General features: G+C 39.8%; 1 protein-coding gene across 1 annotated transcript; it reads right to left on the bottom strand.

Moving 5' to 3' along the window:
* Nucleotides 1-61,185: 61,185 nt before the first annotated feature.
* LOC113032062 (uncharacterized) lies at nt 61,186-67,300 on the bottom strand. Its single transcript, XM_026184718.1, has one exon. It carries the CDS (start codon nt 66,760-66,762, stop codon nt 61,186-61,188), a length of 5,577 nt encoding a protein of 1,858 aa, XP_026040503.1. The 5' UTR covers nt 66,763-67,300.
* Between the last annotated feature and the right edge of the window lie 4,789 nt (nt 67,301-72,089).

Genomic DNA, 72,089 nt, shown 5'->3' with positions numbered 1-72,089 from the left:
GAAATACAGTTTTGTTGCTAAATGCCCCATAATCATTTACCACTGATATTATTGGTATTTTTCTCTAAATCTGGAGAAATTTAATATTTTGATTATTTAACAGACAAAAATAAAATGACATGACTCAGTGGGCAAGATTGGAAACAAAAATTGAAATGCTAAATTTTGTGAAATCAAAATGACTTCTCTTTTATTTCATATTAAACTATCCACTCAGATTCTGACTCCCGCTCTTTTTTTCCTCCCTCCCTTTTCGCTCTTCCCTGCGCTCTCTCACCTAGCCCATTATTCCATAGCTTGTGTGAAAAGGGTAATCGCTCAAATCATTCAAAGGCAACTATCTGTGTTTGACACTGGGGAGCATAACCATCATCACATGCAGCCGCTAATGGCTCTCTCTGGATCCAGCAAAAACGCTCCGAAGCTCGGCCTAGCGTACCACAGCGCAGCAGGGCCAAATGCTATGGGCACTACAGCGCTGCAGCCAGGGCCAAATTTTACCCTAATGAATTTGGACCTTGCCAGGTTATTGCAAAAGGCAGCCATGGCCATCCAATACCCTCCTAGATGATCTGAAGCGACTCCCATGGCCACTGTTCGTGCCAGGGAGCCCGGTGCCATGTGGACATGGAAGGAAAGGGAGGGGTGGGGGGTACTATGGCTGTTTTTGTCTTTGGCACTCGTCTGCTCAGCTCAGCCGTTCATTCCTGCACACATACAGATACACACACACACACGCACAGCGGCCTACAAACAGATTCAGACATAGCAACATTCACCTACACACATGCATGTTATGCGCACAACTTTATGTGCCCTGGCTCTTGGTTACGTGATCATTTAAACACTTCCAAACACTTGCTGTAATAAAGCCTGTAGAAAATATCCTATTATTTCCAGTGTTTAAATTTGGAGAGTGTGTGTGTTTTTTCCCTCCCAATGCACAATGAACATATTGATTTTTTTCCCTCTAAATTGCCCAGAAGCTTTTGCATATTGTACATTCAGCTCTAGTCCAGTCTGCATTCAAGTGCACTCTTTTTATGGGTTTTGGAAATGATTTGAAAGGCTATGAAGCACACTAGAAATCTGTTTTTTTTCCACTATTTTTTTGTGCACATTTTCCTTGTTAGAAGCCGATTTTAAGCAGATGCATTTCTACAGTAGCAACAAATATGTTCAACGATCCAAATGCTGAAAACTAAACAGCCAGAGGACTTGCATGAAAGAAGAATGCTGGCTAGTCACGCTTAATTAATTTATATATTTGAATTTTATTAACTCTGCACAAATGCTTGTATTATACACACTCAGATGTGCCACTTATAAGAACAATTCTTTCTTTTTTTTTCTTTTTTTGCTCCCAGTAATTTCTGTCTTCATCTCATCATCATCTCCTGTAACAAACACCCCGTTCTTTTCTCCCTGTCTGTTTTCATCTGTCCAATATGCTCAAGGCCCCCCAGCTGTGTTACAGGTAGCGAAAGTCTCCTTCAATTAGACATAATCATCACTCACGGTCAATGATTGTGCTAAAGGCTAACTTCCAGTCTATGAGGGGGCCTTCGCATCTAATGCACTGATTCAGCTTGTCTCGGCCAACTTCTCTGTCTGTTGAAACCAAAGCAATTTATTCGTTGCCCAAGGCTCTTTTGGCAACAGCCAGTTGAGCAAGCTAACAGAGAGACAGATAGAGAGACATGGGGTGGGGGGGTGGAATGAGAGAAAGGGGGTAGCATAAAGGAGGGGGGGAGCTGCAAGGAGGACTCTCTTTTTCTCTCTCTGAGATACAATTTAATCAGAGACATCTGTGCACAGGCAGGCAGCTTTTCCTTGGAGGAGACTTAAGCGGAGTCTTAGTTAGGGGGCTGTGTTTGAAGTGCAGGGGAATTATCACTTTCTTCCAATAACAGTGCCAGGGATGGAGCGAGAAAGGGAGAGCATAGAAAAACACAAAATCTAGTTAATCTGCTTCATCCTGGTGTGTTGGGGTGTGCTCTGGACACATGAGAACCAAATCCAATCATCAGACAGGAAAGGCACGCAGCTGACCAATCAAGTTACCACCAAGCTCGCCAAACACGCAAGGCCAAAGGAAATTAAGCACTGCAGGTTTTAAAGCAGGGGGGAGGAGCAGGGAATGCGATTGTTTTAATCATAAGCAATAATTCACTGCCATCTTTAAGCATTGCAGCTTAACAGTAAGCTACATTGCAGGCGTCGGTAATAAATTCAAAAGTGCGCAGTGTAGTACAGAACTATCAGATTACTAATAGCAGGAGAGTGTGGCCTTTTTAATGTCCCATTTCATTTTCTTAACAACTCATTACTCAAGCCCGTGGTCTTAATTGCCATTAGTCATAACTCAGAAATATAACATGACGTGTGCTGTTGGCTCATTTCGTTCCTTTTCTTTAGCTGACATTCTGCTTAGAGTGGCCAAGCTGTTAAGAGACATAATCTGGGTAAGGTCTGAGAGGGAAGCGATAACCGTAGAAGAGTAGGGCGAGAAGGTTAAAAGGAAAGACAGTTCTTGTCATCGTATGCTTTGCTAAAGGTCAAGAGATATTTGGAATCTCTGTGTATGTGTGGGCATGTGCTTTTCAGGTGGAAGACCAATGGATGTGAATGCTTATAATTGTTCCGTGTGTATCCATGTGTGTGTGTGTGTGTGTGTCCTTAGTATCTTAAAATAGTCAAGTGATGGAAGCGCAGCAGAGATAGAGACCTTGAGCAGTTTGGAGTCACAGTTCAACAGGGCTGAGTGTTGCCAGACAGTGCCGTCATCACTGTGGCATCAAAAGGCTGGATTGTTTTTTTTAAGCAGTTGATCATTATGGACCTTTTAGGAGAACCTTTTTTTTTTAATACCTACCGTATTAAAAACTCAATTGTAAGATGTATCACTAGCTGAAATCTAAAAACCAGGAGTCATATTTTGAATATATGAATATATGACTATGACTAAGAATGGAATCTGCAGATCTTTGCTAGATTTTAACAGAAATTCTGACAGTTAAAATAAATAAATAAAGCAAAAGGACAGCTTTTATACTGCCTTTGGCCATGTTGATTAAAGTTTTATTAAAGTCCAAAGCAATAACTTAATTGCTTTCCCACTCTTTTTAATAACATGTGAATGGAGCTGATGGCTTGTACAACATGCAGAGTATAATCCAGTGAAACTAAAGGTGGTGTGTGGGCACCGATGAATTATAAAGTAAGCGGTAAATAAATCAGGCCGATTGTTATATTTACTTGAATCATAACAGACACATGCCACACAATGATGAGGTTCTTTGACTATCTCTCAGAAACACACACACACACACACACACACACACACACACACACACACACACACAGCCTATGATTACAGCTTGGGAAAGTAGTAATTTACTCCATGATTACAATCTATCAGGCTGCCTGGGGCCAGACTCTGAGAAGTGTCTGTCTAAATGACACTTTAATAAGACGCCGTCAAACACACAAAAGGTACAGGCAAACACACAGGCACACACAAATTCAGTCTCACTGGTAGCTATGTTACGTACATGCATTCATGCACAAACAAACAAACAAACAAACAAACAAAGAGATTTGTGTGTATGCACAGAGTTGCATGCACATAAATCTTTACATGTACACACAGAAATTAAGCAAACTTGCTGCAAAAGCATGCAGATTTATACACTGTATGGTGCCCTGCCTATGTCTTGCATACATGATTGCACACACACACACACACACACACACACACACACACACACACACACACACACACACACACACACACACTCATTCCAAAGATGGCATCTAGAGTGATTACTTTTATCACTCACAGTGTGTCAGCCATGCATCATTTCAGATGAGTGCTCCTCTCTCTCTATTTCACTGCCTGACACTGGATAAATGCAAATGAAGTTGTCGTGGAGCAGATCTCATGCAGCAAAATGAATAATGTCTCTTTGTTTTGTTGTATTTTTTTCAGACACTAGTTTACACTAGAGAGCTTCAAATACGTAAAGCAAAGCAATTTAGTTTCTCGTGTTCGCCACCTTTAAAGGTTAAATAAGTAGTGGTTACTTAAGCAACTTTATCTCTTTTTCACATCAAAGATCGGAGCATTTCCAACAAGTTATATCTGTCAGACTGTTAGTATTAAAACAGAAGGAATACATAACTATCAGCTAAAAGTTTAAAGGCTGGGAAGTTTCTCTTTATAAAAGGTGACATTGTACAGTTTTAATAATGTATTAACTTATTATTAACTTATTATTAAAAATACCTCAGTCCATATTTTGTACCTTGTTGATCTGTCTATCTGAGTAGAAACATATTAATATGTATAAATACCTTTTGGTGCCACCTCTGCCTGTGCCTACATTTATGCTAAAAATACATGTATAAATTCAGAGTTAACAGATTACATCCAGTAAAAGGAACGTCTGTAAACAAAAGAAGAAAAAGAAACTTTGAGTAAAAAAAACAACAACCAAAAAAACTCCCAAGCAATTACTGTGAAAGACAATTTATCAAACAGCTATCTCAGATTTCAAAGGTGTTCTTTCGCCTACACCAGCACATGTTTTACATATTTTACCTCGCTTAACAACCAGTTGTTAGATTTGTAATGTTAATGTAAGTCATTTTAATTCAATCACTTTTACACATAGCATAGTTGACAGTGCCAAAGAGGCATGTGGTTCAGAATTAGTACTGTATTTCTTGTGTGTTGAAATGAATAGCACATATTTTATTATTACCTAGTACAAAACAGGAGCATAACATTTGAGTATATAAAAATAGATGAATGCATTTTGAAAGTTAGTAAAAAAAACACAAAACACACAAACCTTAACATGATATCCGTGCGTCCACTTTCAGTGCTTCGATAAGACTTTGGCAGGCAAAATCAATTGAACCACAAGAAGTTTAAATATTTGCCCCTGAGGGATAGACAAGCTGGAACAGATCAAATGAAGACACGGTAATGACTAAACGAACACACATTTTAAAAAGTGTAAAGTGGTGTAATGTGGTCGTGGTAAGCTGTAAGTTCATTTATACATTTTTTGCTCTGTTTTGTTTTATTTCGCAGCAACTTTTTGGTGTCAGCTATTCGCCAAACCAAAACTTAGGTTTCATGCAAAGGATACCAACCCTACTTGTCTTTTATTTACATTAGTTGGCTGGTGTAGCGATAAGACCGAGGCTTTCCTCCAACAGGAAGCTCTCACTCTTATCATCCAGGTGATAGTTATTTGAGCAATTATTGAATACTATTATCCGTCTGACGCAAAAAAAGGAGAAGTTATCTTTTAAATTTATCATGATCTATCAAATCTGTCACAATAAAATGAATATAATCCAATGTTTTAAATATATGAAACAAGGTGCTTTACATGAAAACAAACAAGTTACCCAAATATTACAAGCAATGGACTAGGTGATTAAACTAGGTGGAATGTTTATAATAAACTTTGAGAACCATACATTCATGAGTCACTTCATTTGGTACACCTATTCAAAAGTTCATTAATGACAATATCTAACCAGCCAATCACGTGGTGGCAACTTAATACATTTAGCCACTGCAGTCAAGTTCTGCTCAAGTTCAAATTGAGCATCAGATTGCAGACAAAAGGAATTTAATTGACTCTGAATGTTGGTTGGTTGTTGGTGACAAACGCTGGTCTGAGGATTGCAGAAACTGCTCATCTGCTGGTGGTGTTGTTCTGGTTAAGGATATTTTCATGGCACGCTTTGGGCCCTTTAGTTCCAATTGCAGATTGTTCAAACACTGCGACTTACCTATTGTTACTGACCATATTCATCACTTCATGACCACAGTATATCCATCTTCTAATAATGATCACCTGAAACTGGTTTCTTGAACATGAGGTCATGTAAAAAAAAAAGCACTATACATGTGCAACCAACATGTAATTCAATATGACTCAAAATCTCTGAGGAATGTTTCCAGCACTTTTTTTTTCGAGTCTATGCCACAATGAATTAAAGCACCTGTGAAATTAAATGTGAGTCCAACCCAGCAAGGTGTGCCTAATGAAGTGACCAGTGAGTGTGCAATAGTAATTAATTCAGGATTACTCACACTGAATTGAGACTTGGCTTTATTAAGAACACTGTTTCATACACAGACTCACACTTATGGACATGTTAACCAAATATTTTCCATAGCTGACCAAGAAAAATCGAAAAGTTATTCATCATTTTTAACGGATCAGCATTGTCTTCACGGGCCCTCTGTGTGCGCCTGTTATTTGAGGCCCATATGAAATCTCGGTCATCGTCCTCACTCCGGCTCCAGGTACGATTAAAAAGTTGAGGAACTCCATTTATTAAAAAAAAAATTCCAAAACTCTACATGATTTCGATTTTGACTGTGTCCTCTTCAAGTCCCTCTGCACTTCCACTGCACTTGCTATTTTCAGCTCGCCCCATGGAACTTACATGTCAGATTTGCTATTTTACCATAGACCTCAAACTTGTATAGAGAGCAAAGTTTTACCACTGGGACAAAATGACCCAACCTTCATGTCAGGAACCATTACCAGTAATGAGAGCTGGATCTCGAGCTGCTACTCAGAGGCAAAACAGAATTTCAGTGGATGAGTGAGCAATGTTCTAGTCTGAAAGTGGCACATGAAGTCATGAACCTTCATACATTCTTGAGGTTATGGCACCGAGATTTTGTCTACCACAGTCAGACAAGCAATACAGAGTTCTACCGTAATGGCTGTCTGACAGTATTCATGCCACTGGCTTAAGTTGTGACACAATCCATCATTCATTGAAAATATTTTTTTTTTTTTCTGGCCACATTGACAGAACTGCCCATGTTACTTACCAGATTTTCATCCCACAGTTTGGTCCTTTTCTCCCAAAATGAAGCTCAACCTGCAGGATTGATAAATATATATCAGTCTCTGTCAATCACTCTCTCTTTCTCATAATAATCAAAATACAAGATCATGACAGACTGAAATCAAAATGATGGACAATTAGAAAAGCTAATGCAAACTCACACTGACTCTCAAAATTCAAATAAACTACATTTTTACTCAGTCACAGCGACTCAGCAGTGTTTTCAGATACACACCACTCAAATTATCTTTCTTCCATCGTCTCTGTCTACTGCTGTCAGCAAGCTAAAGGGAGGCCTTAACTCTCTCTATCTCTCTCTTTCCCTCACTCTCTTGCTTTCTATCTCTCTCTCGCTCTTACTCGCCTCTTCTTCTCTCTACCACTCAGATATTCATGGCCACATCTGGGATAGTTTAATGAGTTAATGCCAGTTAATTACTCACTCCGGTGCGGCTGACCAGCCAAACTCTGTAGCAGTTGCTTTCTGTCTCTCTCTGTCTCTCTCTTTTTTTTTTTTTTAACACTTTCTCTGCCTCCCCCACCCCCCGCCCCCCCTCCTGGGCTCCTTCACTGCTGATTAATGACAGAGAGAGAGTAAGAGGAAAGCAAAGAGGCGAAATCAGCATCTACTGCCATCATCAACATTACTGGTGTCTGGCTGCATTAAAGCTGAGAGAGAGAAAAGACTCCGAATGTGTGTGTGTGTGTGTGTGTGTGTGTGTGTGTGTGTGTGTGTGTGTGTGTGTGTGTGTGTGTGTGTGTGTGTGTGTGTGTGAATGTGCATGGGTGAGTGTGCATGTGTGTTCTGGGCTCCCGAGATAGGATTAGACCACTAACTGAATAGAGATGATTCCATTATCAGGCAGTTTGTTTGAGTGAGGAAGCCAGTTAGTTATCTGCTGGGGTAAAGAGAGACAGCAGGAGTTTTTTGTTTTTTTTTCATTCTCGCACTGCTTAGTAAAGAAAGAAAAGAAAGAAAGAAGGAAAGAAAACAGATGGGCAGAGGTGTACTTGCTGCTGTGTGTAAATGAAAGGTTTTTATGCACAGTTTTCATTATGGAATCATTCACTGACCACAGCTAAGCTTTGTCATGGCTCATAGAGATCACACACACCTGCGCCATGACTTTTACTGGGGAAAGTACACTTCCCTGAATGCCACAAATTGATTCCTGATTATCATCTTAATTGCATCTGAACAATAACAACATCCGGCATAAAAGCACCCCATGCATACAGTTAATTCTAATCTATTGTATTCAAATCAGTGAGGAAACAAAACAAGCTATTATATTATGGATATAATTTACTGCTCCACTTAACATACGCTTTGTTATCTTGCAGCAACTCCAGTGCCATGCAAAAAGGAAACTATATTAAGATCTTTGATAAGAAAACAAAAGGATAGAGTGCAGAAGGTCCACAATAATTTATCAGCCTTGGTTTTTGGAGCCATTGACTTCACCCCTTCTGACCTCTTGGACCCAGCAGTAGCCTTTGCGTCAGTGACAGGGTGTGTAATAGAGTGCAATTATATTTTTAGATTCGTGTATGAATGTTGTGTGTTCACTTGTGTGCAAATATGTGCGTGTTGTGGAGGTTGCAGTGGGAAGTATTCAGGGCACAGGCTGTTTTCCTCTTAGCAGTGAAAGGTCAGGAACAGTGTAAGAAGGATTGCTCGAGGTCAGAACAATACACCAAGAGACTCTCACTATATATGTGTGTGTGTGTTTGTGGGTGTGAGAACAAGAGCCATCCTGAATAGTTCGTGAAGTGATATATCTGCTTAATTTTCCATGCAAACTAGGCAGAAGTTCCTCGATATGTAAATCTGATATGTTTATGGGAACATTATTTCTCTGTGACACTGGCAAACTATAAAAAGAAGCAAGAGTTAAGCCAAGATTTTTTTGTATAACTGTCAATTTGATGCAAGATAATTATGGATTCCATTCTCCTCTGTTAAGAAGAAGACTGCAGAAAAAAACAAAACAAGTTCAACTAAAAATAAGGGTTTGGGGCTTTAATTGCATGATAATCCTGTTCTGTGTTTATGTGTATGTGTAAATTGGGATTTGCGTGTTTGCTACCCACTGAGAGGTTTGGGCAGACTTGTGTTTATTTGTTGTTGCTGCAGTGGTTGCTAGTTTCAATTTACTTGGCACTTGTGCTTGTGGTTAAGGCTTAATGTTCACACTCCCATTTTACTACTGAGGGAAAAACAGGTTAGCGAAAGAAAGGAGAACTCGAGCAACAAAAGAATGTGTGAAAGTGCAAAACGAAGAAAGAAAGAAGAAAGAAGGCTCACACAAATGCACACTAAAATGATGAATGGCAATTGCTGTACCGGCATGATCAAATAAATGTGGTTTTAATCTTTCACTTTATATATAGTTTATAGTATTTGTGCATGACTCAAGGACTGTTCAACAAAAGGTTGAAGCTGTGGAAGGTCTTTTTTAAAAGTGTCGGTCTGCCTTATAGAGAGTGAAGGGACAGAGTGAGAAAAAAAGCTGAGATGGTAAAACAAAAAGATTTATTTATTAGAAACAGCAGTGCTCTAACTTACAAGCAAAGCCTGAACTTCCCAGAATTCAACACTAAATGTATTTTATTTCTGATGATTTAAAATGAGAAAATACATGACAAATACAAGAGTGAAAGTAAACATTTTGTTTTCCAATTTAAAGTCAGTTATTCATTATCTGAATGCTGTCTTATGTTACGGTGGAGCACAGGTGTTGCTGTCATGGGAAGTTTCACATAACCCTTTAGAAAATTCTATTGGCAAGCTGTGAGCTGCAGCAAAATGGCCCAGCTATGACCTCTCTCTGATATTTATTAAAGATAAGCAGGGAGTGTCAGGATAAGTCAGTAGTGACAGCTGGGATGTGATACACTTGTTATTATGTTTAACGTTAGTGCTGTAACTCAATGATAAACACAAGCTGAATAATAGCTGCTTAAATAGCGACACTGAGAAGTGGCACCCTTGCCACTCTTTGATGATGAAGCTCGGGCTTTGATATGTGTGTTTTATGCAGGCAGGGCTGGAACTAGAGTGACCCGAGCAATTTATTGGTCGTTAAAAGTTTTGAAAATAGTCGTAAAGTAGAATTGAAAGTGACACCATCATACTGTGGCTAGATAGATAGATAGATAGATAGATAGATAGATAGATAGATAGATAGATAGATAGATAGATAGATAGATAGATAGATAGATAGATAGATAGATAGATAGATAGATAGATAGATAGATAGATAGATAGATAGATAGATAGATAGATTGATTAGTGGGGTATAAAGGTAAAGACAACATTTAAGCAGTTTGCTTTGTAACACTGCTTCTACTATGTTACTTTTCTTACCTAGCATAAAGGGATAAAGGGTCATGTTAGACATAGACAAAATCTGTTAAACCCTAACCTATGTGCTAATGTCAGGTCTTTTGTAAGATTAATCAGGAAAGCATCCAGTTCAGATGTAAGCTGGTAGAAGACATGCAGGATCCCCCCCTGCATCTAGGTTAAACAATGCACTGTCAAATACTGAGATGAGATAATTATAGCCATGAGACAGTGTTAACTCAGGGCACACACAGAGAGAACCTTTTATTAAGAGCTCTGTAATTAGGTGTCAAATTGCTGTGATGTGTAAATGCTGTCTTATCTGTCACCTTTTCTGCTTTAAAAAAAAAAGAAAAAAAGAAAGCATACATTTTTGTAGGGCAAAATCAGCTCATTTTACTCCAGTGCAGGCCCAAACCAAATGAATTTGTTAAGAGTGGTTTATGTTAAGTGCTACGCCACGGTTTTTTGTTGTTGTTGTTGCTATGTATTATCATTCTGCATAAAGTATTCCTGACATTGACATTGTCAAAAATAATCCACTAATCAGTCACTTAACAGATTATCTTGGTGAATAATTGATCACATTTCACTACACACTTCTTCTCATGTTTTTTGAAACATGGTGTTGGGGGAAAAACCATGGGGCACAAATATATACATTGCTTTAATCAAGCTTTTGATCTTCAGTACAATTCAGCAATAAGTCAATTAAAACTAGGCCTGCCAAAAATGAATTATGCAATAATTTTATTAAAACATTTATCAGATAGGCTTATTATAAATGGATGGTTTCCTGTGGAAGATAGGCAGATGAGATGAACAAGTCATCAGACTGGCTTCTTCTCCATCTCTCTTATTCAACTTGGTTGTTTACCATTTTGCATGCAGATTGTTTTTCATTATGATGCACCAAAATGTCTGCTTTTTTTTTGCAAGTCTTTGTTCTTGATAGTCTCCATCCAGTTTAGTAAGTGTGCTGTTTTTGGTTTCTGACAACTTGAAATGGCAGCCAAAGATTTGAAAAGTCATCCTGTCCTTCATCGTCTGCTTTTATCTCACTTTTTCCCCCCTGTTTACTTATCAGGAAAACGACAAATCCAGATTTGGCCCTAACAGACTGTGTGGCTTCATACTAACCTTGGGGCATGTAGGGTGTCAGAGAGCACGCAAATGCAGCGCTGCCTTGAGGAATTGTCAGTGGAAATGCTACCAGCAAATCAATCTCTCATGGGCCTCATGAGACATGGTGTGAGAATACACACAAAAAAGTTGTACATATATATAACTATATATAACATGACAGCTTTAACTGGGCTTTTAATGCAATTGTGGTGATTTAAGTCAGCAAAACAAAGCAAATGCTGTTGTCACATAACACTATGAGAAAACCCGATGTCATATCCTGTCCAAACACCAATGTGGATTTTAAATGAACATTGCACTACATCATTTATGCCACTATGTCTGCATTTATGTTTCGCATTGCATCGCTTATTGTTGTGCCTCCTTTTGTGTCTTTGTTTGTAATTTTGACCTTTGGATCATATGAGGTGAGACTTGAAATCTCACAGCAAAGGGTTTAGAAAGTTGCTCCGGGCCAACTGGCAAACAACATATAAGAACTCAACGCTCAAGGTGCAACACCAATCTTAGGATTTTGGGGCTGCTGTTACTTAATTAGAAGGTTCAAGTGAAGACAAAAAAACAGGGGAAAAGTACAAAAAACTACATAGATAAGGACAATTATTTTTGTAAGTGTTTTTGTGTCTGTTTATATGATTCTTCTGGGCATTTTGGAACCTGTTGACACAGATTATTCAGGTAGAGGCCCGAGGGGCTGGCTGAGGGCGCTAAGCCGGGCCACTGTGCACATCTCAGCGCTTCTCTGGAATGGCTGCCAGCTCCGTCTGCTCGGCTGTGATAATGGAGCCTCCATTCCCCTCTCTGTGTTGTGTGGAAATGTTTCCATTAGCCTTTGACAAGAAAAGTCCTCTCTGCAATTTAGTCCATCTTTTATGTCCATCTTGTTTCTTCCATGCATGCAGATTTTATGCCTGCCTCCCTCTCTTCCTCTCTGTGTCTTGTGTGCTAGTTTACTGCCTGCTACACCCCTCAAGCACTACTGGAATGCTGGGGTGAGATAAAGAAAAGGCCCCGCTCTGAGCAGGTTCGAGTGTTTTGCCTTTTTAAATCAATGACCTTTTTGGGGGGATTGTAAACACAAGGGATAAACTATGGTTTGACAGAGGCTCTTCCAATTCAAATCTGGTCTCTCTCAGTGGCCATTTCAAAACATGCATTTTGATGGATGTGTTTAGTATGACAGAATCATAACACATTGCTGTTTGAATGGTATCCTTGTTTCCCAAACGTGCTCACGTCCACTGACACAAGCACATCTGGAAATTCTGATGTGACCTTTATTTGCATTACTAAGCTCATCAAATTTGAACAATAATTCACACATCCAGCTGAAACTAATGTGAAATATTTTGGCAAGCGCCTGAAATGAGTGTAATGCAAATCTCATGTCTTTTTGTAGCACAAATAGGAGCAGCAGCCAAAAGACTAACAGCTAGGCAATAATTCAGTCAGATGTGGAATATACTTAGAGCGCAGTGGGGGGAGACAGCAAGAGATGGAGAGGGAGAGAGAGAGAGAGATGTGAAGAGGCCATACAAATGCTTAGTCTTATGGCCTGGCATGGGATTCTAGACAGGTTAGCCAATATGAAACAAATTGCAGTGCAAAATGACTCTGTGAAATGCGTTGCTTACAATGGATGGCTTTTTGAACCTCTGGCTGTCTTGAGGAACCACTGGAAATACTGTATGTAACTGCTGAACTAATATATGACATTGAGATTATGCCTCCTTATGGCCTTGTGGTATGGATGCCTGGAAATATGGAGAGCATACTGGAAAAGTGGTTCTCTGTTTTGAAAGAGAACATTTGAACCTTTGAACTGAGACACAATTCGAATCATCTGAGCTTTAAAAAACAATTAAAAGTCATTGTGTTAGTGTAATAACAGCACATCATTCTGTGACCACTCTGAAATCTAATCAACATCTGTCCATCTGTTTTTACTAAACATAATATATGTTTCCATGCTTTATAAAAAATAGAAATCAAGTAGAGGACACATCTAGTTGTTGGCACTTTAGTGTGTAGAAACAGGCTTAGCACTGCACTGAGCAATGCATAGTGTGGGTCAGTATGTCTATTTAGTCCCAAGTACACTGGCTATGGAGAGTATGGCATGTATGTGGACCACTCATGCAGCGCATGCTACAACACTGCTTTCACTGTAATCGGTAGCAATGGATACAGACAATTAGAGCAACGCGTAGGTGGTGCATATCAGCGCAGCTCCATATGCATAACAGGCCAGTCGTCTATCTATAGTTTTTATACAAGGTGTCCACGGTCCTTTACACAAAAATGGAAAAGTGTTTATACTTTATATTTTAAATCAAATTACCCACAAAAGACAAAGAACTCAAGTACTGTCGAGTATTTCACCAGAACCATCTGGCTGTTGTTTGGTAACTTTATCCCTTACATACACTACTGTATCCTGCAGATGTTAACTAACCCATAGCACACAAACACAATGACAAAATGCATGTTCATTGTCTTGTTCTTGTCATCTGTGTGCTGCAAGTTTTGCCTGTGGAAATATACATTTTGTGGCATGTCTATTCCAAAAACGATACAAATAAGTTGCGTTCAAACTCGGCAACTTTCAATGTTTGACTGCACAGTTGCATTTGATGTGTCTTCTGTGCCTTTGTTTTAGATCATGATAGAAGCTACTGAATTTGTCATCAAGACAAACACATGTCACCTCAGAAAATTTAACTATTCATAGAAAATATACCACTTTTTACTATTTATTTACTTAATAATGGAGCAGAAAGCACAGTGTATACTATTCATGCTTCATCGCTTCCAGATTTTTGTTCGTGCCCAGTGCCCCCCCCCCCCCCCCCCCCCCCCCCGCCCCAAATTTAAAACAGCATGTTCCTAGAAGAGTGCGTATGATTTGAAACTCAATACAGTTTGCAGCTGTCTGTCAAAAATATTACCAGTGAACTGTTTGGATTTGAAGAGAGCGAGAGAGAGAGAAAGTGAGAGGCAGAAGGAGAGTGTTATTTAATCAGTGTAAATTATGGTAAATTAAAGTGAATAAGCTGCATTTGTTACCAATTAAATGTTTAAATTATGAAACTGGATGACTACTGCTACTACCAAAAAGCCTTGAATGTAACAAGTGTATACCTGTAATACAATCTGTTCTGAATTTGAGGCCTATTTCACCACTTGGGGCTCTTTCACCAAAGTTATCATGGAAATTTCTGAAAGCTCTGATTGTATGGAACGGTGGATGGAAGCAGTATATTCAAATGTGGTTGTGTGTTTGTGTGTGTATGTGTCCATACGTATCTAGATCTAACAGCAGGAAGTGCTGGGTGATTGACAGACTTCTCTCATTTCCTCAGGGGCAAGGTTGCATGTACTGTTGCACCAGGTGACTACAGCAGTGAGACTGAAGAGCATAGGAAATCCATTAACTCCTGGTGTTATTATTTACCAACCCTCTGAAACCCCAAATGAAGGTTGCATATCTACAAATGCAGCCAGCATGTTACATGCCCACTATCTCCTTTTATCACTAATGTTTGTGCAGCATCTCTCATCAAAGTGAGTATGTTATTAATGTGTGTCTGATGTGTGATAAAATATGCAGGAATGTCAACGACAAACACACAAAGCTGCCCTGGCTTGTAGTGGGACATTAGAACTGCTTGAAACATGAAAAGTGAGCTCAGTATATCAGTTTATATAACTTTCAGGCAAAAAATAGCATCTGGGTAAAAAGCTAAATTATTATGACGTAGATTTAAATAAGATGCTGATTTATTGCTATGCTACAAATGCGATTTGGTTGGTGACATTTTGGTTATTTGTCACTGAAAACCAGAGTGTGTGAGCATTGTTCAAAGTTATCACGCGATACAACAGATGTGTTGCCTTTTCCGGTCTTTTGGAGCTTGCCCAGTCACACTTAATATAGATCCACTGTCACATACACTTCACAAGTGTTTGCAGGATAAGTGCTGGATTTCACCAAGTGTTAAAAGCTTAATCCACCCAAATGTGTGAAACTGAGAAGTATTTTGTTCACACTAGAAGGAGCAAATTGAATGAGGTTTGGTGTCAAGCACTTTGCTTTGCCATAAGGGGTTAGGGTCAATAACATGACCCTTCATAATGATTTAACTTTCAGACAACTGTTTAAGTCAGGCAAAGCAAAGTGTTGAACTTTTTTCAAGTTCTTCACAGTGCTTTAAAAACTGAACAAATTTATGATACTAGTCTTCACTGACATAGAACTTTAAATCAAAAGCTTTGACTTTCAGGAGGCAAAAATTCTTCTAAACATACTGTAGAAATATTGCTGTAAGCGCCACTGATGCAGTGGCTTCTGTAGCTTGAATGAGCATCATAATTGGTTGCACAGTAAAACATGAGCAAAGCAGAGAGGATTTCAGTAGTAGGAGCATGTTTGCTGAAGAGTTTGTGGATTTGTCAGAGGGAAAGACCAGATCTCTATGTTCCAGATTCTATAATGCATCGGTTTGATTCCAAATAAGGCTCCCGCATAGGGGCCTGTTCCTTATCGCAAACATGTCCACGTCAGTCTCCAAGATTTAGCCACAGCTAAATTCCTGCATATTTAGGCTGGCTGAATGATATGGACATCTACGCAGTTCCAATAGCTGCAGGCAGTGTCTCTTGAATAGCATTTTGTACATAAGCTTTAGCTTACTAGCCTAGGATACCAGGCCAATGCCTTATCCCTGTTAACAGAGACCCTTCTAAGACAGGATTAGTGGGGGAGATAGTCAGTGACAACGGGGGGACGGTCCATCTCCTGGGAAGCACCAGTGCTACCCCAATGGTAATTGCATATGTTTAGATATGGAGATCACAGCAAATCAAGTACTGTTAGTACAATATTGCAATATAATTTGAAATTTATGGGACCCCACTATATTATAAACAGGATTCTTATTTTATTATTGTACCCTTTATCTCTTTTATAATTTGACAGTCTTATTTTTTATAAGCTATCCTGAATTTGACATGTGATAATTTCCTGTAAATTATAGGGAATATTGCAGCTACGTTTTTCAGAATATATTTAGCTGTAAAGTCAGGCCTATACCATCCATCCAGCCACCCATCGATTTTCTTAACCACTTATCCAACAGGCTGCAGCCTTTGCCAGCTGTCATGGGGCAAGAGGTAGAGTATACTCTGGACAGATCACCTATTCATTCACTCGCACATTTACACCTATTGCCAATAAAAAAAAAAAACAAATAAATCCAACAAGCGTGTCTAAGGAGGAACCTGGAGTACCAGGAGAGAACACATGCATGCACAGGAAGAACGCGCAATCCCAACACACAAGGCCCCCAGCCAGCCGCTAGATTTGAATCCTTTGCTGCAAGGTGACAGTGCTAAACAGTGCACCAGCATGCTACCCAGGACCATGCGGTGGGTATTATTTATTGTGAAATATCATGATTTCATGTTGTTGAGCTGGTTTTCCCATTACAAAACACTATGAACAGAGACAGTGAGTAAGGTACTGTAGAGGAAAAACAAAAAATAGAAAAACTAACAGCAACCTGACTTTCAGATGTGACCTTCCACTCTTCTCCTAGTCTCCCATTCCTTTATGGGTTAACCATCCTTAATGCTTTATGTATGCCTTGTGTGACACTCTTTGCATAAATGATACCAAATAATTGGGATTTATAAATTATTCATTGTGTATTAACGCAGGTGAAATGGCTTTTTGGCTAGGACTGCTGTCTGTCATTTAGAAAATAAAACAGGAGGAGGTGGGGTATCATAGATACTTTGCCAGGGAAAAAAAAGAAAATACCCCCACAGAAATATATGCAATCAAAATGCATGAGCAACGCATGGTCACCGCAGCATTTATAGCAGCATTTTCAACCATTCTTTCCCTCTTTATAAACAATAACAAAGACACTGAAATTGAACTGCTGATTTAAGCATGAGCTTCACATATCTAGATTTATATTTAAAAATCTTTAGATTTATAGTCTTTTTTTTATTATAACTGTTGGATTTTAAAAAGGTTAGACATTCAAAGAAGCACCATAATCGCCATTGTAAAAAAAAAAAAAAAAAAAAAAAAAAAATATATATATATATATATATATATATATATATATATATATACACATGTATATGTATATATATATAAAAAAAAAAAACACCCAGCACACCCCTGCGGGCGGTTTATCCTTCAAGCTCGGGTCCTCTACCAGAGGCCTGGGAGCTTGAGGGTCCTGCGCAGTATCTTAGCTGTTCCCAGGACTGCGCTCTTCTGGACAGAGATCTCCGATGTTATTCCCGGGATCTGCTGGAGCCACTCGCCTAGCTTGGGAGTCACCGCACCTAGTGCTCCGATTACCACGGGGACCACCGTTACCTTCACCCTCCACATCCTCTCGAGCTCTTCTCTGAGCCCTTGGTATTTCTCCATCTTCTCGTGTTCCTTCTTCCTGATATTGCTGTCACTCTGAACCGCTACATCGATCACTACGGCCGTCTTCTTCTGTTTGTCTACCACCACTATGTCCGGTTGGTTAGCCACCACCATTTTGTCCGTCTGTATCTGGAAGTCCCACAGGATCTTAGCTCGGTCATTCTCCACCACCCTTGGGGGCATCTCCCATTTTGACCTCGGGACTTCCAGGTTATACTCGGCATATATATATATATATATATATATATATATATATATATGTACATAAAACAGGTATTTTAGTGATCATTTAAGCCACGGATTGATTGTAACCTCAGTTTTAGTGACTGACTGGATGCTTTGTAAAGCAATACTGTGTTCACTGACTGATACTTTTTTTTCCTAATAAGCGATTTTGTTAAAAGGGGTTTTAAAGTATGCCAAGATTGGAAATTATGTATACTTGCTCCTGGCTTCTTTCTACTTATTTCATTAAACTACAGCAACAAAGCAGTAACATGAGATAAGCAGAAAAAGGTATAAGTCTTACTGGTGATAAATAATAATTTTAGAAACAGAAAAAAAAAAAAACTATAAAGTGAGGGTCAAAGGTCTAAACACTAGCTCTCTGTCTATTTTATGGATCAATGTTTCCTAAACTGAAAAAGTCATTGTCATCCCTGCCTCAGCGTTTGTTACTTTGCATAACATCCCAGTTTCAGGGCTATCATGGCCTTACTTGTCTACCAACCCATACATTTTAAGGCTTTCAAGGCTAGAAGTATTTCAACTGACTAGAGAGAGACCCTTCTCCGTCCCTGTGCGCGTTTTAGTGCGACATAATATTTCTTTTGGCAGAGGTCATGGGTGACTCGACGTACATCATCACTAACTTATTAGATCTTGAGGCAATTAGCTGAAAACAAACAGGCCAGACAGACCAGCTATTGAGTTGCCTGAACAGGGAGAAAATAGCCTATGGCACTCAGTCATTTCAGAGCTGCATCAAAGAGGAGTCCGAGGCATCAACAGAAAGAAAGAAACACATTGTTGTGGTGTAACGCCTATACAGTACCAGGGGCTTAGCGCATTATTTTTCCAGTGATTCAGGTTACAGACCCAACTTGCCCCAGAATGATAGGGTGGTAGAAAGAACTTTTCACCTGAACACTATATGCAATGTGCAGCATGGTTAGTTTAGGATTAAAAATCCATTTAGGGTCCTCCCCTGACATGGGAAATTAAGCCTGTAGATTATAATGTGGCTAACCTTCTGTCTGTCACCGAGGTCAAGAGGACATCTCAGTGTGCAGTGCTATAATCACTGCAACAAGAGTGGGCACAGAAAACTTAAACTGGCCTCCTTCACTCAAAGTGGAAGATATTGTTCCTTATAATTGTCTGCAGTAATTACAAATCTTCTTTTGAGTCACTCTAGATCTTTACACAGAAAGGTCTGCAAGTTTCCTTTTACTTGTTAGCTTGTTTTAAATAGCTAATATTTGAACTTTCTTTCCTCGCATACATATATTACAGGTCTGCTCTGTTGAAGTCATGTGCATCTGCTTGCTTATTTTGCGTCTTGTGCAATGATGTTTGATCTTTGTTCAGCGCATATTTAGGCATTAGACATCTTTACCACACATCAGTTATTCCACTGTTTAACATTATTCCACAATTTGCTCAAGAAACAAAGGGCACTTTCATCACACACTGTGAGGTGGAGACATGGGAAAGAAAAATGGGAGTCTTTTGGCTTTTCAGACTTATCGGTTTCATGTGAATGGTCACTGGAATGCCAAGATTTTACTCTGCCCTTTTCCCACAAGATTTCTGTCGTGCTCTGTCTTTTTTTCTTAATTTGTTCGTCATTCCCTCCTAAGGATCTGGTTCCTGGACATGATATGCCAAATTACCTGCGGTATCAGTTGTGCAACTGACAATGCATTGTAAGCTTGTAAATTCCACACAAACCCCTCAGAAGGATTTGCCTCACTGCTGTCACTAACTTCATTGTCTTTGGAAAGTGGCGGTACAAAAGAAGTTGAGAGCTTAGGCATGGTATTATTATAACATGTACTGGCAAGATGAGGAGCTGTTACGAATTGAGGGTCTTAGATGAGATTTGATCAGGGTAATTATTCATGGCTAAGACCCAAACTTGTCACTTTATTAAGCTTTTAGAAAGGTTAACTTTGTCATGTTTGTTATACCGTAGACACAGTAGTTTGCGGCAGCAAAAATGCATGTTAATAGAACAGACAATAGAAATAAGATTCTACATTTTAATGTTAAACCATGAGGAAACAATATAGTGGACACTGCGAAACTGATCCAACTGTGGAAAACATATTTGACATCCCCTGCTTCAGTATCAAAAGTCACAGATGCAACCTATAAACCATAGTTTTGGACATCAAACAGTAGAAGCAATCTTACTTCTCCCTTTGTAATCCAGATAAACCCACTGTGGAAGTTACCCTTAGTGCAAAGCCTTTACAGATGCACCCTCTGAACAGAAGGTGATTTTCGTTTGGAAAAGTTTACTTTTGCTGGTCAAAGCCCAAATGATATGTCTCAGTCATGCTGTGCACACACATACACAGACACGCACAATACAGAAAGAATTCTTAACTGGACCTCTGCATTATATAATTGCACTATAGCGCTGCTATTGAGCAATGGGTGACTAATATGTATATAAGTAAATTTTATATATTTACTATATCAGTATAAAAAACTTCCTAATACAACTACCATAATGAAATACTACTGAGTGACATTAGTTTTGCATTACTCTGCAACATGAACAGCTCTGTGAAAAAATCTGTCCCGTACACTGACACAAATCCCTACCCTAATTAGGACAAACATATGATTTAAAGGATTTTCCTTTTCATGTTTAAGTATGACCCCAATACTAGTAAATAGCAAAGCTGAAAAAGACATGTCAAAGTGATCTCCACAGTGATTCTACTGTAGAAAATTTTCAGGTCAAAAAGGAGGATACAACGATACAAGCACCATACAAGCATGATACAACCTTTGTTACCTGTTGAAGACCAGGCTCTGGCTGTTGGGTTGGGGTCGGCATACTCTCAGTTATTTATGCAAGCAAAGAACTGTGCAGATGGTTGCAAAAAGCCAGTTAGGAGTATAATACAGCTGTTTCTGACTTGGATATCGTTTGCACTTTATCATCAAACCTTGTCCTTCTGTGCAATAAAAATAAAAGTTATGTTCATATTTCTTTCAACCTCAATTGATTTAGAACTGTCTAACACTTTTTTTTTTTGCTTTATATCATGTAGATAATTGAAGAAGCTGTGCAACACAAGTAACAAGATACCTGCAACTCATGTGTGATCACTGAATTTAGTATAGTCAATGCTGGCTGTAATGAATTCCAAAGTAACGTATAACTGTAAATTACATTTAATGCAGTGATGTAATGCAATTTTATAATAAATTCAGTAACTTTACAGTACTTTACAGTTACAGTTGTTACATGCTTTACAAAGGTTCTTCAGTTCTCTGTGGACAAAAAAGACAAACAAACATACACTTTTTTTCCTGCGTGCAAATCAGCTGATTTGAGGAGAGCAGGACAATAGTGAAGCAATGGAGATATGGACATTACTTTTATTTACACTGAACAAAAGGGCAAAAGTTCAATGGTGAAAAGCAGGACAGAAACAGTTGCAGAATACCGCTAACATAACTTTACCTCTCGGCAAGCATCTAACGTAAAACTAGCCAAAAACCCAGAATGATGTTAAAACTGAGCTGAGCTCAGCAGCTGGAGCATGTTTTAAACTGCAACAAAGGCAGTGAGCAGATAAGCAGTTAGTCTTGTAGCATCGTGGCCTCCATTTCCACGTCTACATGATTCAACAGTAGAATAACTGTGGCTATTTGGTTTGTTGGATTTATGTTTATACATAAAAACTAAAGGAAAAATCATATATTTGTCCTAATTAGGATAGGTATTTGTGTTGGTGTGTGTAACTGCACACTCAGGTTTTATTGTTAAATGGTAATTATGTGAGAGTGTGTTTCAGTTCATTTTATGAAGTAACACAAAAGTAATGTAACAAATAACTGCAATAAGTGATTAAGTAATGTGCAGCTTTAATAAAGGAAAGTTCAGAGTAATGTTTAATACATTGCTGAGTGCCATAACACATGATCAAAAAATGTAAAGTGGTAACAGTATTGCATTACTTTGTGGCACATTACATGTAACACTGAATACTGATCACAGAATTAAGAAGCTGGTGTAATACCACTAATTAAATCTAACTAGTTTAAAACCAGTTCTTCATGCCATCTCCTCTGAAGCACACATTAAAAAAAATCCAAACAAAAACAAAACAACAATGAATGAATGAAACAATGAAAATATGTAGTTCCAGCATACAAATCATTATTGCATTGCACCATTTTACTGTGTTTTTAATTCCAAATTTAATTCCACTAGTTGAAGCATTTCATCACACTAAGTGTTACCATGTCAAGTTATAGTTCATGTTTTATCCAAGGCCTAACTCATAGGTAGTTAGTTCCTAGCATAATATCCTGGAAATTGAAAAAAACAAAAACAATACACATCAAATGAATTTGCATATTTTTGAGCTACTCTACATTGAGAGTATCTTTTTGTTTAAATAGTTGCTTTGCACGCCTCTGGATAATTTCGATTATGGATAAAAGAGTTTGTGGTAATGCAGCAGTAACAACAATGACTCTTCCATCTGGTTTGCATAAAGTATAATCAGCGAGGTCTCATCTTATGACTTTCTGTGTGAACCTTGCTGTAGTGTTTATCTAGTGTCTATGTGTAGAGGTGGATGATCTCAAGGGGGCTGCTGGGTAGGTGGTGAGGTTGGGGCTGAGGGCTCATTGCCTATGCATGACAGTGTTGTAGGGATATTAGAATAACACTGACTATATTCTGTAAATGAAGAAGAGAAGCAAGGGAAGCCTCAGGAGTCCATTATGGATTTTAATAATACATCAAGGTAGTGTAACTGAATAACCCATCTCAGAGGGAAGTGGAGAGGAAGAGAGAAGAAAAAAAATACACACGTGACATTTGGCTAATGTTACAATATGAATTATGAAAACAAAAAGCACTTTTAGTTTATCTTGTCCTTCTACTTTTCTTCATCTTTAGGCATTTTTGCTTTTTTTTTCCCTTTCCAACTTCGCCCTGAATCCAGAACATGGTGTAAACAAATAAAAGTGGAGGAAAAACAGTTTGGCATCTCTGTAGATTAATTAATGTGCCTGCGACTTGGCATCACCAGGCAAAAATTATGTGCATAAATAATATCACTAATTAAAAAGATGCAGATTAACATGCAAATAATGTTAATGAGGATCTGCAATTCCAGAGTGTATTCGCATAACATCAACAATTTAATGTGTTGGAAGGACTGTGTTTGCATTACATTAATAAAATTCAAAGACCCGTGCATAGAAAATTCTGTCGGAGTCTGTGTTTCCACTTGTGAGTTGTAAATTCTGTGGGCAGTAACAGCCACTTCTTTGGCAGATGCAAAAGTTATTATCTCAAAGGCTGGCTGAAGTGGTGCCATGAGCCAGTACGACCAGCTGTTAGCGAGTGGCCAGCCAGAAAAGCACTAAGACAATTAACTGTATTAGTTGTTGGGTTCCACTGTTTATTTTCCCTCAGATTAATTTCTTGTGGCTGATGAGAAATGTGCCGGAGAAAGTAAAAACAGGCACAAAACAAGTGAAAAAAAGCAATACTCCAACTCCTACATAGAAATACAATTACTGTTAAAAGCTATGATATGCAGGCTCTAATCCATACACATTGCCATGTTTTATATGAATCTCCTGTGTAACATACAATTGTGGAACAAGGCAGAGCAAACTTTTTAAATTATCTTGTCAGATGATCTTTCATCAGTGCATTTCAACACTTTTTCAAAAATGTTCACTCCTCAGAAGAAGATCCTACTCGTAGCTCATCCTCCCCCAAAAAAGAGCCAAACACTTTACAAGCATGAAAAAAAGAGAGCCTCAGTGTTTGGCCTTAATGGATTTCACAGTAGAAATGAAATGACAAACTTGAGTGAGCGCACCCCTTCCTGTGGGGCAAATGTCTGCTGGATTTGGATCGTTACCTGCAGAATAAACAAGGCCCTTTCTTAACAAGGAAAAATACTGCCTGTGTCTATCAACACGGTGTCGAGCAGGGAAAAGGAAAAGCTCTTCAGTCTGCGGTGATATGCATCGACTGTCCTCAAGAGGACATTCGCTCTAAGCCCATTCATTTCATAATGGGATAAGGCTCAAAGCCTGTTCATCTTACAATTGGCAGAAACCGTGTGCATATATCATACATGATAAAAAAAAGTGTCTTTTTCTACATTCTCAGTTTCTCCAGATACAGAGCATTATATATATCTTTATTGAAGGCTTCAGGTTGCGGGAAATGATAATAATGGTGCACAAAATAATAAATAAAAACATCAATGCGCAAAAAATAAGCATAGAACCAGATTATACAGAATAATCACAAAATATTTCCTTCTTTTCAGTTTCCTGAAGTGATCGGGTGAAATGCAAATGTTTTTCTTTACAGAGGCTGTCCAACCTGTGACAACTGACATGTTAACCCAGGAGCTCTTGCACACCTTTAGCTATCGCTGTCTGCATCTTGAATGCCAGCTGTTTCCTCACTGTTGCCATGAAGCACATGACATTACATCATGGCAGCCACAAGCTTGAGCCTTGAGGGCCCTGAAATTCAACCAGCTGCACAATAAAAATCAAAAGTTAAAGAACTGAACACTTGGATTTTTGTTTATTATGTTAATATGATATGATGCGCAAATTTATCAGATTTTGCTTGTATATTTTTATAATGGACACAGTTTTAATATAGATAGTAAAGATATTAAAAACATATTTTTCTTCCAAGAGAAGAACTACAAAAAGACATAAAAAAAAATCAAAATGATCCCATTGTATCCACTATGTTATGTTATGTTGTTTTTTCTTGTGAATGGGGAAATATGTGGAATATATGGAACCTGTTTATATATTTAGGCACAGCGGATGCAAACGATAGCTTCACAGGACATACGGTTTGTATTATGTTTGGCACTGACTGTGCTACAGTGTGGTATTCTGAGAGAAAAGTGGAGAGAGAAAAAAAACAGAGAAACACAATGACCTCTTCAGCTGGGCATGGCTCTAGCAGCTGGCCAATAACTTAAACAGGGCCTTGTAATATGCTTGCTTTGGGCAGCAGGGAACTGCACAGACAACACATAAAAATATGACAAGCAGATGATGGATTAGGGTCATAAGTCTCAGTTCAGCCGTATAAACAAAACATCATGATCGTGTGTTATGACAATACGGTTAATAGACAGAAATTAGCAGATGTTGATTGCAGCATGGATACTGTCAGCATACCAAAAGGCTTTTAGAGAAGCACGGCTGGGCTGAACAGGGTGATCCAATACATGGAGCCAGAGAGACCCCCTGCTCATGACATGTGTAAAAGCACAACCAAATATCCTTTTTTCCCCTCTTTTTCACTGTCAGTTGTAGACTGACCTATCTCTCTAACCCTCACACTTTCAAAAAAAAAAAAATACTAAAGCCTAATCTATTTTTTTGATCTGCCATGGAGCTGTTTCAAAGTTGTCAGGAAAGAAACCTGCTTCAGTGTAATGATTTGGGGTTTTTATGTTCTCCTCTAATAGCCTAGGGTGAAATGCACATTTCATCAAGGTTATGGAGGGCTGCTGTACTACTTGTGCCCCTCATGAATGCAAAGTTGGCTTTGCCTGTCTGAAAACTTCCAGTGAGATTTGAATGCTGAACTACAAAGCACTTGTTGGAGCAGAGCTTGGCAAATAATTAAATTTAACCCTCTCAGTATCTGTGTGCTGGAGAAATTTCCTAAAAATGCTTGTTGGCTGCTCAAGCTCGTTGATCACTCTCATTGTTGTTTTGTCAGTATAACATTATTCTGTGCTGTTTAAAGACGAGAAAGGCACAAGGTTAATTCTGGATTAAAATATATTAAAGATATTTGTATGTGGTGGTTCATAATTATGTTGGTGCTACTAGCAACTGCAACAGCTATTATTTTAATAACTCCTTTGAGAGGTTGGCAACAACAGTCATCCAATGAGGATTTTATTAAAAATTCTTAAATTGTATTTCCCTAAAAAAAGCACCTAATGATCTTCTTTAAAAAGATAAAAAAATTAAAATGATGATCACTTACAAATCTAAATTCAGGGGAAATTGAATAAACCCATCCACTCAGCTTTAACTAATACAGAATTAATAGCGCTCACAATGACCGAATTATTTTCAAACTCCAAACAGACAAAAGAGAGCTTGGGAGAGGCAGAAAATTAAATCGCAATTATCATAAAATCCATCATTGCAATTCACACAGGCTGAGCGTTGCAGTGTTTGGATAGGTAATGATTTTCTAATATGAGAGAGCAATTTGCATAAATAGCCTGGAGATTGGTTATCGTCGTCATCATCATCATCATCATTTTTGATTCCCCACAATAACGATCCTTGCACTATATATCAGAGCTCACAGCTATGTAAAACCACAGCACTAATTAATAAGCCATTTACAGACTAGCAGCTAGTTACAGTTGGTCCTGCTGATGACCTTAGCGAAGATGAGCCGTCTCAGAAGTGCCTGTGTGTAACTACAAACATAATGATGTGCCAGGAGGGAATCATTAAAAATAATTTACACAAGCCTTCATTTACCCAGATCTTTTGATAGCACGCTTCCCCCGGTGTTTAGATCCGTGGCACAGAACCTCCTTACCATTTGGAAAGTGCCGGCCGGGGGAACGAGTGGGGATACCTAAGTGGTTAATTAAGAGCTGTTGGGGCGCCGGGAGAGCCTCCTGAAAAATCTCTCTGATGTCTGCCGTGTCAAGTGTCTCTTCCAGACTGAGCAGGGAGAGGTGGCTGCCACACTAGGCTAATTACTGGGAAAGGCAGGGAGCAGCTGAGTAGAGGAGAGGGCCCCTAAATGAATAGCTCTTTCCAAGAATCCCAGCATTTGCACACACATGCATATAATAGAGATATGCATACACACAGAGAAACAAAGACACTCGCACCCAGCGGCACGGCAAATATTTAAACAATCAAAAAGCAATGAGGGCTGCCCCATTAAGCAAAAAGATGAGGCATCATGAGTGCACACCTATGAGCCATGTGAAAGGGTTAACTACACCTGGATGACAATGATGCTGTGATGGAGAGGAAAGTGTGTTTTGTACAGAGAGACGGGGAGTCGAGAGAGTGAGAAGAGAGAGTTGAACACTGTGTGTTACTCAGAAGACATGATGAAACAAAGTCCCGTTGCTCTATTGAAGCTAATGGCATCATTCTGTCCCTAATTGTCTTATCTGCTGAAGAAGACCGGCACTTTACTGAAAAGGTTTGAGAGCACACATATGATTTATCTTAAAATACACTTTAAAGAGAGAAACGGAAAAAGGTATAACAAAAAAAAAAAAAAAGAAGAGGACAATTAAATTTTTGTCTATTCCTTGCAAAAATGTACAGATAAACATTTTATGAAATGGAATCTTGAGCGCATAGTTAATATTTTCTTTGTGATGAATACTATTTTGAATGACAGAATAAAGGCAAAGAAAATAAAGTCCCCTTTCCTATTTAATGCCTTGATTAAAAATTTGCACCTTCCCCCAACGATAATAAAGTGCCAAGAAGGAAGTGTACCAAATATGTCCCCTTTAATCTGCAGAATTCCCCACTGCAGTGTCAAAATTCTGTTCAAACGAAAGTGCTGCCAGGGAGAAAGGGGCTGAACAATGCTTTGGGATGCAGGCAAGCGCTGCCTGTGAAAGCCTATGCTGATCATGATACATTGGACCAGGCCCTCAAATGTGCTTGGCGCCTTCCTCCCTCTTTGCCTCCCTCTCTCTTTCTCCCTTCTGACTCCAGACCATCCTACGGCAGGAGTAGAGGGAGAAAAGGGTTAGCCGGGGGAAAGATAGACAATAAGGGTTTTAAAGCCTCGGAGCTGCCTACAGCAAAGCCTCTTTCCAGGCAGTGAGGATCCAGGCAGACACTACCAAGCCAAGCGCTCCAGCCACATCAACCATGACAGAAGGCTGGCAGAACAATCATCTTAACAATATGGCTGAGTCGCTGACCCCACACTGAAATGGGGCTATCGCTCCAACTATGGCTAGTGTTATGGCTGGCTTGCCACTGGCGCTAATAGCTCAACACTGATCCAGGCCTTGGACCGGGCTGATTGCGATGGGACTGCTGAAGGCTTGTGTTGGTTGTTTTGGAATGTGAAGTCACAAAGGCTGAGGAAGAATGATTAACAGAAACAATATTATGTATATGGACCCATATGATCTTTTTTTTTGTTTTCACATCGCGTGTATAAAATATTTAAATATGGTGTCACATGCAGACCTCTGTTCCAGATTTGGTTCTTACCTGCATATTAAGAAACACTGCATTAAAGCTAACCCTCACCAAATCACCGTGTACTCCTCTGTATAATCAGTTGCTTTATGAGAAAAGGAGTTGGACTTCACAGCTCCAATTATATGCAACTGCAAATCCTTAAATGTTCTAAAATTCCCAGACCTGGCAGTTATCACAGAAATACTATAATTATTTTAATTGACCAGGCTACTTCTATCAAGCCAAAAACCTGGGTATACCTTTGTGAGCTGTCAAGCTAGCAATTACATGTTTCAATATGAAGTGAGCATTTTTTTTCTTTGAAGAATACTTACAGATTACAGGAGAAACAAACGTGCTATTATATGATTTCCGCTTATGTCTGTTGTACTTACACACACACATCCAAAACTAAAATGTAACATTTCAGGTAAAACTAACTAAATAATCCAGAAAAAAGAAAGAATGAAATAATAATCGGAGAACAGAGCATATTACAAATGCTTAGCAAAATTTAAAAAAAAAACAAAGGATAATGCTGAATTTCACAAATGTATCAGTTTTTTTTAGGCGAGAAAGGACAATATTTTGAGATAAAAAACATAATCACGCCTGTTAATATTTTATGTTTCTTGTGATTAAACAACATCAATCAAGAAGAAAAGAAAGAAAAAAAAAACAACCCTGAAAAGAATGAAGTGCATACTTCCTCTGGACTCATATTCCCCTATAATTTTATAGGATTTGTGTAAAATACAGCGGCCTGTTGAGTCATTGTATTATTTGAGTCAGAAATGGATATTTGCACAAAGGCTGAACTCCCCAGACTGAAAATGAGTGGTGTAGGAATGGCGGGGCCACAGGGCGTGGGCACTGTTGCCAGTGCTCACAGTGTTTTCCTTGTTGGATACACATAAACACATTTAGAAAGTAGGAAGGAAGAGTTTTGGGATGAATGCATTTGTGTATGTTTAGTCACAATGCACAGAAGATCACAGGTGCAAACAACCAGACGTATACTCACACAAACACACATATGCAATGCACAATGCCCCAGCTGTTTGGACATGGTGACGGAGCAGAAATAAATCTTCTCAGAACCAAAATATGTTACATGCATGTAAGTTTCCTAATGCTAGATTTGCATTTTTGAACTTATAGAGCCAGGGTTGAAGGGCAATAGCGATGCAAGACTTGTGGAACTGGTTCTTATACAATGCTCTGTCTAAACATCATATGGTAATTTTTTTTGTTCATGTGACAAACCAGCAATTTTAAATCAGTCACCACATACAGTGCCTCATCACACCACTTTTCTTCATTCGTTCACTTAACCACATAATGAAGCATTGTAAGGACTACGGAAGACTTGTAACTAATGTACATGCACATTGCTGTGTATTTGCATTTTACTCCCTTTTTCCCCTTTTTAATGAGATGAAAATGAAGGATTTCACTTTTAATGCCACATTTTCATGCCTGCCACGCTTCACGCAGCCCCGCGAATAAACACTGGTATCAATGGTTGGCCAGAAAGTACTGCCATAAAGGCTGCCATGAAATTTGTTTATCTAGCTGGTGAATTGTATTCAGCTGGGGATATATGGCATAATAATGCAAGAACTGTGGGCTCTGTAATTAAGTCTGTCTTCTGATGCTTTCGAAGCAATTCATTAACACAGTCTCTCACTGTCAGCTGAGCTGCAGAAAGTAATGCCATTCATTAAGTGACGAAAGTTAAGTTATTAAATGAAAATTTTTAAGTTTTTAGACTAACCAAGGATAACTTTTTTTCCCTCTTGTTTGTTATAATTAATATTTCTCATAATGAGTTTTGCAATACAATAATTGGTGTTCCAGAGTAAAGTCATTAAAAGCTACATGGCATTTTTGAGTATTAGTTAGTGACTGTATTCCAGAATATTTGAAGTGCTAGGTTCATTTCTTCATCTTTTAAAATAGTATTTCTGTATCCGTTTTGCATGTACCAGGGCTACAAATGAAACTTGTAAGGAACTGTGACTTGTCTTTGTTAAATTAAGAGTGGAATAAAGCTTTACAGTGGCGGTCAAGGTTTGAAGAGTTTTTCATGTAATTTTTGTTGGGAATGCAGCAACAGTGTAGAGGCAGCATTAAAGGAAAAAATAAAAAAGATGGTTGTCAGCAAACTGTAGATGGCATTCTGGCCTGTGCTGTCTGCTTGTCACTACTAGACTACCAAGGAGCCAAGATTTGCTTGATTTCTACATTTTAATTCCCTATTTGGTCTCAATATCTCCATTTGAGTCCAATCGAAGTGCACTGAGGCGCACTCGTTTAGTAGACAAGGAAGTACTGCTGTTTCCAACACTGTAAATGCAATCTAATGAAATCTTGTTGGACTTGAAGCAGTGGTGTAAAATTACAACTTGGTTCGATCAAGTAATGTCATATAAAGACACTGATAAAAGCTTATAAGTCACTTGAAAGTTCCCAGTACATAATATCTGCAGTAACTGCAAGATAAGGCACATATTGCACCATATCGTCAAGTATTCTCATGGTGATGCACAGTCAAAAAGCCCTTTTCCCTTCTTACATTTTGGACACTTTTCAATTTACCACAGAGGCTTAGCCAACTTTAAAGTGCCTACAAATTATGAAATGAGGCTTTTGCCCCTATTGCGCTCTTGCCAATTGGCTGCCTATGGCAACACATCCAAAGCTAAAAGTTGTTTTTTCAAAGCCAGGCCAATTAAAGGATATAAAACACAACATGATTTAAACTGTGATCCTTTGGCAGAACCTTGGAATGAACAGTGGCTCTTGTAATGGCCAATCTAAGGATGCTTCAGACTGCTCTGGAGGGACACTAAACATTTCCCATAGAGCTAGACAGGGGAAAAGAGTGAAAGAGAGAGCGAGAGAGAGAGGTGGGGAAATCTGCAGTATGCATGGTGTTATATTTTCATCTGATGGACTTACCGGGTCAGCAGCAAGAAAATAATTATTTGCATACTGAACGCACATCTGAACACACGCATTATAAAATGCTTCAATAAAGGGAAAAATGCACAAAGAACCCTACTAAAGATAATGTCACATGTCAGTGATCTAAAACATACTTTACGGAAAGGAACCTCGCAGTCATTCCTTGACAAAACAGTCATCTTATTTACAAGGCTCACAGTAACCCTACGCAAATGTCGAAAAGAGGAATAAAGAGAGGGGAGGAAAAAAATAATTAGCATATTAATCTTTTTTATGCCGTCATCTCTCAGGTCCAGGGGACCCACGGTGTAATTTAAATCTAAATGCTTTCCTTGGCATTAGAATTCATTTTAGATGGGTCAATTGTTCCATAATAAAGGGATAGAAGGTGTACTTCATGCAAGAGATTTATGTTTGCCATTTGTTCATATTCATGTGCTACTGAATACCCCTCAATTCAAATGGTGATGGCAGCTCATATCAGTCGAGCTCCAGCCCTACAGATCACTAACCGGCAGCAATGAATTTCATTTGCGGAGGACAAAAAGATTGAGGAGGGAGGGAGAGAGTGTGTGTGTGCGAGAGAGAGAGAGAGAGAGAGAGAGAGAGAGAGAGAGAGAGAGAGAGAGAGAGAGAGAGAGAGAGAGAGAGACGTGGGGGGATCAGCTCCCCAACACAGTTTATTGATTTTTTTTTCCTGCTCGACAGAAAGCCTGTATAACAGCTCTATTGCCCTCATAATGATTAGTGACAAAAGTTTAATTAAGCAATTATGAAGCCAATAATAGAGTTGTCTGGTTTGCTTAGCTTTAGACTGTTTAAGACTTATCTCCCTCTCACACATCACAGCAGCTGGAATGTGCTTGAAGAGATTAATGCCACAAGAACACAGATGCCCACTTTAATACAGCACCATGATGCTGTTTGAATGAAGTTGAGAACACAAGCTTCTCTTTATCAAATTACAAGTCTGCTTTTCATGAATATGGAGGGAAAACGAAGAAAAAAAAATCAGCTATGGCTTCAAGGTGTAATTATAAAGACATACAACAGAAAGACACACAATTCCATTTTAGTAATCTCCATGTATGAAATATGCATGATAATGTATTACTGAATAAAGACTTACCATGTTCTAAGAGGCTTTGGCACTTTACATTGGCTCAAACAATTGGATAGTCTCAATATTCCTTAATGTTGTATTCAATCCTCTACCTCGCCTTTTTGTTCTTGCATCGTCTTTTGCCTCTGAAAATTGATTAGATTATCTCCCTTCTCCATGCGCAGCAACAAATAAATGAGGTTTCAAGATATAAACTTTGCATTCAAGTTGATGCCATTTGTCCCTGTTGATAAATCTGTGTGACATATGGTGATGTATGGACAATTTGCATAGATCCATCAACAGATGGATCCAGATACATTCAAAAAAAGAGTGATATTGAACATAATGTGGGTGAAAAACACTACAAGTGCAAGCTCTGGATTGTTCCTTTTTTTTCTGTGGGAGGCATGGGGGTTTCGGTGTGTTAGTAACACCAGTATTAAATCTAATATGAATTCAAAAACAGGCGCACTGATTAGCTGTTCATGTGTTAGCCAAGAGTGTGCTCTGTTTAGGTGCACCTTTTGTAATTAATCCCACTTTAAGAAGCAAGGTTTTTACACTCTGATCTTTAAAGGATGCACTCGGTTGATTTCAGTGATGCCACTATATTTCAGGAAGGTTGCCCGCCATAGAAGAGGAGTTCATTAAAACAAATAAATAAATCTGAGCCACCTGAGCTCATCCACATTTACTATAAGTGCAGCAACACAAAGTTGTGTGCTGTGACAGCCTAAATCCTAGAGGAAGCACAAAGCAGAAAAACTGAACACACGCTGCTGTTAGTATTACAACATATCCAGTATTTATATGTTCGGAAATAAAACTATTATAAGACGGGAATCTTAGAAGGCTCTGGGACATGTTTACACCATTTTAGATAATGCCTGCTCATGCTCTACATATTGAATCACAGATTAGTCTAATATCAAGTATTACAGTGTGTCTGCCTAAAAAGGAGGTCAAAATTGGTTGGATTTAATATATTCTCTGAGTGCAGTTTTCCAGTTTTAGCTTCAGTATTCACATAGCTTCTGTCCTGGAAAGTAGTCGGAGCTGGAGGAATGCGCCTAAGCCACAGGGTTAGATCTATCGATGGTGGTAAAATTAAGTGGATGCAAAAGCACATAATCTTATCAAGTATTGTCACGAAAGCACTAAAACTTCACAGCCCTATTTCTGTTTAGCTGCATATATGCCCGCACGTGGCTGCATATACTGCACTTGTATAGTTTCTGGTGAAACTCTGGAGTACTTTGTGTGGAATGTTTAAGCCTACATTGTGTCACTTCTCAAGGTCGAGGGCACTTCAGGTCCCGATGTCTGTCTCTCTCTGCTGGGTGTGTCAGTGCAAGAAGACAGAAAGCAAAACAGGAACAAGGAAAGAGAGAATAAGCACAACATCCCATAACACATGCTGCGTTGTGGGATGTTGTGCTCTCTCTTTCCTTTTCTCTCTCTCCCCATGGCTTCCTAGGACAATGAGATGACATGCTGAAGGTGGGACTGCATCTGGCATCATATTTAAACAGGGCTGCCACATCTCAGGAACACGGGTCGTTGCCAGATTGCAGGCTAATTAAGGAGCTTCTTGGATGACCATCAGTGCCTGTCGGTGGGCAAGGTAGCAGGCTGAGCCTTGCTCTGCCACGCTCCCACTGTGAGGCCCTGAAAAGACGAATGGCCACTGAAACCCCCTTGGGATGTCATAATGCTACATATTTTCCTCCAAAACAAAAGATGTCCCTCACGGGATTCCTGTTTCCCATTTCCCTTTGTCTCCTCCCCTCTTTTCAAACAAGTGTAAATTACCTTGCCATTTGGGTAAGTGTTCGAGTGGCTTGTCCACACAGATTAGCCGATTGTCGCAAAAACAAATAGGCACTAAAATATGTATTTCACAGATGCTAGAAGCCGAATGCAATAATTAGTGGTGATATAATATGCTGTGAAGGTTATTTAATGACTTTGTCCACTAATTCTGAAATAAATAATTATTTTGTATAATTAAGGGAAGGAAATGTGATGAAGTAATTTTATTAGAGATATATTAGAATTACAGGCTCTGCTTCAGGGATAGACCAAGGCTTTTATTATGTCGACAGATATACCCTGTTAACCAGTTAAGTGATAGCATTTCTTTGGCTGCAGTGTGACTTGCCATTAATTGCACTGTAAAAGTTCTGCTTTAGCAAGGAGGGCTCAAACAAGAAGCCTCTCCATTGTTTTTGTATCTGGCATATTGCCTGTTTATGACAGGCAATATACCATAGCAAAGTACGGCTGGTTTGACAGCAAGTGGGAAGCCGGAATTGTTTACTTGACTTCATTTCTTTTCCCCACTTGCTGCCTTTATTTCATGCCAGTGTGAGAAAAGCGAGGGGAAACAAGATGTGGTTGAAAAATGCAGCTGGCTGCTTGGCTAATAAGATGCCCATCATGCTAGCTAGCACTGCTGATTTGTGTCTTCCTCTAACTCTCTCCATGATTACATTCTAAGAAGCCTCCCCCCTCTTTCTCGCTTCCCCCAGCTGATCCTCGTCTTGTTACGTGGCATTAATGACACTTCAGTCATTGTGGCTTTCAAGCAGAGCCCTTCCACAGTGAACAGAGAGTTGACATTTCCTGACATTTTCCCAACTAATTACAGTACAAATAATTAAGCATGTTCCTCTATGTAACAAATGAAGGCGAAAGCCGTCTGTCAGCCTGGGCCATGATTGATGACACTCCGGGAGACTTTATCTGATGGGTCCTGCCATGAGGTACAGAGGAAGCAAATTTATTAGAACGAACAATGCAAATTTAGAGTCATCTCATCCAGTTATGCGCCAAGGCAATATCCGTGTCAAGGTGAATGTGACAATGAAAGCAAAATATTAGCATTTTGTGGAGCGGGCTGAAGGGGAAATCAGAGCACTGAGATGACAGGCCTAATTATTTCGGCTCACACAGGCCAGGACAGCTGTTTCTGGTGTCCTGAACAAGCCTGTCACAGAGGTAACCAAATAGGGTCTGCGTATGAGCCTCTGTATTCGACACTCCATGGATGTGTCTGCCACTAATGACCAATGCTAATGTTGCTGCCATGTCTCTAAAAATGAAAAAAAAAAGAAGAAAATCTAGAGGTGTCACTATGTGATTTTTTTTTCATCAGTCGATATTTTTCTACATAATAATGTGTTTTTAGAATAATGCCTGCCTGTCACATAATTCTGAAACACCCATATTCTCTATATGATAATTTTGACAGTTGTTTGTTTGCTTGTTTGTATGTTTTTGTTTTGTCCTGGGTGTTTTTTCTCCAAAAAGGAAGGTAGGTACAGACAAAAAATATTCTGCCAACCAAAAAGAAATAAATTAGTTTAGCAAAGCATCTATTTACTTAAAAAAAATAGTAATATTTAAAAAAAATGTGCATGTTACAATGAGCAAGATTTGTTAAAAAATGGTGCACACGGTACATAATAATTAATTAAAAACACCCCTGATCAAATGTAGAATGTTATGCAAGCATGTAGTCATCTGCGGATTAAACAACAGTCTAATTGAAGCTTTCTCCAATAAACCAACATGAAAAGATGAAACAAATAGGTGGTAAGGTCAAGTATCAGTGATGTTGAAGAAAAGTACATCTTTAATGGCTAATGTTAAGCTCAAGTACTTCATGGCAACTGCTCTGCTTTCTGCATTAGAGAGCTACTTGTAATATATGAACCAACAATAAACAATGGGCTTAGGCTTTTATGCTACCAAATAGCAATATGTTGTGTGCATACATCTGTGCTTTGGGGAATACAAAGGTTGCCGCCCACACTCATAATGAATCTAGAATTTGTACTCCAGGGCAGCCGCACAATGGCTCTTGAGGGGCAGGAAAATCCGGATGGGTTTGGAAAAAAATCTACACAGGGATCAAAGTTTGCTGCTTAGTGGCTTGCTGGCTGGCTTGGAACAGATGGGCGTCGGAGGCACTATGAGCCCATTGAGATTCAGGATCCAAAGTGGCTTCTGCTGCTCTGTACAAACAGGCAGATGATGCCTTTGTGTCCATGGTTTACCGATATCCATTTAGATTGGTAGGGAGGGATGTGGGCTTTTTTTGGCCTATAACTGCCGAAGTAGAGCAAAAGACAAAACAGCAGTGAAACAGGAGTGCATAAAGAGTGAAGCGTCGTTTAGGGAATTCGCTCACACAAGTTGGTTTAAATGTGCCGTTTTCATATTCCTCGGTTGTAAGTACTGTAATTGAGTATATGTATCTTAAATGAAAACAACAGGAGCCCTTTGTACACTTTTCCACAGCTTTGCTCTGTTTTGTTTTGTCTCTGAAAAACTACAATTAGCAACAGCTTTGTAGGCTATACAATGATTTACTGACTCTATGTACATTGTGTTTACAAAATCATTTGGTTTGAGAGGTACAGTAGAAAATTTATAGTTACTTTACACGTGTTTACAGAATATAAACGTGGGATCATTTTTTGCTCGCACCATCTCCTACACGGAATTATTTCGTACATTTTCATTTAGTGCTGATGGAAAACATCCCCTATATAGTGGATCCTTTTCTTAGAATATTTAAAAGGGCAGAGTAAAATGGCATCAGCTTTTTTTTTTTAAAGACATTTAACCCCTGGCCTTTAGAAAGATAATAGCAAGGCTGTGTAGTGTTGCATTAAAGCTGACAACAAACACACAAAAAAAATACTTGTCTGCTAAAAAGGCAAGCAAATATTTATTTGCATTTATTTATTGTTTTATTTACAGTCAAACACTTGTAGTACATTTACTATTGGAATCTGAACTTAAATTAGGACTTATTCAGTCTTGGTAATCTGTGCCACTGGTCTCCAAAGATTTCCTGGATCAGTAGCTCCTGATGTAAATCCATTCCATTACTGTTTTAAGTAGAGACAGTGTAGCCTCTTTGGTCCACTGTCAGGTATGAAATGCCATAAAGTTGAAAAGAGTTCAGAAGGATGACTCAGAGCCTGACTTTCTCCTTCCAACATGACAATTAGTTCTTATAACACAGAATGTTGGCATATCTAGCAAAGAAAAAAAAATAGCAATGTAAAACAGGTTTAACATTTTCTGTTATGGAGACTTGTATGATGTTTGACAGTGCCCCTTGAGACATAGTGCCTTTTGTTCCCGCTGTGCACAGGAGTACTAATTCAGCATGATATATGTTTCTTTTCACCTTTTTATTTCTTTTACAGGCATCATGTTATGTTAGAAGAAATGTTTTGTGCAGTTGGTGGATAATTCAGACCATGGTTTCTGATGTCTGCATGATTTCCTGTTTCTACATGGTTTCTGTAGCAATGACAATTCTTTGCATGTGGAATTTAATCTCCAAAAGACAGCGAATGTGCACTTCTTTGTAAGGATTTGTGAATAATTAGCTCACAGTTTAAAGTTGGATGTCACTATTTGTAGATATGGAGGATAAATAAATTATAACATAAACTATTTATACTATGGGTGTAATTTTTTGTGAATCTGTGGCATGAAGGGACAGTCTGAAAAAAAAAAAAACCCAGTAATGCACATAAACTAAATATATTGGCATAACAGGTAGCCAACATGGATAATTAAGGGTACTAATCTAAATGGCAATAAATGCCCCCGTTGAATTCCCGTGATACTGATAAATGTGTAGTTTTGCAGCTGGGCAATATTCCTCATACACTCCATCATGTTATGGTTGGTGTAAAAAGAAAAGACAGAAGGGGGTAGACAGTGTGGAAGATGAAGAGAGGGGAAGCAAGAGGGAAAGAGAGAAAGAGACAGAGAGTGAGAGAATGCCTCGGGGGCTTGCATTTAACCTGCCCACCAATCCCAATCAATGTCATTACTCCTTTCCACTTCATTTTATCTGCTCCTAGTGACTGTAGTTTCCTAGAAGTGACCATTGTACGGCGCTCTATGAAACAGTCACAAGGCTAATGGGATGAGATGCAAAGAATTATAAATGCTGACAGTAAATCATATTACATCCCTAATAAGCATTAACTGGATAACTGGGTCAAAGCTGTATTATCTTAATTGATTTTTCTAAAGAAACCTGACAGTGAAATGTCAATGCTTGAATATTTCTTCATGCATCATTAAAACAAGATTGGCTTTTAACTTAAGGGGAGGAGGACGGTATCCTTTGGGCTGAATTGATTCTTGCTCAGGGCTGCCTTGCACAAGTAAGTGTATTACATAAAAATCTATACAGGATATTAAAACAACACCCATTCTGCAAGACAGTTACAATTAAAAGCTGACACCCATCCATGCTTTTGTGTCTGCCACTACTGTCTGCCAACAAATACACTTCAGCCATGTGATTTGCTGCAATCAATGGGAGGACAGAATAAATGCCTAGAAAGCTTATGTTAGCTCGGTAATAGAACCGCTGCTCCCCGAACAATGGCAGTCAAGTTTTCCTGTCGTTAGGAACTTATATGCTAATCATTTTAATGATTCTGTCCTCTGACAGACATCAACCTGAAGTGAAAAACAAATAAATTGGTCTGTTTGACATGAGACGACAATTGAACATAAACTTGGGGCCATAACAGATTGCAGTGGGACTTTTGTGTAAAATGACACATGCAAGTAAAATGTATATACACACACAAGAAACATTTTAAAGTACTTTACTTCAGCTTTCAGTCAATTAGAAGAAAGAAAAAGCTCAGGCTTCTCTGTTTACCATCACCATTTACAGTCAATGTTTGAACATAATGACAGCATTCAAAAGATTTTAGTAACATGATATAAGCCTAATGCTAGACATCCACTGAGCTGGTAGCCTTGCTATATACTATATTCTGTCAAACATCTAAAACGCGTTGTCCCTATGAACCGACTTGTGATCTGAGGATTAAAACAGAGTTGTGTGGTTGTTTGTACTGCAATAATTCATGATCAAAGCTCTGCTGATGGCATGTGAAATCATTCACCGGATCACCGTCTTGTATCTCAAGCAAATTTCAATCGAATATCTATGAAATGATTTGCGGGGTGTTTTACATATAAAGTTGCATGTTTGTGGGATGAGACCTATTCTGAGGGTAAGCAGAGCTGTCTAAGATGTTAGGGTCTGAGAGTGCGGAGCGGAGTGGACTAGGTCAGTTGGCACGACCGCAGAGCAAATGCTGGGAATAAATCAGTCTCACTGACATGGCGCCTCTCATCAAGTGACATCCCGCGGTGTCCCCATCAGTTACAAACTAATAAAGATGTATGGGAGGAAAACAGAAGTGATCACAGCAGATGCCAAGGTGAAATGCATCTAGTGTCTGGAGCGATATGTCAGGTCTGAGAAGTCCATCAGGAATCATTATCAATGTCAGTGTTTTTTTTAAATATGGCCTGTTACAACGTAGAATCATCTTTTATAGATATGCTGTAATAGACGTTTATTACAATATAGACACCGACATCTTTACTTACAAATGTTTACATGATTTAAATATTAAATACTGTTACTTAATAGTTAATAAATATTGTGTAAATATTGCCTAATCAGGTGCTTCTTTAATAAAATTGAAAGCATGCATCACTGTAACTGTCAGCACAGGGCTTTAATGTGGGGAACTACTTTGTGAGAACAACAACAGTTTCAATGTTCAGAACATTCAGACAGAAGTTTGTCCTTGTTTATGATGTAATTTTACATATTATTTTGCAAATCAAGCAAATGTCAATGATTAAAAAAAGGTATTTGAGCAAATTTTTTGGTCAAATTTATTTTTTGGTCAAAGTGTAAACACTGATCTGTACCTGCAGTAGTGTTGCAGCTTCCTGATTTAACACGCATACCAGACGTTTAAAATGAGCCCAAAAATGCTTTGCATTAAGTGAAAAATTTGAATTTTCAGCAATAATAAGAAAATATGTATTTACTCGTGTATGTGTGTGACCAAAATTAATACATTTTAATGCATTTAACATAATACATTTTCTCTTTGATAGTTGTATGTGAAAATGTGCATGTGAGTGTATGAGAGGCAGATAGGAGGAGCTATGTGGGTATGTGGAACAATGTAATATTCATGATGGTCCTGGTAGAAGACGTCTAGTCTCTGAGCTCCAGGAAAAACACCACACATTCACACATACACACTCCAAGCAGCACAGTCCGGTGGTGCTCACCTGACATCTGCATATGCCGTTCAGAGGGGTGATGTGTGTCTGCATCAGTGATTTCTAAACACTTTGGGGTCAACAAATTATTAATATTTAGTATTAGCACTGATGACAATGTGGCATCCTCCTGAGAGCCGGGCAAAATGTTGAGTGGGGGCCATTCTCTTGACGTCAACTGTGTTTGGCAGATGGTGCTGTCAGTTTAGGTCTTCGTTTATTCTTCCATGCATATGGCAGCATCTCCCCTTCGTTAAAAAAAAAAAAAAAAGCAAGCACAGCAAGCTCATGTATTATCTATGGGGCCAAAAAGCATGCAAACATAAGCAGCGATGTATCAGAGGAGCTTTAACTTCTGTAAACAACCAGCAGCGGTTGTTGTAAATGTGATTTTACTGACAGAAATAGTAGAAACATATGGCCTGAGACAGGAAAAGGGGTTGATACCTGGATGGGCTGTGGTTCCGCCAGGGCCCAGAGCACTATGTTCGTGACTGGATGTCATCTGACAGGGAGAGGGGTTTTTTTTGTTTTTGTTTTTTTTAAATACCTGACAAACAGAAATGCTGTTCTGTTTTATCATGCTGTCCCTTGTCATAAGGACAATTTATTTTCAGAAAGTATTTAAATGACACTGATTTGTATTTGTCCTTACATTAGTGTGTATAATTATCACTGGGATATCAGTTAGTGACTGAAGCAGTAATAATTCACTGTATAAAAAAATATTTAGAAAAATAAAAGTTACAAATAAATGTTTTGCACTCAAACTGGTTCACAATATAATTACAATTACATTAGCCAACTTTGGAACAGTCATTGCTTTTAACTGAAAATTCCCTACAGATGCTTCTTTTGGTAGTTTGAGAAATGGCAAAAACGTGACGTGTTGTTGTATTGTTGTATTTTTCTGATTAAAAAAACAGACAGTTACACTTAATATTTCCTTTTTTCCCTATACATGTAAAAACACAGTCACCAGGATCAAATTCACATGTTGCTTTTGCACTAATTCTGCAACTGTAAGATTCTCAATAAGACTCACTATTTATTAATATTTTTTAACCTATCTTGAAGACATTTCAGTATATTAAGTGGCTGCTATTGGACCAATAATAATGATGCTTTAAATTATTATTAGCATTATTTCTTGTTATTATTAAGTTGGTTACTACACTGATGTCATCTTGTTAAATATAAATCTTACAGGTGTTGACTGTGAACTAAGAGGAATATTTTAACTAAAACATAGTAAAGTAAAAGAACAAATTCGGCTTATAATGACACACTGTCATAATCTCCTAAACATGAGTATTAGCTTTAAGGTAGACTATGCCATATTTATTGCCAAAACTCATCTTAACATTGAAAACATAAGCATATCCAGTTTTACACAGTTAACAGATAACTGATAAGATAATTCACCCAATGCTCATGTCACTCTTCCTGGCATCCAAACCCGAAAGTGTTTAAACAGAATGTTGTCACACTCAAAATCAGATGAAATTAACTATTAACATCATCTAACAAAACATGTTGCTGTTTGTTTTTTTTTTAATTCCAGTTGTGAGAATATAGTGTCTTTCTGCAGGATGAAGAAGGAGAGGAAGGAAGAGGAGTGAGAGAGACCCCGGTTAACTTCTGGAGTGTTAAACAGCGAGGGGTCTTACTCCTGCTTTTCTCTGACATGAAGCTGGGTTGGATAGAATCGACACTGGGGTTGAGCTGGAGGATGAGTGGAGATATGAGGGTCCCTGTGGCGACCTGGCAGGTGCTATAGCAACAGAGGGTAGAAAGATAAGAAAGACAGAAAGAGCAAAAGAGAAAGAGAGAGAGACAGACAGAGAAGGAGAGATAGATAGAGAGAGAGGATATCCCGCTAAAAGGAGGGGCTGTGGCACCAGCAGCAAAATCACTTATGACAGACCCAAACACAGGTCGGCAGCTTTCATGTTGGAGCCTGTGTCTAATCTTTGTGAAAGAAAAGAAGTGAGAGAAGGGAAAGACACTGAGACAGACAGAGAGAGAGATAAGGTGTGAGAAAGCAACAAAGACGGAGACTGTCAATAATTAATCATCAGATTGTTCAATGTTGTGGTTGTTGAGATGACAGCTGTTTTGATTGACAGATTTGGAGCATTTGATCTGCATACCATGGCTCTTGCTGGATGCTCTCCCTCTTTCCTGTTTTTCTCTCTCTCTCTTCACCTCACTCTTTTTATCCTTTAAATCCTAGCACAGCATCTATTGCATGGGAGTTATAGCTGCAGGGGGAAAAAATGCACCTCCCTGCATTGGAATTTGGCATTTAACGGGTTGTTCTAGATAGCATGTACTTTACAACTCATATAATGCACTTATCACTGAAGAAACAGATAGAAGACAGGCTAATGTGTTCAAGTGGTGCATGATACGGTATACCGGGAACAATTCATCCAAACATAAATTATGTTTTCTATGAAAATACAGATATAATAATCTAATCCCTGAAGATGAGCAGAGTTAGACAATCACATAAATAGCACAGCTTGAGAACTGCATGTCGAGTTTCAAGGAATAATGTAGGGTAGACATCTCTATGGTTCGGTAGCGGATAGTACCCTATTTATTCAAAGTTTTAACGTTCTTGAAATCAGTTAGCAATTCTGAGTTTAAAATATTCCTGCTACACTCAATACAATACCATTATGCTCAAAATAGAAAGGACAGGATTTGATTAAAATTGGTTCAAATTTAAAGAAGGATTCAGTTTAAATTTGGTGTGATATGTCTGTCGGCAACCACTGATTTGCCACATTAGAAAAGTTATTTTCAGTGTGTAGTATCTGCGGGATCGTGGGAGTCCATCATTCAGTGAGACAGTGAGTGTTCCCTGCTAAACAAGGCCTTCATTGACCTAATAACTGGCAGCCTACTCAGTCACCAGCATGTTGAGTAGTATTCATTATTCATGCTCATTAAATTCTGGGCCTCATACAAGCAAAGACTGCCAGCTTGCTGCCAAACTGTGTTGGTTTTGTGATGTGCCCACTTGAGACTTGGGGATTTAAAACCAGGACACCACTTCTGAAAAACTAGCATATAAATACACAGAATGCATTCTGCTTCCAGTTTAATTTGATCACATTTGACAAAATACAAAATTATACTCACCTCCATTCTTTTGCCTTGAATAGGATTTTTGAATTAATAAATGTGAGAGAAACAGGCGCATTCTCCCCCGTGAAAAGAGATTTGGAGTCAATTCTTGCTTTTTGAATATGCATGTTTGTAGTGAGCTGATCGTATTTTTTGCCATGCTCTATTCCTCAACATTTATTCTTCAAGGGAATTGAGCTTGTCGAGAAAACCCTTCAATGAAAGGCGTCTTTGAAGTATCTTAAAAACACATTGTTGTATCACATCCTATTCAGCTATTTTTTTTCTCCCGCTGAAAGAACGTCAGTCCTTCCATCTTTCCCCCCAACATATTTACGATTTTGGAAAGAAAACAAAGCGCAAACCTGATATCTTAAGGCACAGCATCTCGGGTTAAGTCATTTTTAACATGGTACCGATCTTGAATAGCAATGTTATTTACTTTGTCTATGATCCCGCTACAACTCCGAAATGTTGATTTGTCATGATCTTAACAGACAATCAAACCAAAGGTTAAACATATGCTTAGAAGGAGGCATGACAAGATGAACCTGAAATGATGCAAAAAAAAGAGGAGGAAAACAGCAACAAGCAAAAGAGGCAATGTTATACATGAATGCTACATAAAGATCAAAAGCAGCATTGCATTATGAATGCAGTAGCTTATAAAAGGGAGGAAGTTTGCATGCAGCTCTCTAACAGTAAAGATATAAAAAGAGGTTATGACAAATAGGAAACAATTATTTATTGGGGCACACATCAGGAAAGTAGTAGCAGCTGTCTGTACCCTTTTCCAGGACTGCACAGCCATCAATATTTGTCTCCCCCATACTCAAATCCCCAAGACAAATACCCACAGTTCCAGCACAGAGAGTGGATTACTGCTTTCCCATATGTTGTCCTGTGCAGACACAGCCGTATCAATCTAAGCCTGGTCAGTTGCTCTTTCATATACTCCTAATGTACTGGAAAGCCTGCCACAGTTGGCTGCCCCTTACTGCTGGTCTTGAACAGATCTCAGTCCCAAGTTCCACAATGGAGAACAATCACGCTTTTCTGTTGGGTTGGGGGAAAAGGGGAGGGTGAAAGCTCCTGGTGGCTGATTGTTGTCTGGTAAGGTTATGTTTTAATAGTGAGACACTTCAGCTCTGGCCTTTCTTTTTTTTTTTTTCCTTTTTTTTTTTTTGTGCGGGAACTGTGTCAGAAACAAGAGGTCTAAATAAACAGTGAGGCCCACCGGAGCCCTTTCATTCATCATGGCCTCCTCTGACAGCGGCGTGCTGAGGAATCATCTGGAATCATCTTCTATGGGCTCCGGCTAATGTGAGCTCTCGCGCCTAGCCGACCCTGAAAGCGAGGCCAGCAATGTGACACGCGCGCGCGCACATGAGTGCACGCACACACACATACATACAAGATGAACTGTGCGGTCTATGAGTACATGCACTGAATATGGAGGAGTGTTGTTCATGTGAGGTTAGACATATAAATAAACACATTATTAAAACATGCACCCAGCTAGCCATCACACACACACACACACACACACACACACACACACACACACACACACACACACTGCAACGGGCATAATGAGCATTACATGAGAATTCTTTGAGGCAGTGTTCTCCATGTTTGTAAAAGATCAGCACTTATATCTAAATCGTTCTATCTATCATAAGCAGATCCGACATGACAGCCCACGCTTTATGAGTCACAAACCAACAATAGGCTCACTTGTGAGACATGAGCTCAAATATTAGTTTTGAGTCTGTTCTTTGAATTTCTTGGGTTAGTTTGGATTACTACCTCTAATCTAGGCACTAGTATGGTAGGGAATTTCCTGAACTCCATGAGATGGGAGTGATTCGGAAGAAACAAGACTTCAAAGAGTGTGTGCTCTGCAGAAAGGTAAGGTTGAATGCAAACATGTATTCAGTTAACAATATTTATTTTCTTCTCTCCTCAAAGCACTTCTCTGTTCGGATCAAAAGCTTAACCTTTTGACCGTGGAGAATTCGCTGGCTGTGTTTGATTTCTGAAAAGTAACTTCTTCTTCTTTTTTTTTCTCACTCACAGAACTCAATAACTCGTGGAGGGCAAGGATAGCTGCCTGAAATGCCACTTGTCTGACGATTTTCTGCAACCAGCAATTAGTCTACTGCATGTTTTTTTTTTCTTATAGCAGATGTAAATAACACCGGCAAACTTTGACTCTTCAAACAGGTGATTCAAAATTGGTCTTCATGGAGTTTTGAGAAGAGTTAAACTATGTTCAAATACACAATTGACCCACCCCCGACACAACATAACACCAAACACGCACTCATCGCAAATCAGTGGAAATGTCTGACATCATCAATGTTTTGTTCAAACTGTATGAATGTTTAAGACTTATATTGCATAGCTGAACCAACTTTTGAAAGATAATGAGGAGGACATAGTAAAGCTAATACTTTTTCCAAAGCTCCCTTTCTAAAATAAAGAAAACCTTTTCTCTTCTTTGGTCACCAAACTTAATTTACATTTTGGTCCTGTGGCTGGTTGCTGAGGGCAAACCATGAGAGAGCTATGAAATCCTATTTCTGGAAACTGCTACTTTCTTTAAATGGTTGCGTGGCAATTTATTTAATATAATTACCGCATAAGCTCGTAATAACCTAATGACATACTGCACTAATGTTTTATGATCTCTAACAGCTCAGTTCTGCCTTTGAAATAGATGATCTTCTATTGTGCTGTTTTTTAGCCATCTCCACACATATTTTGGGTGGGCGAGATTACAAATCTGGGGGAGGTTCTGAGGAATGCATAAGAAATAATTAAGAAAAGATTTGGTATGCTAAGCTCCTCCAGTTGAGTTAATGGGATGTAGACCAAAAAGCTGAGATGGGGAAACTGCCAAAAAGATATTGAATTTGCTCTTTAAGAGGCATACTGTCAGCTGCCGTTTTCAAGAATTTAAAAAGAGGGGATAAAAAAATAATGTGCTAATGTTGAATTAATTATTTGTTATAACTGCTTGCTGTGCTGCATAAAAACTTTTGTTGTTATCACACATACACAATCCTTCTCAGCAGAGATTGTTTTTTTCATTAATGCTCACTGTTACCCATTAACTACTGTTAATAATGCACTATCTTTCCAATGTTAATAGGATAGCTAAAATTAATGTTTTAATATGGATACATAAGAAAGAAAATCTCTTTTTCACCAGTCTTAAATGATCAGATTGTTATTTAGGAAGATTGTGATCTTTCTCAAAATCTGTGTAAGTGTGTGTGTGTGCTTCTATAGGGCAAAAACAATGTAAATTCAAATTCTCTATTATATACTGAGAGTTGTCATGATGTGCTCTGCTTCCAGTAATCTAAGATGTCACAGGCAGGAACAGTTTCACACGTGAGACAGCTGTGATCTTTGTCAAGACACTTTCCCTCCTCAGGCAAGAGGTCATGATGGTTGACTTCATCTCCCTCCCCTGGCTTTCAATCGCTCAAACATAAATCAATACCGTTAATAACTGTTTGAACGGTGTCTAAATGGGATATCTTTGCTTGAAGCAATATTAAAAGAATCTCTTGCCCGTTCCCTCACTTAGTCACTCACTGGACAGAGAAAGAAAGAAACTGATATGTGTGTTCTGGTGTCGGTGTGTCTTGGCTGTAGTTTTTCCATATTTCTTCATCAGATTTATTTAGGCTGGCTATACTGTATTTAGTGGGTTTTTTGTTTGTTTGTTTTTTAGCAGGATCCAGTATCCCCTTGGTTAAGTTGGAGCATTTTAAAGAAAACAACTTTACCTCACTTCATACGAGGAATAAACAAATATTCTTTTCTTAAGCATCCCTATGTATATAAAGCAGGTAAGGAATGATTCTTAGCATTTCATTGCGCTATAAGATGTGTGGCTCGTACTCTCCACAGAGTACTCTCTATTTAGACTTACCCTTCGAGGCAGAATTCCAATTTAATTCTGATCATAGAAAATAACACTCCGAATGGTGTTCTTGAAGTACCTGAGAAGGTCAGCGCTAACAACAGCAAGGCAGCTTCTCATTCAAATGATCTATTAATTATCTTTCACACAACTGGTAATAACCTACAACATGTTTTGGACATCAGGTATAAGGCACAATAAGCGTTTTAAAAGGTGTTTCTGCAGTCATGTGACCTCTATCTCATCTTGCTTTCATTTATTACATGGTTATGCATCACTGGGCTAAGTGTATTTACTCTGATAGCACTGCCACAATGGAATTATGTGAGCTTGTAAATAGAGTTTGCAGTCAGGTGATCCCGGCTTTTCATTATGAGGTGGAGGGTCCGTGAGAGAGCCGCAAACTGTTTTGCTTTATGATCCATTCTAAAATCCATTGAAATGATGACCATAAAATAATGCCAAAAATAATACCTTACTGCTCAGGTGATGCAGGGTGATCATCAGCACGATTTGTGGGTTAGGTCTGAGCTGGCTATAAGGCAGAATGAGACATGAGGGTAATGCGATGATACAGTTTTATGTGAATATGTAATACATACACATTGACAGCAATGTTTGTAGGATAGTAAAGGAGATTGTGCTCTATAGATTCTGGTCAGAAAATATTCCTTAGTGTGCACTTGCAATGTACTTATATATTTCTTATTGCAATGCTCACTCTGGTACTTTCCCACATTCTAATTTCAATTCCATGTTGTTTGAAGCTAAAAGTGCATAAGTACTATATGAAAACACGACAGCAGATATTTCCATATATCTATGCTAAGTCCATTCGATTTTAAAGAATTTTAGAAAATTAATGAAAATAATAATGGGAACAGAAGACAAAGCCAGAGTGATATTGTCAACTATTGTTGCAGCCACCAAACACCACTAAAGGCCCTCTCTATATATTTGTGTGTGTGTGTTCACAAACAAAGAACTGTCAGTATAATTTTCACTGAGGAGAAAAGAATAGGAAATATTTTAATCTATTTTTTTTCTTAATTTTTCCCCATTTAAGCCTATTGTGTTTTGCGGTAAAACTGAGCAATGGTGAAACTATGGAAACAAATAATCTGTTTTGCTTCAATGGAAAGTATGTATCATGGTGGGAGACAAAGCCAGGGATAAACATTCAGGGAACCCTAAACAATGGACCCTTAGCAGGCATGTGTCCAAAACGCTGCTGCTCTTTCAGCACACTGCCATCTATCCCTGTCCCTGTGTGGCTCTGTAAAATTGCATTCCTCAAAAAACAGCCCCTAACTGGAGTCTGCCGTACCTTAATGTGTAACAGAAAATGTCATGCTGACAGACATCCAAAGCAAATGATTATAATTCTCCAATTATTATCATTTTTAGCCTTGCTAAATGTGAACATTTCCATGTCTAAGACTTCTCAAATTGTATTAAATTTCTTAAATGTTACCCAACTTTCAGTTTTTTATTTCTAGTATGGACAGATGGTTTGAGCCTACATTTAGTTGTTTTTGCTGTAACGACAGGAAAAGATGAACGTGTGATCATGTTAATCCTATGATGCTCCCATTTACAGAACACGAGGTGTGTCTCAGTCTTATGATGAAGATAAAAACGTGCTGTTCATGATGTTCTTCACAGGTACGAGCTGAAAACTGAAGGAAGACTTTGGACAAACACTTTCTATACCACTTTTGAGTGCCGTCATCAAAACACCAAATTAGGAAATATCTTTTAGAAGAATGGTGTTTATCCTACCATTTAAGATCTGGGGACTTCTGCAATCAATACTATGTAGATAAAGAGGCACAGCCATCTACACTCGCCATGATCGAAGTGGGGAGGCTTGAAAAATAAGCCGCTGTGTTTCCCAAATACCTTTAACTGGATTTGAGAGTCTGGGATGGCCCTCCTCCAGAAGAAAAAAAAAGAAAAGAAAAAAGAAAAAAGGCTCAAGCACATCTATCAATTTGCAAACAGACTTAAAAGTGTCAACAGTGGCACACAAACCATAAGAAATGTTCTGCTTATCCTACACCAATGCACTCCTTCATGTGATGTAATTTCATTCTCTACAAGATTCTCTCTTTTACCCCCTCTTCTTCTGTCACTATTGCACAGAGGGGAACAGAGAGAAAGCCAATTCCAACAGTGACAGAAAACTGCCCACTCTTCCCCATAAAATTAGAAAAGCTGTTCGTGGTTTTTTTATCTTTCAGATTTCTTGGGTTTTATGGCTAAATACTAAAGCACTGGAGGCTGGTCATGCTTTAAGCTACTAGAAAAAGTTAAGCTTCAGCGTTGGGCAGCAGAGATATGGGCTATAAGCTGACAAGTAATTAAACCGGCATATCTGTAACAACTGTCATCTCTTATTTCTCCACAGCCTGGACGTAAACCAAAAGCAAGAAAGCCGAAAAGGATGGAGTTAAAAAAAAAAAGCGGGGCGGGGAGGGGGACAGTGAGAGAGTGAGAGAGAGACTCTTTACATTGCTGGGCAACTGGTATATCTCCTGCCGAACAGTTTAGCAGACTTGGGCATTTAGGGGATTGTGGAGGAGATCAAAAGGGTCAGGGATCCTTTTACCAATTAACAGCAGGGAGACGGACATCAAATAAGGTGTAAATTTCAGCTCTGCACTTTTCAGTGAGCCAAGCATGAAATGCATTCTAATGCTCTTTTTGAGTTTAAAGACGGCTTTTGAACCACCAATGATGTCACTGTGGCTTTCCCAAAGACGGGTTTAATCGCCTCTCAGAATGGTGTGTAGCCATCTTGTCCAGTGTGTAGATGTCAAAGGGAATGTCGAGTCAGTTATTGATAACGGCGGGACAATGTGTCTCTAGATTTACAAAACTGGAGAGGAGACAATAAGCTTGCTGTGGCAGAGCTTTGACCTCTTGGCTTGTGTAGCAGTATTAAGTGTTATTGATAAATCTGCAAGCTTTGTAAATGAGTGTTTACCTGCGTGGGTCAATTGAAATGTATGGTTTAGCAGCGACGGCTGTTGCTGGAGTTTCATACTGCACATTAGTGCATTAGGTATACACATTCCCAGATGCCAAATGTTTCAAATGCATGATTGGTTCCATTATGTTTGCTTAGACTGGACCAGTATACAACATCATAGTTCAACTTTTTCACTGCTGGAGCAAGCAGGTCTCTGCAGCACTCTGCAGCTACGTTAAAACCTTTGGTTTTAAAGCATGAATTTGTAAGACTGCTCCTTGATTAACATTGTGCAACACCTTACCTTACAGCAATCACTGATGCTACAAGTAGCTACTTGAATTCTGTTGGTGACTAATAGCTTGATAGTCTGCAATTTGCTCATCAGCCAGTAATTCAATAATTGCATTTTTCTGGGGTGACACTCTTCCAGCAAGCTCAGTTTTTTTACATACATGAAGTGTTTGGCTCGAAAAAAAAGAAATCCGACCAATGAGTCAAATTTAACCATTTATGGTTCATCTATACTAGAAGGTTTTATTATAAAAGCCAAGAAATGGAAAGAGCCTCAGTGGATTCTTACCTACAGCCCACCGGACACAGTTTATGTCCTTTAAAAAAGCATTGTAATTGCTATGGTTATCAACTAATTGCTAAAACATGTTAACAGTATTGGCCTGCACTGGTCTGCAGTCACCAAAACACAGTGATAGTTCTGTGTTATTTAGTTCAGAAGTAAGAGGTGTTTTGTTCTCTGTTGTTTTGTTGAGATTTAATGGCACTCAAAGCTGCTTTCAGTCTAAATAAGCTTAAATATTCTTGTAAAACATGCTGTTACTTAATGTGCCACAAAACCTGAGATAGCCAATCTGGCTGGCTGTATTTTAAGAACCAAGGATTTGTATCCATGGGAGCCAACTATCAAAGGAAAAAAGGCATTTATACAATCAGTGCATCTTCTGCCAGTGTGAACATTTCACTCCTGCATATAATTAGACATATTTCCTTTTTCAAACAATAGCCTAAGTTATCATCATTATAATCTGGTCATATTCTGCTCACTCCTTCATTATGCATACGCTGGTAGAAGTAAGTAGAATAATTGTTGGTAATTTAATTGAGTAATCTTAACTCACTCCATTGTGCTAAAGCCTGAGTGAGAGAAATAAAAAAAGAAAGATCCTTAATGTTTTTTGTTTTTTTTTCCACCCTGCTCATTATGCGTATTTTAAAACAATTTGCAATTCAAGGCCACACAAAGTGCTGGTGAGATGGAGAGAGAGGTAGGTGCTTGGGCTTCAAAGGATGCTGCAAGAGAATGACCCCGTACTCCACTTCTAGGGTCATCACCCCTGATGAGAGTGAGGAAGATGCAATTAAAAGAATTTAAAAACAATGTGTAACCAGACATTGTGGTGCTTATTATCCCAAGGTACCTTGCAAAATCATTGACCCAAACTGAGGCTCTCATCAATTAAAATACCAGGGTAACCCTTTCACAGTAGTGTATTATTGTATTGTATTGTAATATTTTGTACATATTCTTTTGTGTTCGCTATGAATTTTAGAAGTCATTAAAACCATTTTCTTGCCTTCATCATCAAACATACACTATATCGCTCTGTGCATTATGATTGCATTGCTGGAAACTTAAAAAGGAATTTTGACATATCAGTTCATACACAAATAAACTGATTAGGTCAACTTTCCCCAAAAAAGCACACATGGAGATACAAGATTTTTCATTTTTAATTTTGCATTAGACTTCCAAAGAATTAACAATTTAAATGATTTTGTCTCAGTAAGAGGCCATATGTGCATTTGCTCTTAGAATTCATGACAATCACTCGTAGTATTAATAACCAGTTTCTATCAAATTACAGTTTGCTGCAAAACCCATTATTTCTGTCCTCATATTAAATGTGATATCTGTCTGTACAACTCATGTCAGAGTCACTTTGGCGGAACAGTGATGTATTTATTTTTAGGGGATGTGAGCTTTCTCTCTCTCGCTCCCTTACTGTGTCTGTCATCCTTGCTCTCTCATAAAGTTATTGCTGAAACAAATGCAATCAAAATGTCATTGCAGGAATGAAAAGGAGCTGTTTAAAAATGCATCAGGAACCCGCCACAGAGGGTTCATTAATTCTGCTCAGGCTGTGTTGCGCAGTCGTGCTGAAAGCACTACTCTGAGACCCTATCCTCCGACACTCCCTTATCTTTATGGTGTAATTTCCCATTTAGCAAGTTAGCACCTAGGGAGAGCACAGTGTTGCTGGTCTAATTGGGCAAATGAGAACACAATACCAAACAAGCTCACTTACGTACTTTGTTTACAGATCCATTTGAACCCATGTGACAAAGCGGAATTACTAAGGACCCTATACAAGAGGCTTATCTTAAACTTTTATTTCACTACACAAATAGTTTGACAATGCATTGCAAATGAACATCTTTACACTTACAGAAATGATCAAAATCCTTCCCCTTTAAAATGTTTAATTTTTAAAAATCCATTGGTGTAGTATGACCATATTTTGTCAAGCCCATCAGGAAAGACGGATGGACAGTTCAGGATTGTTTGAAGAAACTATTCATAAAAGTAAATGAGCAGATTTGTTGCCATCCACATTTTCTTATTCACAGTATCAACTTCTCATCTCTAAAGTGATAGAAAAGGAATTAGCATACACACCATCAATAACTGAAGTCGGCAGTGTCACTTCATGTGATGGATAACAAAGGACTAGTGGCATGCTTCTGCAGATACTCAATTCAGACTGCCTTTGTGCCTACAGACTACATTTGAATAAGCGACATTAGCACAAACATGGATATACATACTTGTGTATGTATTTTACATGAAGAAACGTACACCAGATGACACAAAAAAACACACACAAACTACAGTAATTTGGAGAAGCCTCGAGTACCCACCGCAACCCAGGAGCTATAATAAAACTATACTGCAATTGTTAAAAATCATTCCTAAAGTTGCACAAGAACATAAGAACACACAGACAGCTGGATAATATGGTAGTGTAGCGCTATTAGATTGGATTGCTGGTGGGTAAATTAGGCACACCTTTGTCACAAAGAGCTGATTCAGGCTGATTCAGATTCTGACAATGACACAAGCAATCCCCCATGTCATAATTTCCTGCCGAGGCATCTGTACTGCATGTTTTTGCAATCAAGTCGAAAGTATGTGTTTACTTTTGCATACCTTTTCATGTGCACATGTGCACAGTTACTTATGTCTGAGCCTCCGTCTGAATGAACATCATAGACTGGACATTTTGAACGGGTATATTTGTCTGATAAAGACATGTAGAGGAAGTGAAGAACAGACAAAACCTACTAGTGATCACACAATTTTTAGCAGCTGACTTATGGCCTGGCCCCTACCTGATGCCTTGACCAATCGGTCAGTCACAGCCTTTGCACGGACAACTGAGAGCAAATCCATACAAGCTCACACAATCTACCATCCCTACCCTTTCACCATGCTGTGGTTCCATGGCTTTCAATCTATGGTAAGTGTAAAACACATTCATGTTGGCAAAGAGTGAGAATGAAGCTATGACAGCTATACTTTGTATGTACGCACATATTTCACAAATAATTTCTATGCAATTTTCTATGACATATTTTTAATATGTTCTGTGATATATGTGTTAAACCTTGCTTGTTTTGAACAGTGCATCAAAGTAACTATTTTCAACATGTATTTTCTAAATCTTTTACTAATATGTACAAAGGAGAAATCTCTTCTAAACTAAATCAAATCTAAATTCACGTCTCATTATTTACAATTTTTAAAAGGTGATTGTAAAATTGAAAGAAAAAATCGTATTCTTCAAATGATTTTGCTGTGGTGAATTTTAAATAACTCTGTCACTTTAATTACTGTAACATAATAGAGAATGGTGCTTTTTTTGCCAATGGCAAGGTCAAACTGAAACTTATTTACCTTGATTTTTGGATGCCATTCATTTTCATCACACATGTTTTAAACCATATCACATCAGATAAAAGGAGGAAAGGTGTAACAAAAGCACTGTTGCATTACTACTACATAGCTTTATTTGTCTTTTTATCTGCAGTGTAGAAGTTGTTTATGCCTTGCCCTCTGTTTGCTACATGTTGTTTTTGTATCAAACTCAGCTAAAGAGGCCAGAATCAACTTACCTGAATAATTAAAAACGTTCTTTGGGAAAAAAAATGTTTTGACTCCATTGTTTGGAATTCATTTTAGCATAGATAATTTTGTTTTGTGCATTATTTATACTGTGGTAATACTGTGGAAGAAAAGAAGCTTTAACCGATCAGTGGCATGCAAGTAATGTACAACTTTGTTCTCGCATTGACAGAATGTACTTACATGCACATGCAGCAGCACACTCTCACAGTTCACAAGTGTCTGTATTGTGGTAGCTCCTATTTTCTGTATCAGACTTTTCAGGAAACAAATGTGGCCTTTAGCGAACACAAGCAAAGCCCAGCTGTGGCTGGAAGATACTATCAACTCTGTGTCTCCTTTTTTCACTTGAACGAGAGTGATAGAAATGAGAAACTGCAGTATGTATTAGTGCATAAAAAATGTGGCAAGCTCTTTCTGTGGTTGGTGTCAGTAACGCACAAGTCAAAAGCTATGCGTGCTAGATGTTATCGCTGAAAGCAGGCAGTGTTAAGTGGAAGAAAATTATGGCTTCTATTGTTTGGAGACTTGCTGAGGTTTATGTCAGATATGCAACAGTCAAATGCTGCTGATCACATGCTAGACGTGAAGAACATAAAAGGCATGCTTACAGAAAAAAAAACATTTGGGGAAGTGATGAAAAGGATACCAGCAAGCGTTTAGATGAGACAACAACATATATTCAAATTCAACCATGTTCAGAAGATAGTTCATACAAATGTAATTGTAAGGAGTAAAGTTTATTTATAATGAAAAGATGTTCAAACTTTGTGATTCAAATGTGTTTTGATTCTAACTCAAGACGGCTGTTGATCTATTTAAGGGTCGAAAAGCTGTTTCTTCAAATGACACACTTTCGAGAAGGAGAAGAAAACACCCAATATAAAAAGAGGAAAACGCAAAACTGAGACAAAATTCAAACAAATTTATTTCAGCTATGGCATGTTGAAAATAAACACTGACATGTTAAATTATTAAAAGCTCTTGCATATTCAGAATGATAATTCAGAGACTAGCACGGTGTGAATTGCAATAACAAAATGTGCGTAAAGTGAATTATGTATAATAAAATTTGTTTTTGTATAACAAATGAACAACATTTCTCTATTTCTGTCCCACCATCAGATTCAATTAGTGAGAGAAAATCATCTTCACAAGTTTTGTTTCTGGTAAGCATTGTTTTGTTTTTTACTTTGTTCTTTGAGCTCTATGAAGAGATCAGTCACACATATTTGCATGACAAGTCTCTCTGTGTACTGCTTTGAGATGGGTTTGCTACAGCACTGTACTGTTGTAGCAAACTGGGTGCATATATTCCACCATAGTTTCTTGTATGTCTGCATATGCAGTTTACTGTAGCATACTTTTAGCTGTTTCTCAGATAATGAATGAAATTATTTAGAACCTCAATAATCAAAATGTGAAAGTGTGACTGACTGCACATATCTGCTTATTATCTAGTTAATATTACAAGGACCTCAGTTATCTGTACAAAGGAGAATAATGCAGAGTGTAGCTTAAGTAGTATATGCAACTTAGACGTGTTACTTTAAATGTAATCATATAATTATAAACAAAAAATACACTTTGTCATCTACATATATTGCAAACTTGGAAGTGCTCACACACATGTTCCCCAGGGTTATGTGTAAACCACACACAGGTCTACATTTGCAGGTTGTTATTTTTGTGAGTACCATTGCAAAAATAACAGCCCACTGTGAACACTTGTCTTCCCCAGCCATTTCCAACTGTTAACCTAATCTTTATGATTATTGCAATGGCTTTAGCAGCAGGCCATTTCTGTCAGCAGACAGCAGTTCTCACTGTAGGGGATACTCCACACACGTGCACTAAGCCTTCAATCAGTGGGAAGACAGACAATCGGAGTTTTCCATATTTTGCATGGCGTTTTTGTAGCATTAGATTATTTTGAGTGGACAGACAGAGAAGACAGGTGAAAGAGTGAGGAACAACAGGAGAGGAGATTAGCCATGACAGGTTATGATGGGCTCGCTTAAAAATAATATATATTATGTAGTAACAACAATAAAAACCTGCGATTTGGATAGTATGGTGGTTTAGTGGTCAGCACTGTTGCCTCTCAAGATTCCTGGTTCGAAACCTCGCTAGGGTTGCTCCAACAGTTCAAAGAGATGTGAATTAAGCTAATTGGTGACTATAATTTTGCCATGACTGAGATGTAGATGAAGTGTTTAAAATGTAAGAAACAAAGTACTGTTTGAACATCTGTTGCAGTCTAAAGACATTCAAATTTTACATAAACTTTCTATATATATGTTTTTTATTTGTTTTCCATGTTTGTTAAACATAGAATGAATTTTAGCATTTACCATTTACAGAAACACTCATAAACGTCTAAAAAAAAACAATGTACTTGCAGAAAATTCTTCTTGTTCTTCCTTTTTTTTGTTCAACAGATTTTTTTGTTTATTTTTTAAATATATTTGACTCATCATGCACTGAGTAGATTAAAAAAAATAATTTCTTATGAAAAACAAGTTTTTGAGCATTTAAACCACCCATGTTTCAGTAGAAACAATGAACGAGTAGTAAATCTGCATGGTTACATGAAACACTTATCTCAGCACAAAATTTCTCTAGTTCCCACACATCAGTAAAGGCAATAATGTAACCATCTGAGAAATGTTTGTTCTTACTAATTATGTTCGGCAGTGGGTCTAACTCTCTGTTTGCTTATCTCTGTGATTACCACATGAGGTGTCACACTAAAAGAATTTCAGCCCAAGGCCAATGACCTGTGAGGCCCTTAAAGTACCAGGCAGCACTGCAGGAAATCACTGAAGACGGTTCCTGCAGAATTTAGTGAGATAATACGCCCCCTCCCACTGAATATCCTTCACAACAAACATCAGACGTGGGCTAAAACTAAAAGATGTCTGATAAGGTTATTAGCAGTTCACACTGGGAACAAAGGTTGACACACACAGCTAAGATCAATAGCAGATGTTAGCAGGTAGTCTTAAATAGTTTTATAGTACAAATACCCCCTGTCAGGATGGACTAATGCAAAACAAATTTTGTTTATAGCACAAATACAAGTGTTTGTGTGAATGAGCTTGAGCTTCTGCTGGGAAATTTAGCAACCTTAATGCAACTCCAATAAATTTATGAAAAGGGAAAATGAAGTTGTTAGACTGGCAACTAAATACCCTTGTGTTTGCATATACCTTTGCACACTGTAATGTTTTCTGCTCATCATCACAGTGACTTCACAGTGACAGCACTCAGTCAGGCATCAGCTTGCATTAACCAAAGTTTAACGTCATTCAAGAGCACAAGTTGACCTACTGAGAACATACACGGGTAAATCTGTAGCAATACAGCGCTTATTACTGTTCCCCCTCAGGCAAATACCTTTTGCTTAAGCCCCACGCAGGGGAACATTTTGTTTTATTACCTTGCAAGATAAGTCGTGAGTGAGGACAGGGGGAGGGCTGCTAAAAGAGAGAGTGAGCATAAAACAGAGGGGTGGGGGCTCTTAAGTATCTGGGGAATTAAAATATTCCAGCTCATCATATCAGTGTCTTAGTTCTTGGTTTTCATGTGGGGTGCACGTAATTATTACAGCATTTTAAAATTGAGCCAAGAAGAAAGATGAGTTCAAGTGCAAATTAATTTCAGATTACCACAACAAAGACAATCAATTCTCAATGAGGACGCCAGCAAAATGCTCTCGAAAGGGCCCGAGGTCTCCTACATACACACACATACGCACCCACACATAGAAAAGGACTAAACTAATAGCTCAAACAATTTGTGAAAAAAGCCCTGATTAAATTACACTTAAGATCTAAAGCAGCGTACATGCTTACCTGGTACAGTCTTTAACTCTCTTTCCTCTGCCTTTCTCCTTCCCTACCCTCATCTGACACTCCCTCAATAGCCATCCCTCCCTCATTCCACTACCACCACCCAATGTCTCCTCTTTTACAGTTGTCTCACTCATTAGGAGTCCTATCACCAGTGTACCACTAGACCTCATTAAGGCAGCCTGAAAGCACAACTGTACCTCTGACTTTAAACGTCAAAGTAAAGAAGGAGCAGGTGGTGGGGGAAATTAGAGATGAAGAGTCAGCCTGGCCTGGCTGAGTAACACAAGGTAAAGAGAGGAATTGCCCATCTTAGATCTTTTCATCGGGCTAATTTTCTTGATAAACTCTGAGTCTAACATTTTCAGCAGAGTTTAAAGGAGAGGAGAAAGGTTAGCCATATACAGTGCAAAGAATAAAAAGTGGTCTTTGTCCTTATGGTGAAGTCAAATTTTTATTTTTTGCACAGGTTAACCCCTAGTGTAGTATAAAAATGATCAGCTGATTTTATTTATAACTGGATTTAAAGTAACCCTTTCAAAATGGCACTAATTACTCACTGGAGAGGATTAAGAGCTATGAAATTGGCTTCAGAAATAGCATGCAAAAGACTTCACATAAAAACATTTGTTTGTTTCAACTTGTATTGATTACTAATCTCAGGGGCTGAGAAATGTGATACTCAACAGTATTAAATCTATGTACACATACACTTATTCAGCAGTAGGCTAATTTCAAGCAGTTTGTATATAACTACCAGTTTAATAACAAACTTATTTATTTATTGAAATAGAAAAGTAAACCTACTATATATATATATATATATATATATATATATATATATGCTGACAGGAGTGCTAGCCACTAAGATGAGAACAGTGCACTGTTGGAATGCTACTATGCAAGTAACCCCAGCAGAAGGGCTTATATGAATCTTTGATATCTAGCATCCAGATTGATGCCGATCTAAGAGCACACCACAGCAACCTCCCTAAACAAGGTGCAGTAACCATCACAGTGGTAGACACCCAAGAGAAGGTCTCCAGTATGAAGAGTTGGACAGCATCATACCCTGACATGCCTACATGCCTACTGGCTGAAGATGCTGACTGCACTCCACAAAGAGCAATATCTCTCTCTCTCTCTCTCTCTCTATAAAACACCCAGCACGCCCCTGCGGGCGGTTTATCCTTCAAGCTCGGGTCCTCTACCAGAGGCCTGGGAGCTTGAGGGTCCTGCGCAGTATCTTAGCTGTTCCCAGGACTGCGCTCTTCTGGACAGAGATCTCTGATGTTATTCCTGGGATCTGCTGGAGCCACTCGCCTAGCTTGGGAGTCACCGCACCTAGTGCTCCGATTACCACGGGGACCAACGTTACCTTCACCCTCCACATCCTCTCGAGCTCTTCTCTGAGCCCTTGGTATTTCTCCAGCTTCTCGTGTTCCTTCTTCCTGATATTGCTGTCATTCAGAACCGCTACATCGATCACTACGGCCGTCTTCTTCTGTTTGTCTACCCAGTGGCGTGTCTAGAAAATTTTTGTTGGGGGGGCCAGGTAGGGGCACAGATTTGGAGATGGGTGGCAGATGTAATTGGCAGATAATGTTTAAAAAAAATTCTACCAACCGTTAACCATAATTAAATAACCCTGTAAACCTAATAACTGAATGTGCTTTTAACTCTTATTAGAATGAGATTTTAACCACTACGGTGCAAAGTTTTTAGATACTGCGTTGATAAAGTACAAGAGATACAATCAGTGCTTTGTCAGTGTTTACTCAGCATTCAAGGACAGCAATATTTGCATAGTATTTTTACTGACATATAGTGCACATATGTTTTGGGCAAAAACATTTTTTAATATTAAAATACGAACATTTGTAACAAACAATTGACAAATCAGCCAATTCCAATGTAAAACTTTATCTGCCTGTTAAAAAAAGAAGATAATCTTCTCACAAACTGGTGTTTGATTTTGAAAAAAGTGGGGAAACAACTGAAAAGACTAACATTTGAATGAAACCTGCCTCCCCTTCCCTCATCCACCTGCTGGCCTCTGTGGAAGCCCCGCTGTAGTGGCGAATTTCTGTCCCAAGCTTCGAAAAAATAATTCTTCCACTTCTTAATGTGAGCTGTTCAGATTTATTTCTGACTCGTACATACAAACAAAAGATGTCACGGTCAAAAAACTATTTGCTGCTACAGCGCACACTTCCATTGCCGTCCTGGCTCACTCTAACCTGCTACAACACATGCGCTGTAATGTTTTCTTACCCGACACAAATTAAACACGCAGCATTTATTCTCTAACAACATATCATACAAAATTAAACATGTAACAATAACTGAAACAGTATCAAAAATATTTCTCTACAGATTGGCTCTAACATTTCCAGCCCCCTAATTGGAGGGCGTGAAGACTGACAATTAGCGAACACTTACAAAAGAGCCAAATAACATTAACACTTCCTGTATCACACATGGTCATTCAAATTATCTTTCACAAAACCTGTAACCGATCAGAACATATACTGTATTTTCTCATTCCAAGTTACATGACATTCTCACAGATCAAGCATAGCTTGTCAATGGGTCTTTCTAAGGTGTTAGTCTTTGTCTTGATGATCACACGCCGCACCAGACCCTTAGCATCTGGCATGACACGAAGAACTCTCCCCAACATCCACGAGCTTCTTGGCGCTGACTCGTCGACCACCATTACAATGTCCCCCACAGTTACATTTCTTCTGACCTGAGTCCACTTTTGAATGGCTTCGCGTAACTCCCGTTCAGCAGCAACTAGGTTGGTGCCATTATCTGAACGCATGACAGATACCTGACCTCTTCTACACACAAAGCGTCTGATGGCGTTCAGACATGAATCAGTGTCCAAAGTGTGCGCAATTTCAATGTGCACTGCTCTTGTTGTAAGGCAGGTAAACACCACACCATACCTTTTTACTGTGCTACGGCCATGCTTCACATTAAACGGTCCAAAGTAATCCACCCCAACATTAGAAAAGGGGGGTTCATCAGGTAGAAGCCTATCCTCTGGCAAATCTGCCATCTTCTGTTCCAGTGGTTTGCCTCTAGTTTTCCTGCAGATTACGCACCTTGACAGAAACTTCCTCACTTCTGAGTTAGCGGATGGAATCCAATACTTCTGTCGCAGCCGTGAAAGCATATACAGTCTTCCACAGTGCCCAATCTTCTCATGTATATCCTGCAAGATCAGTGTGGTGATATGTGAGCCCTTTGGGATAATGACTGGGTGCTTCACATGTTCTGGCATCCCAGCAGCTGCGAGGCGACCACCAACTCTCAAAACTCCGTCCTGCATCACGGGATCAAGTTTCCTCAAGTGACTAGTCTTTGTCACACACTTGCCTTTCTTTAACATGGTGATCTCTTCTTGGAATTGTTGACTTTGACAGAACTTGATGATCTCTGTCTCAGCTTGCACCAGATCTTTCAGGGTAAGTGTTGTCTGCATTGATTCGTTGTCTTGTTCTTTCTGTTTAACGTACGTCTCTTTCCTTTTTTCACATCGTCGTAGCAGTAAGTCTTTGAGTTTGATCATCCATGCCACAGCTCTCTTCACTCGATGCCAGCTGGAATAGTGATTGATCAGCTTGTTCAACGTGTGAACATTCTCAGCTGCATTTGTGAGATGTACCATGGTTGCATGCCTCACTTCGCTGTCATCTTTATCAATCCTTTCCTTGTCAGGTCTTTCTGGCCACTGTCTTTCTGGGGTTTTCAGGAAAGCTGGGCCGTGGAACCAGCTTAGATTCTTCATGAGCTTAGATGGTGCAAGCCCTCTGGATGCACAATCAGCTGGATTGATTGCTGTACCAACGTACCTCCACTGCTGGGGATTTGTTAGCTCTCTAATGACCGCAACGCGATTGGCCACGAATGTCTTGAAGCGAAGGTTTTCATTTTCAATATACTTCAACACAGTTGTGCTGTCAGTCCAGAATGTAGATTCAAGAAGATTCATCTGAAGCTCCGTTCTTAACATTTTGTCTGTCTTTGCAGCAACCATAGCTGCAGTCAACTCTATTCGTGGAATAGTGGTTTGCTTCAGGGGCGCCACACGGGATTTTCCCATCATTAACGTACAGTGAACCCGTCCGTCATTGCTGGTCATCCTCAAGTATGATGCTGTTCCATATCCACTTTCGCTCCCATCAGAAAAATGGTGGAGCTGTGCTGTTGCGACAGGACCGAAGTCCAATGGTCTCACACACCTGGGTACGGTTACCTCTGACAGCTGGCACAGCTCTTGTAACCACTTGTTCCACTTATGACTGAGCTGTTCTGGGATCTCATCATCCCAAGCAAGACCCTCCCTGCATAACTGCTGCAAGATCATTTTTGCAGGGAGAGTTCCTGGGGAAAGGAATCCCAGTGGGTCGTAGATGGAGCTGGTGACGGAAAGTATTCCACGTCTCGTCACAGGTCTTTCTTTGATGTTAATCCTGAACTTGAATGCGTCAGACTCAGGGCACCATAGAACTCCTAAAGCACGTTCCATAGGCAGCAGGTCATGGTTCAAGTTCAGGTCTCTGACATCTTTGGCTCTCTCATGCTCAGGGATGAATGAGAGCAAAGCACGACTGTTGCTTGTCCATTTCGTTAGGTGAAATCCTCCACCAGAACACAATTCAGTGAGGTCTGTGTATAACTCCATACCTTGAGTTTCCGTGGCAACAGACTTCAAGCAGTCGTCAACATAAAAATTTTCCAGAACTGTGCTTACAGCTTCAGGTGATGATTTGCTGCGGTTCTCCTCTGCTGTTCTTCGCAGTGCATAGTTGGCACAACTGGGAGAAGAAGTCGCACCGAAGATATGCACCATCATCCTGTACTCAGCAATGTCTCGATTGAGGTCCCCTGCTGGCCACCACAGAAAGCGCTGCAGGTCAGCATCGTCATCCGGGACACACACCTGATGGTACATTGCTTCAATATCTGCTGTAAAGGCTATAGACTCTTGCCTGAACCGTGTCAGCACTCCGATCAATGAGTTTGTTAAATCTGGCCCTTGTAGAAGTTCACTATTCAGTGAAACTCCTTGGTAGCTGGCAGCGCAGTCAAAGACCACCCTCAGCTTCTTTTTTTGTGGATGGTATACCCCATGGTGGGGAATATACCACTGTTTTCCATCCTTGCGGTTTAACTGTGTAGTTGGAACCTCAACGGCATATCCCTTGCTCAACATGTCACTCATGAAGGCAGTGTATTCTTCATGGAGTGCAGGATTCCTCTTCAGCTTGCGCTGAAGGCTCAGTGCACGCTGTAACACTGCACTTCGATTGTTCGGCATCTGAACGCACGACTTCTTCGTAGGAAGACTTATGGAATAGTGTCCATCAGTGAGACGAGTAGAGCTTGACACAGACTCCATAAAGTGGTGGTCCTCTTGAGACATTCCTGCTTTATCATCACAGTGACGCTCTGGAAAGTCGTGGTTATACTGTCGTACAAGCAGTTGTTCCACGTTGTCAATGGCTATTCTGTTCACAATAGCACATGGTTGTACATCATTGGCTGCAGTATCCGTTTCTCTGAGTGGTCCATTCAGAATCCATCCAAGTGCTGTCTTTACGGCATATGGACCATTGTCCTCACTTGGGATCACCTTCCATGGCTCCAATATGGTGTATTCTTTAGTTCCAATGAGAAGCTCCACTTCAGCCTCAATATGAGGCAACCTCACTTCGCGTAGGTACGGCCACTTGTCAACCTCTTTCTGGAGTGGGATGTTCTCTCTGGAAACAGGAATACTTTTCTGTGTGAAGACCTTTGACAGTGCGATAAAGTTGTTGTCTGCCAGACTGCTGACTTCCAATTCTGTGAGCACATAACTCTCCTCTCGACTTTTGGAATTAATGGTCCTCAACGTTAGCTCGGTTCGTCTGCCTTGCACCTTCAGCTGCCTTGCCAAGGCTTTGGTGCAGAACGATGCAGAGCTACCTGGGTCAATGAAAGCGTAAACCTCCACAGCCTTGTCACTCTTGCAGGACTTCACCCTTACAGGTACAATGGCAAGCACGCAGCTGCCTCCAGCCCCAGTACAGGCACTTGTCTCCTTTTCTTCAGACAACCCTGCTGGGCCTTTAGCAGTGCTACCCATATTGACCTCATCGGGAGGCTTCTCTTCCTCATAACTTGAGAAGTGCAACAAACTTGGATGCTTGAGTGAACAAACCTCGCACACCATCTTCTTTTTGCAATCTCTGCTCATGTGACCCTTTAGCAGGCATCCAAAGCAAAGTCCGTTTTTCTTCAAGTAGTCCACTCTATCCTTATGAGTCTCCTCTCTAATCTTGTAACACTCTTGCAGTGTATGAAGTTTCCCACAGAACATGCAAGGTCTTGTGAAGGCGCAGTTGAGTGAAAGGTCACTCTGGTTCTTACTAACTCTGCTTCTTTTGTCCATTTCTGAACCTTGGTTAACCTTGATAGCAAAGCTGCTCCCATGTCTAATGTCTTTCTTCAACTTATTTCCTTGCTGTGGCTTTTTTATAACCTTGTCTGACACTGCTGTTTCAAGATCGCCAAAGAGTGGGTCGGACATGATCTTTGCTTGGCGTTCAACGAAGGCCACCAGCTCTGTGAATCTTGCTCTGTTGCAGCGCCGCTCCTGGATATCATATGCATGGACTCTCCAGCGCTCTCTTATTTTAAATGGCAACTTGGAAATGATGACCCTCATAGTTGCAGGGTTGTCCATCTCTTCCATATAGTCCACATCCTCCATAGCATTACGACAGCTCACCAGGAATACAGAGAATGCGCTCAACGCCTTTCCATCTTCAGCCTTAATTTGTGGCCACTTCGATGCCTTCTCAATTAGCGTGCCAGCAATCTGTAACTCATTTCCATATTTATCTTGAAGCAGCTGCAAAGCCCTTTCATACCCCCGATGTTCAGGCATATGCTGACAACTCCTCACAAGATCACGAGGCTCGCCTCGAGTATACTGCTCCAGAAAATATAGCTTGTCTGAATTGCTATCAGCTCTGGTGTCAATAGCGTGCATGAATGCCCTCATAAACGACCTGTATTCCAAAGGATCTCCGTGGAACACTGGCACATCCCTTTGTGGTAACCGAGCCAGCTGTTGGTTCTTTACAAGCATCTCTGTGATATCTGCCTGTTTCTGCATAACTTGATAAAGCTCACTTGGTCTGGTCTCCTGAAGTGAGACACCATCTTGGCGTTGGCTCGGCCCCTGCAGTGGAGTTCTATGTGTCTTAGGCATGGCCCCTGCTGCAGTACTTGGATCACCAGGATTCCTCCAAGAGGCAGACCTCTCTATCTCTGTTGGCTTCCCTGGTGTGTGTTTTACGTTGCCATGACCATTTTCGTTATTCATCTTCAGGAGGTCACGACGTGGCATTACCGTAAGTCTGGTTTCACTCACTTGAGACTTAACCCCTTCACATTCCTCATACACTTTCACTTTGGCAGTAGACACTGCAATGGCTGTTTCAATTTCCAGTCTTTCCTTTGCAGCTTTAATTTCTGCTTCTTTTAACTCTAGAGCCTGTTTTTCTTTCAGAGACGCTGCTCGTGCCATCAGAGCTGCTCTGTTAGCTTCTTCCTTGACGCGCTCCGACGATGCTGTCGACACCCTTGACGTGTTGGATACTTTAGACTTGTTTGACACTCTAGATGTTTTTGACACTCTGGATGCACTGTCCATGGGAGTTATCTCTTGATCACATGTTTGTATTTCAATCCATGTATTAACTCTATTAATGAACTGCAAACATCGTTCTGACATTGGCTGAAACCAAAGTTGTTGGTCAGCCTCCTTTTCCTCCTCATCTTTAATACACAGCAACACTGCATAATTGCATTCTTGAAACTCTTCATACAACTTCTTGTAAACTTTCAGTGCCTCTCTCACATCATTTACAGCCGGCAGAATTTCATGGCTCAAAAGTCGCTCAGTTTCATCTTCTTGTGCTGTCACTTGTCCTAATTTGCCTCTTCTCACCTTTGTGAGCTGATGCAGTTTGAACTCCAGACCTTTGTCTGTCATCGCCCTCTGGCTGCCATCACGCGTAACTACACCCACACTGTCATTAATGTCGTCCGCCATTGTAATCATATAACACCGCTAAGCCGTAATGATTTTCTTCGGCACAGCTGTCGGGTGGTGTACTGCACAAACTCCTTTATGCTACTTCCACAGGTAAGATGCATCTGACAAAACACCTTTTACTTAGCTGTTCGCCGTGTTGTTGTATGTAGGCGTCCTTATGCCGACGATCCGGTGACTTTTCTATGTCTCAGTCGGTGGCTCCACCGCGGAAAACATTCCTCCGTTACTCGCTAGTTTTTTGACTTTTATGTAGTGGCGAATTTCTGTCCCAAGCTTCGAAAAAATAATTCTTCCACTTCTTAATGTGAGCTGTTCAGATTTATTTCTGACTCGTACATACAAACAAAAGATGTCACGGTCAAAAAACTATTTGCTGCTACAGCGCACACTTCCATTGCCGTCCTGGCTCACTCTAACCTGCTACAACACATGCGCTGTAATGTTTTCTTACCCGACACAAATTAAACACGCAGCATTTATTCTCTAACAACATATCATACAAAATTAAACATGTAACAATAACTGAAACAGTATCAAAAATATTTCTCTACAGATTGGCTCTAACACCCGCCATAGCCACCACCAAACAACTGAGTTATTTTTACACATCGACCTGCATCTGGCCAATCCACCACCTCTCATTGTTCATGCAGTTACAAAAAAAAATAAAAAATAAGTCACCGGGCATATCCCCGGTATGCCCGATGGCCAGTCCAGCTATGTTAACCTGCAACCAAATCTGCAGCTCCATACAGCAATGTTACGACTTGGATTATATCTTATAACTCATAACTCTTATGTTAGCTCCCCTCAGTAGCATACTGTCTGAAATATTCGACGGCTGCAATAATTCTTCAAGTGTTATTTTTTCCTTGGTATTCTAATTTCACCGAAGTTTACTAAACTCAACAAACTTAATATTACTTACCGGGACATTTATTCTGGCCTCATTTTCTTTCACCGAAAAATTGTTTCCTGCGGTGCCATCTTTCGTGCTTGGCTCTCCTACCTTTGCTAACGTGATGCACAAAGCGCAGAAGCCTTTGCTGCATTCACTTACACTCGGATATCTGAGCTTCACCGTGAAAACATAATCGGACATTTGATATTTGATTGAATTTTATTGTTTTGCCTTTGGGGTGGCACCTGGGGTGGCCAGTCTGGTTGGGGGGGTGGCCTGTGCCCCCCCAGGCCACCCTGCTGGACACGCCACTGTGTCTACCACCACTATGTCTGGTTGGTTAGCCACCACCATTTTGTCCGTCTGTATCTGGAAGTCCCACAGGATCTTAGCTCGGTCATTCTCCACCACCCTTGGGGGCATCTCCCATTTTGACCTCGGGACTTCCAGGTTATACTCGGCACAGATGTTCCTGTACACTATGCCGACCACTTGGTTATGGCGTTCCATGTATGCCTTGCCTGCTAGCATCTTGCACCCTGTTGTTATGTGCTGGATTGTCTCTGGGGCATCTTTACACAGCCTGCACCTGGGGTCTTGCCTGGTGTGATAGACCCCAGCCTCTATGGATCTTGTACTCAGAGCTTGTTCTTGTGCTGCCATGATTAGTGCCTCTGTGCTATCTTTCAGTCCAGCTTTGTCCAGCCACTGGTAGGATTTCTGGATATCAGCCACCTCCTCTATCTGCCGGTGGTATATACCGTGCAGGGGCCTGTCCTTCCATGATGGTTCCTCATCTCCCTCCTCTTTCTTGGGTTTCTGCTGCCTGAGGTATTCACTGAGTACTCGGTCAGTTGGGGCCATCTTCCCAATGTATTCTTGGATGTTCGTTGTCTCATCCTGGACTGTGGTGCTGACACTCACCAGTCCCCGGCCCCCTTCCTTCCGCTTAGCGTACAGCCTCAGGGTGCTGGACTTGGGGTGAAACCCTCCATGCATGGTAAGGAGCTTTCTTGTCTTTATGTCAGTGGCTTCTGTCTCCTCCTTTGGCCAGCCTATTATCCCAGCAGGGTACCTGATCACGGGCAGGGCGTACGTGTTGGTGGCCCGGATCTTGTTCTTACCATTCAGCTGACTCCTCAGGACTTGCCTGACCCTCTGCAGGTACTTGGTGGTTGCAGCTTTTCTAGCGGCCTCTTCATTGTTCCCATTCGCCTGCGGGATCCCCAGGTACTTGTAACTGTCCTCTATGTCTGCAATGTTGCCTTCTGGTAGTTCAATCCCCTCAGTTCTGACTACCTACCCTCTCTTTGTTACCATCCAACTACACTTCTCCAGTCCGAACGACATTCCAATGTCACTGCTGTATAGCCTGGTAGTGTGGATCAGTGAATTGATGTCTCGTTCACTCTTGGCATACAGCTTGATGTCATCCATGTACAGGAGGTGGCTGACAACTGCTCCGTTCTGTAGTCGGTATCCATAGCCAGTCTTGTTAATGATCTCACTGAGGGGGTTCAGGCCTATGCAGAACAGCAGTGGGGACAGAGCATCTCCTTAGTAGATCCCGCACTTGATGGTGACTTGTGCTATGGGCTTGGAGTTGGCCTCTAGTGTTGTACGCCACATCCCCATTGAGTTCCTGATGAAGGCTCTTAGGGTCCCATTGATCTTGTACAATTCTAGGCATTCCAGTATCCAGCTGTGGGGCATTGAGTCATGTAATCTTGTAATCAATCCAGGCAGTGCACAGGTTGGTCAGTCTGGTCTTGCAGTCTCGGCTGACTGTTCGGTCTACCAGTAGCTGGTGTTTTGCGCCTCTGGTATTCTTGCCAATTCCTTTCTGTGTCCCGCTGTTACGTTCCCCTGGGGGGGGTGGGGGGGGGGGGGGGGGGGTGGGGTCTAGGCGGGGAGGGGGAAGTAACAAAAGTGACCGGGTCAGAAAAAGGAGTCAAGGAGGCGAAACAGTTAAATAAAACAGTTTTATTGAAGTAGTTCAACTAAAAGAGACGGACAAGCCGTTATCACCATAAAACACCAACAAAACACAAACAAAACTCAGGCGTTGGTCAAATAAAGCAAAAAGTCAAAAGGAAAGCGCAGCTCACTAGCTGGAAACCACACTACACAGCTCACTAGCTGGAAACACCACAAGACACACAGCTCACTAGTTGGAAACACCACAAGACACTCAGCTCACTAGCTGGAAACCACTCTACTGGCACTCTGGCCCAGAGCTCACCTTTCTCGGGGCTTAAATACCCTTAATTGCTGATGGGAGTCAGCTGCGCCGGAGGGAAAGGTGGCATCTCAGGTAGGAGGTAGTGGGACACGCCCACACAGGCACCCTCAGGAGAGAGAGAGGCCCTGTACCTGTTCATCTTATCTGATATGATGCCTGACAGGAGCTTCCATGTAGTACTGAGGCAGGTTATTGGTCGGTAGTTGGAGGGGACCGGTCCCTTCTTGGGGTCCTTGGGGATCAGGACCGTCCGACCTTTGGTTAGCCATTCCGGGTGTCTCTCGTTAACTAGCAGCTGGTTCATCTGTGCTGCCAGATGCTCATGGAGTGCAGTCAGCTTCTTTAGCCAGTAGGCGTGAACCATGTCGGGCCCTGGTGCTGTCCAACTCTTCATACTGGAGACCCTTTCTTGGATATCTGCCACTGTGATGGTTACTGGACCCTGTTCAGGGAGGTCGCTGTGGTCTGCCCTCAGATCCACTAGCCACTGAGCATTGCCGTTATGGGTTGCATCCTTCTCCCATATGCTCTTCCAGTATTGCTCCGTCTCCAGCCTTGGTGGTGCTGTTCTCTTATTATTATTGTTCCCTTGCCACTGAGAGTACACCTTTGCTGGTTCTGTGGAGAACAGCTGGTTTATTCTCCTGCCTTCTATCTCTCTGGTGTACCTCCTCAAGCGGCTGGCCAAGGCTGTGAGTCTTTGCTTGGCAGTTTCCAAGGCCTCAGGTATGGACAGCTTGCTGTATTTCTTATGCACCTTCTTTGTCGCACCTTTCTGCAACTCCGTTAGTTGGCTAACCTCCCTCCATGCTACTTTGATCTTCCCCTCTATGTGTGTGTGTGTGTGTGTGTGTGTGTGTGTGTGTGTGTGTGTGTGTGTGTGTGTGTGTGTGTGTGTATTCATGGGAGATCAGATAACTCAAGAAAGCAAAATTAATTATTTAATTAATAATAACAGACTTGCATATTTGTCAGAAACATAGGTGGATATGGCAACATGGTGCACTATAATGATGCTTTAGTAACAGAATAAGCACTGCAATTTCACTCCAGCCATTAGTTACAATGTTATGATTTGCCAGTTAGTAAAAAATGCAGTGCCAGTAAAACCAGGCACTCACCAGTGGAATAAACTTCACATTTCATGTGATTTACTGTCATTTTCCACAAACTAACAAAATTGCAAAATTGTTCATGAGTTTGACCTCCTCGTTAAGTATAGAAGGAGGAAAAACAGTAACTCACTTCAGACAGAAAACAAGTTTAGAGTTAAGAGCACTCTCACGACTTTGATACAATAATACTTCAAATGGTAGAGATGATTTTGTCTCCTTCAGATCAACTCTTGTGTTTATTTCAACACATAAGATTTAAAATGTTTTAGTTTTTTCATGCCTTATTTTTCATTTTAAGAACAGTCGAAAGCCTGTCTGCTTTTTGACATCAGAGTAAAGACATCACAAATACAATTTATCAGATTATTTAGAACATATCCTGGACACTAATGAATTACATTATTATTAATAATCAAGGCCAATTTTATTATTATTGGCTCATTCATAGCTCATTCATTTATTGCCTCAGGCTAGATATCATTTTAAGATAACATCATCAGGATGAGTAACAATTGCTGTGACAGGAGCTTGACTTTGAATCAAAGACTGTGTAAATTTAACTGTTTAGTTCTGCCTTTCCAAACACTTCTTTTACGATCCCCTTTGCTTCACCAGCTTTCCTCAACTTACAATACACCCTTGCTGTGAAAAGAGGTTATCCACACTCCTGTCAAGCTGGCTCAAGCCCCACAGTCCTCCAACTATACCCCTTACTTTCCACAATCCCTTCCCCTCTCTGTCTGTCTTTGCTTCCTGCTCTCACTCCACTCCGCACTCATACCTTGACCCCTCACACCTCCTTTCCCTTCCTCTCTCACAACCTCCACCATTCATCCCTCTATCTATCCATCAACGCACCCTGACTAGAAAGGCCTAAGGATTTCTCCCATCCTGCATGCTTTTCCTTAGGGAACCTGTTGTAGAGTTGAGAGCTGAATGGCTCCTAACGCTGAAGGGGAAAAAAAGAAGTCAAGCCTCATTAGATTCTCATTACCTTTGCATACTGAAAGCAGCAGAGATTTTTTTTTCTCTATAAAATTGCAGCTTCTGAGCTCCCTGGGAATTGCACTGAACA

Source organism: Astatotilapia calliptera, chromosome 11 (genome assembly GCF_900246225.1).
Source record: "Astatotilapia calliptera chromosome 11, fAstCal1.2, whole genome shotgun sequence".
Taxonomy (NCBI): Eukaryota; Metazoa; Chordata; class Actinopteri; order Cichliformes; family Cichlidae; genus Astatotilapia; species Astatotilapia calliptera.
The sequence above is the reverse complement of the archived record's forward strand: the minus strand, read 5'-3'. Positions and strand labels throughout refer to the sequence as shown.

Bases quoted from the DNA above. Each gene is read 5' to 3' on its own strand.
- LOC113032062 (XM_026184718.1), bottom strand. From the start codon at position 66,762: ATGATTACAATGGCGGACGACATTAATGACAGTGTGGGTGTAGTTACG.